The sequence below is a fragment of the Bubalus kerabau genome, chromosome 13 (genome assembly GCF_029407905.1).
Source record: "Bubalus kerabau isolate K-KA32 ecotype Philippines breed swamp buffalo chromosome 13, PCC_UOA_SB_1v2, whole genome shotgun sequence".
NCBI classification, from domain to species: Eukaryota; Metazoa; Chordata; class Mammalia; order Artiodactyla; family Bovidae; genus Bubalus; species Bubalus kerabau.
In genome coordinates, this window is record NC_073636.1 from 14280530 (window position 1) to 14352618 (window position 72089).

The window sequence follows — 72089 nt, forward strand, 5'->3', positions numbered from 1 at the left end:
AATAAAATAAACAATGAGAAATATTTATCAATTTATTTTGTCCCTGGAATCTAGCTGAGGAACGATTCTATTAGTCACACTGGGTAAAACAACAATAAGTGAATATCTCCTTGGAGGTTTACCACATAATTTACAAAAGCAAGAAGTAATTGATTATCTCCTGGAGATTACTGTCAAGGAAACCAGAGGAATTCATCCACTGCATCTCTATTCAATATCTGTGGCAATTATAGCCTTTTTTTGTTACTAAGTAAAATATTTTCATTAATTCCTTTTGCCATTTTTAATTTTAAAATGATGCTTTTTGATCTTCAACTGATTAAACTATATGGACTCTTGTTTCATCAGATCTGACTTTTTGTTGTTGCTTTTCATAAGTTTCTTAAAGTAGATTTTTAGGTCTAAACATCTAAATATTTCATTATTGATTAGTGTTATATTTAGAAAGTCAGAATCTTCAGAAAAGATTTTTCTAAAGTATTCTGGCAATTTCTCTGGTGGTCCAGTGGTTAACACTCTGTGTTTTCAATGCAGGGGCCAATGGGTTCGATCCCTGGTTGGGGATCTAAGATCACATATGCAATGTGGTATGGCCAAAATAAAAGGCCTTGAAAAATAAAGTATTCTGAATTGGTCAAGAGAAATTTTGAGAGAGGATGGGTGAGCAGGGATGGAAGGAGGAGAGGAGACAGAGAGAGATAGACATACTTATCCTATCAATATCTTCTTCTTGGAAAGTCATAAGTGGTGTGATGGCTCATCCCAGGAAGATGTGAAGTGAAGTTGCTCAGTCGTGTCCGCCTCTTTGTGACCCCATGGACTGCAGCCTACTAGGCTCAAGAGTACTGGAGTGGGTTGCCATTTCCTTCTCCAGGGGATCTTCCCAACCCAGGGATTGAACCCAGGTCTCCCACATTGCAGGCAGACACTTTACCATCCGAGCCACCAGCATCCCAGGAAACCACATGGTTCAGTTCAGTTCAGTCTCTCAGTCGTGTGCGACTCTTTGTGACCCCATGAATCACAGCACGGCAGGCCTCCCTGTCCATCACCAACTCCCGGAGTTCACTCAGACTCACGTCCATCGAGTCAGTGATGCCATCCAGCCATCTCATCCTCTGTCGTCCCCTTCTCCTCCTGCCCCCAATCCCTCCCAGCATCAGAGTCTTTTCCAATGAGTCAACTCTTCACATGAGGTGGCCAAAGTACTGGAGTTTCAGCTTCAGCATCATTCCCTCCAAAGAAATCCCAGGGCTGATCTCCTTCAGAATGGACTGGTTGGATCTCCTTGCAGTCCAAGGGACTCTCAAGAGTCTTCTCCAACACCACAGTTCAAAAGCATCAATTCTTCGGCACTCAGCCTTCTTCACAATCCAACTCTCACATCCATACATGACCACAGGAAAAACCATAGCCTTGACTAGATGAACCTTTGTAGGCAAAGTAATGTCTCTGCTTTTGAATATGCTATCTAGGTTGGTCATAACTTTCTTTCCAAGGAGTAAGCGTCTTTTAATTTCCTGGCTGCAGTCACTATCTGCAGTGATTTTGGAGCCCCCCAAAATAAAGTCAGACACTGTTTCCACTGTTTCCCCATCTACTTCGCATGAAGTGATGGGACCAGATGCCATGATCTTTGTTTTCTGAATGTTGAACTTTAAGCCAACTTTTTCACTCTCCTCTTTCACTTTCATCAAGAGGCTTTTTAGTTCTTTGCTTTCTGCCATAAGGGTGGTATCATCTGCATATCTGAGATGATTGATATTTCTCCCAGCAATCTTGATTCCAGATTGTGCTTCATCCAGTCCAGCATTTCTCATGATGTACTCTACATATAAGTTAAATAACCAGGATGACAATATACAGGCTTGATGTACTGCTTTTCCTCTTTGGAACCAGTCTGTTGTTCCATGTCCAGTTCTAACTGTTGCTTCCTGACCTGCATATAGGTTTCTCAAGAGGCAGGTCAGGTGGTCTGGTATCGCCATCTCTTGAAGAATTTTCCACAGTTTATTGTGATCCGCATAGTCAAAGGCTTTGGCATAGTCAGTAAAGCAGAAATAGATTTTTTCTGGAACTCTCTTGCTTTTTCGATGATCCAGCAGATGTTGGCAATTTGATCTCTGGTTCTTCTGCTTTTTCTAAAACCAGCTTGAACATCAGGAAGTTCATAGTTCACATATTGCTGAAGGCTGGCTTGGAGAATTTTGAGCATTACTTTACTAGCGTGTGAGATGAGTACAATTGTGCGGTAGTTTGAGCATTCTTTGGCATTGCGTTTCTTTGGGATTGGAATGAAAACTGACCTTTTCCAGTCCTGTGGCCACTGCTGAGTTTTCCAAATTTGCTTGCATATTGAATGCAGCACTTTCACAGCATCATCTTTCAGGATAAATATTCAGAAATCCTGTGAGCCAGTCATTAAACCTTCAGTAGCTTGAACTCAGCAAGCACTACAAGTGAGAGATGTTTTTTGTTTGTTTTTAACCAATGCACCTGCTGGACCCATAAACATATTAACACATGTCTGAGAAGATTAAACAACTTTCTGAGAAATAGTACAATTACAAAAAAGTAGTACATTTATTAAACCAAATGTTTTCTAGATTTTTCTGGAGAGGAGAGCTGAAAAAGGCAGTATTTATAGTGATTAAAGTACTTAGGTTCTGGAGCCAGATGACACGGGTTCAATGCTTTGTTCTGCCATTTGCTAGTTCCTCAATGGAATAATTATTTGACTGTTCTGTGGCTTACGTTCCTTATTTGTAAAGTTCTATTAAGTATGCAAAGTTATAGACAATGTATGCAAGGTTAAATGCTTCATAAGATTGTTTTTAAGGTGAGGTGAGTTAATATTACAAATAGGATAGTATCTGGAACATAATAAATTCTCAGTAGATGTGCAGTTCTGTTATTTTAAGAAAATAGTGTTCCTCAGAACTTATTTGAAAACTTTCCTTGCGAATGTAAGATAGTCCATGGGGAGATAAACTTGGAATCCTCTGATTCATTCTGAGCTACTCTGAAGCCATTTTATTTTTAATACAATGTACTGAAAGCTATTTTATGTTTAGGCTGTATCATTCCTAGGTCAGTTTCTATTATAAGAACAACAACAGTTAGAATTTTGTTTCAATAGAAGAGCTTAGGAAATTCTTGAAGAACCTCAAAATCATCTGCTTCCCATTGAGCAACGCTGTCTTGTACTTGTTTAAATTGTTACCACTGTGAAAATAAATTATTGTCATTAGTCTGCTGTTTAAATATACTTATACTACAGAGAGAAGTAAAATGGACAGAGCGTGTGTGTTTCTGTTCTTTTGTGTTAGTCCTTTCGGGATGCTGTAACTGGGTAACATAGACTGGATAGCTAATAAAAAGCAGAAATTTATTTCTCACACTTCTGGCGGTCCAGCATCACAGCAGCCATGATGCCAGCACAGTTCTGGGGCTGTGTTGTCGCGAGGGCCCTCTCTGGTTCACAGCCGCTGGTTATGAACACTGGTTCACAGTCAGTGTTTCTCGCTGCGTCCTCACCTGGTGGAAGAGGGGAGGGAGCTCTCTGGGGTTTCTTTTAAAAGGACACTAATCTCATCATGAGGGTTCAACTCTTATGACCTCTGACCTCCCAAAGGCCTCACTTCCTAATGCTATCACCTTGGGAGTTAAGATTCAACATATAAACTTGGGAGGGGAAATATTTAGATCATAACACCCCTGAAAAGCTTTCTGAATCTATAATCCAAACCAAGCAAAATCTAGAACCGCAACTTCAAAATTCAACGTGACCTTGCTAGGGTGAAACTCAATACTCTTCAGAGAAAGATAACAGAAACACACAGGATATTCACAGTACATCATCCATAAAGTCCAGTATGCGACCAAACACTACAAGCCATGAGGAAAAAAAAGCAGAATATGACACAGGGTCCTTAACAAAGAGCCTGGATGTAGAAGTTAGTAGACAAGAACTTTTAAGTAACTATGATGAATTTGTTAACAAGTGTGAAGTAAGGTATATTGTTTTAATGAGTGATGTGATGGAGAATTTCAGAAGAGATTTGAAAACTGTAAAATGGAAACCCAAGAATTATAAAAGACAATATATGTAATAATTAAAAGTTCATTGGGTAGATTAACACAAATTGAACGTGCTACTGCTGCTAAGTCGCTTCAGTCATGTCCGACTCTGCGTGACCCCATAGACGGAAGCCCACCAGGCTCCCCCATCCCTGGGATTCTCCAGGCAAGAACGCTGGAGTGCCTTCTCCAATGCAGGAAAGTGAAAAGTGAAAGTGAAGTCTCTCAGTCATGCCCAACTAGTAGCGACCCCATGGACTGCAGCCCACCAGGCTCCTCCGGCCATGGGATTTTCCAGGCAAGAATACTGGAGTGGGTTCCCATTGCCTTCTCCGAACACAAATTGAATGTAAGAAAAGAACATAACTTCTAAATAACTTACCAGTCAAAACATTATAGAGTAAGTCATAAAACATTTTGAACTGAATTATCATGACAAAAAATATACCCCCAAGTGGTAGGATGCAGATCTTTAGAGGGAAATTTTAGGTTTAAATGCTTCTTTAGAAAAGAAGAAAAGTTTAAATCAATGATAAAGCTTTCACTTAAAGAAACTAAATAAGAAAAATCAATGAAACTGAAAGTAAATAAAAGGAAGAAAATAGTAGCACTAAAAGCGATAAATGAAATGGAAACTAGACAATCAAAAAATGTAAATAAAAAATAGGTTCTTTTGAAAAGATTAACAAAATTACCAAGTCCTTAGCTAGACTAATCAAGAAGGGGAGAGGGGATGCAATATCAGGAATGCCAAGTGGGGACATCATTAGAGAACATACAGATATTATGAAGACATTAATGTCAACAGTTTTAGCAACACAGACAAATGAACAAATTCACTGATGAGCACATTATACCAAAACAAAGACAAGAATTATAAAATCTAAAAAGTGTTATATTTATCCAATAAATTGAATTCACAGATAAAAATCTTTTATCTTAATGATATCCATAGGCCCAAATGCGTTACTTGGTGAATTCAATCAATTATTGAGCCAAGAAATATTACCAGTTCTACACAAACTTTCAGAAAATAGAGGATTACTTCCCAGTTCATTCTGTGAAGCCTGAATAACTTTGATTCCAAACCTGACATTGTCATTACCAGAAAATAAACACAGATCAATAGCATTCATGAGTGTAGATGCAAAGGTATATAACAAAATAGTAGCAAGTTGAATGAGCAAAGTATATAGAAGGTAGCATACCATGATACAAGGTTAAATGTCCATCAGTATAATTTATCGTACTAATAGAAGTCTTTGTATTGGTCATTTTCTTTCCAAAATGATATAGCTTTCTAAGTATATCCCTATTTTCAAGGTAAGCTAAACATGAAATGAGTAGCAACTGACTGAATAAGCACGGATCCTTTTAAAATTAACTCTAAGTATTCAGCTGCTTATGTAACATAAACATCTTGCTCTGTTACCAAAACTAACTGGAAATCAGATGAACATTATTTTAATGTTATGTAATATGTTTGTCTAAAGTCCTTAGGCAAATGTACCTAAACCATCTGCCACTGAGTCTTTTTAGGTCACATTGCCACATAAGAAAGGTGAATTCCACTTACTATGCCAGGTTCAGAAGACTCAAGTGGAAAAACCCCACAGGTTGAAGCAGCTTTGTCACAGCTATCCAGAGCTGCAGGACCTACAGGGCTGATGCAGGTGATTGTGAAACCTAACCCAGCTGTTGGCAGGAAGAAGCCAAGCTGCGTGACAGCATCTGGCCAGTGGATTGCCAAATGCTGAGCCAGGGCTAGATGCTGACCTACTTATTCAGTAAGGTACAAGCGCAAAATTATGGCTGCCAAGCTCCCTTTAAAGTAAATTCAAATAGAACTGAATTCTCAAGTGGCTTCCACCTCCTAATCCCCCCCAGACTGGGTGGTTTCTTGGGTGACCTATGTCACTGGAGTCTATAGGGTGGAAATAAAGTAACTGTATCCTTCACATTTCTCTTTTGTATTTATTTATGCAATATATACACAACTTGCAGATAACTTACAAATGCAAGGTGTGTTTAACCAGTTAAATTGGTAACTCATGAGGAAAATATACATATATATAATATATATAAAAGGAAAAATATATATAAAATGGAGCTATAAATGTATTCACATTTTAATTTACAAATTATGATTTACAAGGGAATATCTTTTTTGTATATCTTAAAAAATAGAATAGCTACTCTTTTGACAAGTACACTTAAGCAATTGATATGCATTATATTTAGTAATATGAAAACTAGATAATTATGCAACATTTATGTAATTAAAGAAACTGTGTTTTATTGGTGGCCAGATGACCAAGCTGTGAGTCTCATACATTGGTAAGAAGCAAAAAGAGCAGACAGCTTGTTTAGAAGAACTAAGTTCAACACAACTGTTTGAATTTGATCACTGGACAGTGGGAACCAAAAAGGTTTCATTGTTAAAGAGTTTCCTAGATGTGACCTTTTCTTCTTTCCCTGTTTTTGTATTTAGCATTATGAAAGTGGGAGTTTCTTTGTTGAAGATCTTTCTACAGTGAATTTACTCATCTATGGCTTTCTTAATTCACTATTTCTCTGTGGGCAAATGAAAGTTCACAAGATGCTTTATGTCCTGCTACTTCCCTGCTGCTAAATTTTCCCCTGAATAAAATCTATTTAGCATTTGTTCTGTATTGGTGTGTTAGAACTGCCATACCAGCGTACCACAGACCAGATGGCTTAAACAACAGAAATTCAGTTTTTTCACAAATCAGGAGGCTGGAAATCTGAAATCAAAGTGTCAGCAGAGTTGGTTTCTCCCAGACTCTCTCCTTGACTTGCAGATGGCTGTCTTCATGTTCACATGGCATTCTTCCTCAATGTGTATCTATGTCTAAACTTACTCTTCTTATAAAGACACTGGTAGTACTGGACTAGAACCCATCTTAATTATCTCCTTTTATCATAATTACTTCCCTAAGACCTAATCTTCAAATACAGTCACATTCTAAGGTACTGGGGATTAGGAATTCAATATGTGAATTGGAGGAGACATAAGTCAGCTTATAACATGTATTTTATGGTCCCAATGGTATGAATATCCATGCTCCATTTCCCAACAGTATAAATGTGTTTACAGAATATCATGTTTATCTATAATCTTTCTTGTTAGGCAATATTATATCACATATATAATTTTACTTTATATACATTTGTTTCTTGTCTCCAAAACTGGCTTGCAAACTCCTTGAAGGAAGAATCTATGCTGAAAACTAATGGATGCACAATAATTATTAATTGACATAAAATGATATCTAACAGGAATAAGACCTAGAAAATTATTTTTCCATTCTTGTCTATAGGGTTAAAAGAAACATATTGGGTTTTTTTTTTTAATCAAACAATTTTACTTTGCCTAAAAAATGAATGAGAGTGAAAAGAGTGTGCAAAGGAGGAGAGTGAAAGAGCTAGCTTAAAACTAAATATTAAAAAAAAAAACTGATCATGACGTCTGACCCCATTACTTCATGGCAAATAGAAGGGGAAGTAATGACAGATTTCCTCTTCTTGGGCTCTAAGATCACAGCAGATGGTAACTGCAGTCGTGAAATCGGAAGATGATTGCTTCTTGGCAGGAAAGCTCTGGCAAACCTAGACAGAGCGTTGAAAAGCAGAGACATTACTCTGGCGACAAAGTTCCATATAATCAAGGCTATGGAACTCCTTATTGCCAAATTCAGACTTAAAGAAAGTAGGGAAAACCACTAGACCATTCAGGTACGACTTTAATCAAATCACTTACGATTATACAGTGGAAGTGACAAATAGATTCAAGGAATTAGATCTGATAGACAGAGTACCTGAAGAACTATGGATGGAGGTTCGTGACATTGTACAGGAGGCAGTGATCAAGATCATCCCCAAGAAAAAGAAATGCAAAAAGGCAAAATGGTTGTCTGAGGAGGCCTTACAAATAGCTGTGAAAAGAAGAGAAGTGAAAGGCAAGGAAGAAGAGGAAAGATATACCCATTTGAATGCAGAGTTTCGAAGAATAGCAAGGAGAGATAAGAAAGCCTTCCTCAGTGATCAGTGCAAAGAAATAAGGGAAAACAATAGAATGGGAAAGACTAGAGATCTCTTCAGGAAAATTAGCAATACCAAGGGACAATTTCATACAACGATGGACACAATAAAGGACAGAAATGGTATGGACCTAACAGAAGCAGAAGATATTAAGAAGAGGTGACAAGAGTACACAGAAGAACTGCGCAAAAAAGATCTTCATGACACAAATAACCACGACGGTGTGATCACTCAGCTAGAGCCAGACATCCTGGAATGTGAAGTCAAATGGGCCTTAGGAAGCATCACTATGAACATAGCTAGTGGAGGTGATGGAATTCCAGTGGAGCTATTTCAAATCCTAAAAGATGATGCTGTGAAAGCATTGCACTTAATATACCAGCAAATTTGGAAAACTCAGCAGTGGCAATAGGGTGGAAAAGGTCTGTTTTCACTCCAATCCCAAAGAAACACAATGCCAAAGAATGCTAAAACTACCACACAATTGCACTCATCTCACACACTAGTAAAGTAATGCTCAAAATTCTCCAAGCCAGCCTTCAGTAATACATGAACCATGAACTTCCAGATGTTCAAGCTGGTTTTAGAAAAGGCAGAAGAACCAGAGATCAAATTGCCAGCATCTGCTGGATCATTGAAAAAGCAAGAGAGTTCCAGAAAAACATCTATTTCTGCTTTATTGACTATGCCAAAGCCTTTGACTATGCGGATCACAGTGAACTGTGGAAAATTCTTCAAGAGATGGGAATACCAGACCACCTGACCTGCCTCTTGAGAAACCTATATGCAGGTCAGGAAGCAACAGTTAGAACTGGACATGGAACAACAGACTGGTTCCAAAGAGGAAAAGCAGTACATCAAGCCTGTATATTGTCATCCTGGTTATTTAACTTATATGTAGAGTACATCATGAGAAATGCTGGACTGGATGAAGCACAAGCTGGAATCAAGATTGCCAGGAGAAATATCAATAACCTCAGATATGCAGATGATACCACCCTTATGACAGAAAGCAAAGAACTAAAAAGCCTCTTGATGAAAGTGAAAGAAGAGAGTGAAAAAGTTGGCTTAAAGCTCAACATTCAGAAAACGAAGATTATGGCATCTGGTCCCATCATTTCATGGCAAATAGATGGGGAAACAGTGGAAACAGTGTCAGACTTTATTTTTCTGGGCTCCAAAATCACTGCAGATGGTGACTGCAGCCATGAAATTAAAAGACGCTTGCCCCTTGGAAGAAAAGTTATGACCAACCTAGACAGCATATTGAAAAGCAGAGATATTACTTTGCCAACAAAGGTTCATTTAGTCAAGGCTATCGTTTTTCCAGAGGTCATGTATGGATGTGAGAGTTGGACTATAAAGAAAGCTGAGCACCAAAGAATCGATGCTTTTGAACTGTGGTGTTGGAGAAGACACTTGAGAGTCCCTTGGACTGCAAGGAGATCCAACCAGTCCATCCTAAAGGAAATCAGACCTGAATATTCATTGGGAGGACTGCTGAAGCTCCAGGATTTTGGTCACCTGATGCAAACAGCTGACTCATTGGAAAAGCCCTTGATATTGAGAAAGATTGAGGGCAGAAAGAGAATTGGTCAGCAGAACATGAGATGGCTAGATAGCAACACCAATGCAATGGACATGATCTTGGGCACACTTCGGGAGATGATGTGGAACTGGGAGGCCTGGCATGCTCCAGTCCATAGTGTCGCAGAGTCAGACATGACCTGGCAACTGAACAACAAAAAATGAATTGTAATTTGAAATCATCTTTTCACTGCTAAGGCATACTTTTAAACAAGTAGGCAATACATTTTTTCCCCCTTCATCTCTCTTCCCTGGAATGCTGTAAGTTATGGCCTTTGTCAGAGAATGGCTTACAAAGGAGCAAATTGAAAATTCATCATTTTCCAGTGTGGTAAGATTCACTTACCCATTCAGTAAGGATTTATTGCTTTGCTCTGATGTGCCAGGCACAGGGCTTGGTGTTGGTAATAACTTAGTGAACAAGACATAGACAGACTATGGAATAGTAACTGAGTTTAGATTTTTACATCTCAACCACTGGAGTGCAGATTAGCATATGAATGAACTATACAACTTATTTTCAGCCACTTTTTTGGTCTAGTCTTTGATATTCTCCCTCTATCATAGGAAATAGCTTTTCTTTCATAAGCAGAAGAGGAACAGGATGAAATAGAGAGCTCTGCTACTCCTTGGCCAATTTCTTTATAAAATTACATTTGGAAATATCTATTTAATTGGTCCCTCCAAGGCCTGTAAGCTGAAAAATTTATGGGCTCTTACATGGTGACAGAGTGAAAAGTGGTCCAAGTGATTTTTGAAAGGTGCCTACCAAAATAAATGAGTTTTACCAGTGATGTCTTTATAAAGTCTGCTGACAGGTGAGAATTCGGGAATTTAGGGATTTACATTCTATTATACTTAGGAGCCCTATTAGAAGAGGACCATATGAGGCATTCTCTACCAATTACTTTCTTTCATGACATTCTTAATGAAAATAGAAATTCCATTTTTCTCATGGTAGATTTTCTGGAATGGGATACTCAAAAGCTGTATGACCACACAGAGGGTAATCTTTCTGAAATCAGCAGCGATGGGAGATGAAGTCCACACAGAGACCCTGGATTATACTTGTCATACAAAGCTACACAACCTTCTTCTTGTCACAACCTCCAGGGCTGTTTTTTCCATCCAAGCAACCATCTCCCTTCTTCTACCTTTGTCCCCTTAAAGTCCCATCTTAATAAAGTATCTAAAAATGAAGATTCAAACCAAAATTAAAGCTTCAGAGTAGTACTGCTAAAAAATAAAAATAAAAAATAAAAACGATCCTTTTTACAAAAGTTTACTTAGAGACTTATTACTGCTCAACTCAAAACTCTCTACTGCTCCCCACTTCATGCAAATAAAGGCAGAAGTCTTGACCAGACATAATGAGGCTCTGCTCTATCCATTCCCATTACCTAAAGTGCAAAGATCACAGAGGAGATTAGTAGAAAATGAAGCCTAAGAGGTAATGGAGGTGGATAGAATAGGACCTTGTTTCTCTACAAACACACAAGGAACATTTATCTTTAGCTATTCCTCAGCATAGTGTGGTTTTCTCCCATATATCTGGATGTCTGTCTTTCACCTATTTCAAGTCTTTGGTCAAATATTCTTTTCAGTAATCCCTGACTTATCCCATTTAATGTTGAGTCAATTACTGCTACTTCCTATCCTCTCCCTGCTTTTTCTCCCTACCCCAGGTTTCATTACATTTGTATGCCCTTATGTAATGCTTAATATACTTTTGTATTGTATTCACTATCTATATCCTCTAGAACATAAGCTCCTACCCACAGTGTCCAGGCTAGTACCTGGTAGGAAGGTCATAACATTAAATTTATATTCAAGAGAGAATGAAAATCATGGTTAAAGCTCTGGATTGTATATGGGTAACATTTGGAGAATTTTCAGTTAAATTTTGCAGCAATACTCAGCCAAAGGTCTACTTACACCATTGTCAATGGACTGTTAGAATTTTGATACAAATGGGTGGGAGTTCAAAGAGACATTAGCATAGAATCAAAAATTCTCAAAGATAAAACTATATTTTGGAGTTGAATAAAAGTCTTGAATGGGGGTAGTTCAGATGGAAAGTCAAATTTAAAATATATGTTTTCACTAAATTAATCAAGATTAAATTATATTTAATAATTTCTAAATTAGAAGGAGATCAGCCCTGGGATTTCTTTGGAGGGAATGATGCTGAAGCTGAAACACCAGTACTTTGGCCACCTCATGTGAAGAGTTGACTCATTGGAAAAGACTGTGATGCTGGGAGGGATTGGGGGCAGGAGGAGAAGGGGATGACAGAGGATGAGATGGCTGGATGGCATCACTGACTCGATGGACGTGAGTCCGGGTGAACTCCGGGAGTTGGTAATGGACAGGGAGGCCTGGCGTGCTGCAATTCATGGCGTTGTAAAGAGTTGGACACGACTGAGCGACTGAACTGAACTGAACTGAACTGAAATTAGAAATTAAATTTGATACCTCCTTACACTGACACATATTAATAGTTGTTGTTTTACCTAAATTGGAGTTTTTTGGGGTTATCAAAAGATGGTGAATGTCAGGTTTCCTTGGATAAGTTCCAGAAACAGCCCTGTATTCAGATATCTCAAAGATTTCTGCAAGTGTAGGTATTACTCTGGGCCTTGCAATGAACCAGGCTTTGTAATCACAACTGCTGCTGCTGCTAAGTCACTTCAGTCGTGTCTGACTCTGTGCGACCCCATAGACGGCAGCCACCAGGCTCCCCCGTCCCTGGGATTCTCCAGGCAAGAACACTGGAGTGGGTTGCCATTTCCTTCTCCAGTGCAGGAAAGTGAAAAGTGAAAGTGAAGTCTCTCAGTCTCTCAGTCGTGTCCAACCCTTAGCAACCCCATGGACTGCAGCCCACCAGGCTCCTCCGTCCATGGGATTTTCCAGGCAAGAGTACCGGAGTAGGGTGCCATTGCCTTCTCCGAATCACAACTGCAGATTTCCTAATTTTTTTTGCTAGCACTGCAGATGGTGATTGCAGCCATGAAATTAAAAGACACTTACTCCTTGGAAGGAAAGTTATAACCAACCTAGATAGCATTAAAAAGCAGAGACATTACTTTGCCAACAAAGGTTCATTTTGGTTTTTCCAGTGGTCATGTATGGATGTGAGAGTTGGACTGTGAAGAAGGCTGAGTGCCAAAGAATTGATGCTTTTGAACTGTGGTGTTGGAGAAGACTCTTGAGAGTCCCTTGGACTGCAAGGAGATCCAACCAGTCCATTCTAAAGGAGATCAGTCCTGGGTGTTCTTTGGAAGGAATGATGCTGAAGCTGAAACTCCAGTACTCTGGCCCCCTCATGTGAAGAGTTGACTCATTGGAAAAGACTGATGCTGGGAGGGATTGGGGGCAGGAGGAGAAGGGGACGACAGAGGATGAGATGGCTGGATGGCATCACTGACTCAATGGACGTGAGTTTGAGTGAACTCCGGAAGTTGGTGATGGACAGGGAGTCCTGGCGTGCCGCAATTCATGGGGTCGCAAAGAGTCGGACACTGCTGAATGACTGAACTGAACTGAACTGATGCATCAGTTGCTTCTTTGAACATTAGAGACTTCTTCAACAACATCCATAACTTTGCCATGAGCTACACACAATATAAGGACCTCAGAAAGTTCTCCCACTTCTGGAATTCATTAATCTCTATTTTACCACCTAAATAGCATTACCAATTACATCTTGAATGTCAATGCTCCTCATATGACTGTAGACTATTTGATGGCAACTCTCATGTGATTTTTATTTCATCAAGATAATTAGATCATCCCTCATTCCAAAAGCCAATTAACAACCTCTAAATTAAACCACAATATTTCCAATTGAGGAAAAAATGAAAATTTTCTCAAACATCTCACTTCAGGGATTCTTTTGATGTGACATTATCACATGTGCACTCAACATTCATACATATTCTTCTTCACCTTAAAGGTTATATTTCATCTCAGATCTTATATCATCTCATAGGCAAAGTCCATTATCCAAAAAAAAAAAAAAGACAAGAAAGAAGAATAGATGCATACATGCTGAGTATCTTCAGCTGTGTCAGACTTTTTGTGACTCCATGGACTGTAGCCCACCAAGCTCCTCTGTCCATGAGATTCTCCAGGCAAGAATGCTGGAGTGGGTTGCCATGTCCTTCTTCAGGGATTCAACCTGCTTCTCTACTTTCTCCTGCATTGGCAGGCAGGTTATTTACCACTAGCGTCACCTGGGAAGCCCCAAGAGAAGAATATACAAAAGCAAATGAAGTTTGATGTCTTAATGGCCTATGAAAAATATAATTTAAAAATTGATACATGAGTCAATGCAGCATTGTTTTTGCTCAGTAATTTTCATTTTTGTCAGTCAAAACCAAGAGCAGGCAGAAGCTAGACAAATAAAGGCTTGAAAACCAGGATGCACTAAACTTTAAAACAAAATTCAGTCTTGCTTTTGTTATCTAGTCTCCTGCGTCTCCTTAGGTTCAAACAATGGAATATATAAATATTCAGGGATCACTCGGTCATAATGCACCAAGCAACCTTTAGTGCACCCTACATCCAGGGGCTGGTACTGAGCAAGATTCTATTAGTATCCATTTGTTTGGTATTCCAATAAAATATCTGTCTAATGTGCTTTTCCTGGCACAGCTAGATCTAATGGGAGCCTGTTTAGCCTTAAATGTCATCATGGCTATTGCAAAGCCACAAAAGTACATCCTGGTCCAGAGAGTCAACTAAGTGAAAATCAGAATGTATGTTTAAATAGAAGCCTGGTGAAGGTTTAAAATGTATTTAGTCTACCGACATCTTCTTTATGTTTTTATTTGGGTTCTGTGGAAATGGGTTTCTGTGTGTGGGAGCTTGATGCTTTCAGTGCAGGGAAATATATGTGTTTTTTTGGGCAAATGTTAAAGAGAGCCATGGAAATCATCTAGACAGATAGGTTCAAATTCTAGAGGAAAACTGTAATTAATGAATTTTATGCATACTAATTTTTTTTAATTTTTATATAAATTTATATATGTAAGAGTGATAATAAACAATTACTACTGCTTTGCTTTTCCAGAAGTTTGTGACCATCTAGTGAATGTTGAGGGTTATTTTTGATTATGAATATGACTGCACACTAGGTAAAGGTAATATGGGTTCAAAGTGATATCTACCGTTTACAGAAAGCACTGAAATCTTAGATCAGGTCCACCTCTCATTTGTCCACAGGATGGTCACACTCATTTCTTCAGTAAGATACCAGTCCTTCAATATGGACGGTGATTGTGCTTGCTAACTTCAATCCATGTATTTTCCCCAGTCCTTTCTTTTATCCGACTTTTTCCAAACCTCTTATATTCTCCTCATGGTAATTTTTACAGATATCAATGCATCTTGGTTTATTTAAGTGAAAAGGGTTCTTTTTTGATTCTATAGTTTATTTCACTTTAATTTCAGGAATCAGTGTCATTTGAATTTTTGAAGTTAGTTCATAGGTGCAAATCCACATTTTCTCTTATTAAGAAAAAAAACCACTCCACTATTTAAAAAAAAAAAGGAAACAAAAGCAAACAAGACTTGCTGAGGCTTCCCCTTTACTATTAAGATAAAGTCCAACTTCCTTAAAATGGTTAATCTTTCTACCCTGGCCTCTCCACTCTCATCACCATTTTCCTTACCCTTATTCCTGCCACACTGCACTTCCTTCGGTGAAGCATAACTGAGAAAGCTCAGGCCTTCCGCCTGCTATTGTATGTTGTTGGAGAATTTAATAAGCATTTGCTCTTGTGTGTGTGCCACAGCTATGTCACTATTGATTTTACTTATATTTGCAGTCTACAATAAATTCTATGAATTTACTAGTTAAGTAGTGTACCTTATTTGCCCTATATCTACAGTTGTCTTTGATGTCTTAATGATTATATCTTGGTCTGAGAGTAACAGGATTGGAGATATCTCTGTCCTTTCTAGATTTCACTTCAGTATATTTCTTTTCAGCTTTCATCATTTCATACTGCATTATTATTATGTTATCTAAAGTTTGACATCTACTTGTTTAAAGATTATATCTATCAAAATTACCTTTTAATCCAGCCATCATTTCTTAGGATTTGACTAATGTGAATTTTGAAACATATAATTTGATTTATTATAAGGATATTAGTTTCATTATTAAGATCATAAGGGATTGGCAACTGAATTCATACCCATTAGTAGAATACTGGTTGAATAAATTATACTCAGGTCTAAAGCTGGGAAAAAGAATGAGGAAAGTATATTTTGGCATGGAACATATTCTAAGATACACTGAGAAGTTAAAATAGCAAAGGACAAAAGAATACATATAAATGTGTGAAACAATGAACATATTGGATAGGATATCTTTATTTGTGTTGGCAGACTGTTTCTGAAATAATCACAAGAAACTTCCAACATTTGTGATCTCCAGGGAGAGGAGATAAGAGCATTAAGAAAAGCTTTTTACATGTACACTTTAGAATATCCTGAATTTTAAATCATGTACATCTATTACCTGTGCCTAAATAATTAAAATTTTAATTAAAAAAGAGAAGTGTTTCCAGGTAAGATAGTAGATTCAACGTGTGAGTCTACGTTTGCTTCCTCTTCAAATCCCAATAAAACAAAAGTGTTTTCATTCCCTATTGGTGCTGCGACAAATGATCACAAATTCAGTGGCTCACCACAATATAAATCTTTTATCTTACAGTCTGTCTGTCAGAAGTCTAACACAGGTCTCACAATCAAGGTGTCAGCTAGGCTGAGTCCCTTGGCAGAGTCTGTAGGGGAGAATTCTTTTCCTTAGATTTTCCTCCCTGGAAATGCTCTCAACGTAGGAAACAGGCTCATCTCATTTGATTTCCTAATTTTAAAGGTTGTTCTCCTTTTTATCGGACACAGTTGTTTCATTTTTTGGTGTGTGTTTATTAAATTAAGATTGAATTCAACCCCTCTTTCTCAACTTCAGCTGGAAACAGAAATCTGATATGTATTATTTGTTCTTTTGAGCAGATCTTAATTTTGTTAAAACACATCAATTTTATTTTAGACAATAACTTCTCATGTTTAAGATTCTGGTTGGGCTGTCTATCCCCTTTCTAACTGAGGAAAAGATATTTTTACAGATTAAAAAAATTCACCAATTTCATAGTGAACACATATGCCGATATATAAGTATAGTTAATTTGAGTCTATTTTAGAAACAAGAAATCAAACACACTAGAAGTAAAGGAATACCTCTGTTTGTGATAATTTTTAAATATGCTACACATGTGCACATTTTATAGAATATTTTAGCATGTTGGTGAGGGATATGTCTGTAGATGTCTAAAAAGAGAATGGCAAGGATAGATAGGGACAATTACTATAGAAAACTTATTCAAGAAGCTTTACCATGAATACAGGAGATAAACGGGAATTTAGCTAGAAAGAAATTTGGGCTAGGAAGGGATTTTTAAGAATAGGTGACAGTAAAGTATATGCTATGAAGAGGATAATTATGTCTAGACGAAAAGATTCAGGGTCCATTAATTTAGAGTCTCAGTGAAGTAAAAGTAATGGAAAACTACCAAGGGTACATTGAATAAGTGATGGAAGAATAGGAGGTGTCATTTAGACTTGAGAACATTTTTAATCAAGATCTTAAAAGTCATGCTTACAAAGCCAAGTACAGAATTATGGGTGTTGGATAGACAATGATTGTTAACGTTGAGGGACCTATGTTTTGATGGGTTATCTACATATAGGTTGAAACAACCAGAATGGTAATGGAGATTGAAATGAAAAACAAGATCATGACCTCTAAAATTCAACATATCAGTAAATGCTTACAACTGGCTGGATGGTTGGTAGTAGCAGCAATGATGAAGGTAGAGAGACAAAATTAGATGACATAAGATTGAGCATCTTAGGGGAAAGATTGAAAAATAATATTGTAAATGGAGAACACTTGCCCCACTTGCAACCTATGATATAGCATAAGAGTGAGAGTCCAAGAGCCAAGGGAACTGGAAGTTTTGTAGATTCTATGAATGACTGAATACGCTTTTTGTAAAAATCATGGAAGGATTATTTCTAATAGTCTTGAAAAGTCAGGTGTCAGTTTAAACTAGAAATTGTGAGGCCACTTTGCCATTCTTTTAACGTGCAGGTAGCAAACATTTATCTCTAGTTTCGATTTATCTCTTGAACTCCATTTGGATGTTGTAGTAGGCTACAGCTAATGCCCTATTCTCTACCAAGCCTTTACCAAGGCAGGGCATCCGTATCTTAGAGGCCGTGAATGTTGGCTGTCAATAGAGAAACTTCATTCTTCTCTAGGGAAGTGACCTCAGCTGTTGGGAGCCATCAAGTTCTGCAGATTAAACAGATTCTTTAGCCTGAGCCACCGTAGAAGCCTCTCCCAAAAGATACTTGAGGTCAATGATCCACTAATACAGGCAATGCACCTCAATGACCCACTGAGGAGGCAATGTCCTCAAGACAGGACCTACTCTGAGCATAAACCATGCCTCAAAACTCCTCATGGATCCTGCTGAGACTCAACTCCAGCAAAACCTTACTCACCTGTTTCCTGTTTCCTATCCTTCCTCTCTCACTTCCTTCGAGATTTCTCCAGAAATCTCCTTCTCAATGCTGTTGCTGCTGCTGCTAAGTCGCTTCAGTCATGCCTGCAATAAGACATTTTAAAAAGATTCTCCTTCTTAGCTTCTGCCTCCAGAGAACTAAATCTAAGTTGAAAGTGAAAGTGAAGTCGCTCAGTCGTGTCTGACTCTTTGCGACCCCATGGACTGTAGCCTACCAGGCTCCTCCATCCATGGGATTTCCCAGGCAAGAGTACTGGAGTGGGCTGCCATTTCCTTCTCCAGGGGATCTTCCTGACCTAGGGATCGAACCCAGGGATTGAACCCAGGTCTCCTGCATTGCAGACAGACGCTTTTACTGTCTGAGCCAAACTTGCCATTTCCAAAATGAAATTCTTGCTTTTCTCCATCCTGTGACTGAAAACTTTCTCTTTTGACAATTTTTCCTTTCTCAGACAAAAGGCACTGGCATCAACATGGGTATCCAAGTGTAAAAAGAAGTCCTTGATTCCTCTCTTTGCAATCTATTAGAAAGTTCTATTGATATTACCAAAGTCTGTCCAAACCTTCTCCTAGCCAAAGACTGAGACACTGAGAAGTTATGGGCTTGTTTGAGTGGGTTTCTAACACTTATGCTTCAGGGCTTGCTCATTGTACTCCATTGTCCAAAGAGCAGTGTTATCATTTCCTGATTCACACATGGTACTTTTTATGGCGGCTTCCCTGGTGGCTCAGATAGTAAAGAATTCTCCTGTCAATGCAGGAGACCCTAGTCTGATTGCTGGTTTGGGAAGATCCCCTGGAGATGGGCATGGCAACCCATGCCAATATTCTTGCCTGGAGAATTCCATGGACAGAGGAACCTGGCAGACTATAGGGCTGCAAAGAGTCAGACATGACTGAGCGACTAACACGTAACACAAACTAACAAGTCTGAAGTAATAAATAAAATTATTTTAGAATTTATAAAAATTATGAAGTGTCCTAACTTGTCAACTGATTATGTTCCTCTTACCTTAATCCCAATTACACCAAATACTGCTGATGCATAACTTAAATATTTGTCTCTGAATAGCAATAAATATTGTAAAACTTAATTAAAACAGCATTTCTGTGTTCAGTTCAGTTCAGTTGCTCAGTCATGTCTGACTCTTTGCGACCCCATGAATTGCAGCACGCCACGCCTCCCTGTCCATCACCAACTCCCGGAGTTCACTCAAACTCATGTGCATTGAGTCGGTGATGCCGTCCAGCCATCTCATCCTCTGTCATCCCCTTCTTCTCCTGCCCCCAATCCATCCCAGCATCAGGGTCTTTTCCAGTGAGTCAACTCTTCACATGAGGTGGCCAAAGTATTGGGGTTTCAGCCTCAGCATCAGTCCTTCCAATGAACACCCAGGACTGGTCTCCTTTAGGATGGACTGGTTGGATTCCTTGCAGCCCAAGGGACTCTCAAGAGTCTTCTCCAACACCACAGTTCAAAAGCATCAAGTCTTCAGCGCTCAGCTTTCTTCACAGTCCAACTCTCACATCCATACATGACCACTGGAAAAACCATAGCCTTGACTAGATGAACCTTTGTTGGCAAAGTAATATCTCTGCTTTTTAATATGCTATCTAGGTTGGTCATAACTTTCCTTCCAAGGAGTAAGCGTCTTTTAATTTCATGGCTGCAATCACCATCTGCAGTGATTTTGGAGCCCAGAAAAATAAACTCTGACACTGTTTCCACTTATTTCCCTAAATCCTAAAGAAAAAGTGCCATGAAATGCAGCCCATCATATTAAAAGGTAGATTAATTAACATGTACATATATGTCTTTAGAAATCTAGTTAGTAGAAATTAAACTACATAATAAAAACAATATTGGACATTTTTGATATTTGTCATAGAGCTTCATATAATACACTGTAATATACTAGAGTGAATTAGTTTCTGCAAAAATTATATCTAATCTTTTTTCATTTCAGTAAGTATCCTTTCCATATTTTATCTCAGAGTAACCTTAGAGAATACAATGCCAAACACTCTGTCTCCTTTGCAAAAATCTCAACTCCTATGCATTCTGCCACTACATTTTTTTCATATAAAAATCTTATATGCCAAGAGAATTATACCATTGAGTATATTAAAGTAAAATCATCAAAATACTGGCAATATATTAATGCAACTTTGGTGTAAATGGATCAGACAACTGAAACATACTTAAAAGATAGCCATGACACGTTTAAAGCATGGAAATCTCAACAGATGATATGTAAGTCAGAAGGCAAGCTCTGTTTTTCTGCCTTTTGCTTTGCGTGGGGTCATTTAATCATGGTTCTAATCACTGCAATCAAAAATGTACATGACATACCAAAAAGGACTGCATTAATCCTTCTGGACTCGATATCAGATAACGAGCTAAAAAAGCCCTTCCAGCTACATCCTGTGGGGAGCATCTGTTGTGCTGTGTTTATTAAACAGCTCCTTTATAAGAGTACACTCTTAGTTTTATTAAATCTACTTTAAAGTATCATCTCTGTTTAGACTTCAGCTTTTGTCAGCGGCTCTCTCTAGGTGAAGAGTACAGAAGGATGCACCTTTGACTGAGGGCGGAAACTCTGGTCTAACCAAAGAAGGGCCACGTTTATGAAAGTTATTTCCCTTGAGGGAGGAGATGTGTATTTATCTCAACTAAGGGAGAGTTTTCTCTCTTATAACAAAACTCCATCTTAATTAAACCACAAGCTAGTTCTAGGATAAAACTTCCACTGAGTATAATTATTCTAGATAACACGTATTTCTCTGTGCATCTCAGTTCAAATTTCACATACAGTCACTTTCATATCCTGATTTGCTTACCAACTTTATTTGTCACCTATAATAAGAGAGATGTCTGGTGGTGGGGGTGGGCTTTTGTGAGCCAGCTTAGAAAAATAAATGCATTTCAGCTTATGTGCTATTAGTTTGCTTTTCTGGAAATGGTGCTTTCTCAACATTAGACTTTGAAATATCTTTCTGTTTTACTATAGTAAAATAGGATGTGACCTAAATATCATCTTCTAAACCAGTCACACCCAGAAAGAAGAAAGAGTTCACTTTTAACAGTTTAATTTTATACTTAACAATATAAATAAATATCTATACTTTTTTTTTTTACTTTACAATATTGTATTGGTTTTTCCATACATCAACATGCATCTGCCATGGGTGTACACGTGTTCCCCATCCTAAACCCCCCTCCCACCTCCCTCCTCATACCATCCCTCTGGGTCATCCCAGTGCACCAGCCCCAAGCTTCCTGTATCCTGCATCAAACCTGGACTGGTGATTCATTTCTTATATGATATTATACATGGTTTAATGCCATTCTCCCAAGTCATTCCCCCTCCCTCTCCCACAGAGTCCAAAAGACTTTTCCATACATCTGTGTCTCTTTTGCCATCTCGCATACAGGGTTGTGATTACCATCTTTCTAAATTCCATATATATGCGTTAGTATACTGTATTGGTGTTTTTCTTTCTGGCTTACTTCACTCTGTATAATAGGCTCCAGTTTCATCCACCTCATTAGAACTGATTCAAATGTATTCTTTTTAATGGCTGAGTAATACTCCATTGTGTATATGTACCGCAGCTTTCTTATCCATTCACAACTTGATATAGAACAAATATTGAGTTGGCCAGAAAGTTTGTCAGAGAATTTCCATAAAATGATATGGTATGGAAACGCCCAAATGAACTTTTTGGCCAACTCAGTATTTTTCATTAACAGAAAGTATCATGCAGGTAAAAAAAAAAAAATACCATTTGAAATAACAACAATATTGACAGAAATCATCAACATAAAAAGCATTCTCTCCTGAAGGAGCAAACTTGGGATTTCTAAAATCAAGATTTTTTTTCCACTCAAAGTTATTTTTTTTTCCATTCAAAGTTATTGATATTGAAATGGCTACTTACAACACTTTGGCACATAGTTGTTATGAAATGAGATATGTGTGCATAGCTTACTGAGACTAAGGCATTCAAAGACAGCATTTAAAAACTAGGTATAAAGATTAAGGCATTCAAAGATAGCATTAAAATCTAGACATAAATTCCTCCCTGACCCCACTATCTTTTATTTTCTCCCAGTCTTATTCAGATGTTCTCTTTCCTGAGAATAATAGTCTTACCATTAATGTAGTATTCTTTCAAATCGTAGTCCATTTAGTTACTCAGAGTATTTTGATGGTGTGGGTGGGGATGAGTATTGGGGTAAGGACACACTTTGCTAAAAGAAATTATTATAGAATGCTAACTGCAATGTAAAAGCTTTATAACCCCCAATTTGGCAGTCCTGGCATTCAAAAAAAAAAAAAAAGTTGTCTTTAAGTGGAAAAGTAACTTAGAAATTATTTGTGCAACCAAGGAAAGGAGAATCCCCTGAGGAGGGTTCATATATTACTGTTGATTATATGGGCAGAATTCCATGAACTGCAAATGCGCAGGTAATGTTTGCAGAGAAGAGAAAATAACCAGTAGTCACTGAGCACTTAGAGTTTAGAAATTAAACATGCCACGCCATGATGGGAATGGGAACATTGAGTGACACATATTACAGACACCTAGCCATTTTCTTTCCTTAGAATATGCTTACTATCATGTAATACTGAAAAGACCAAAACGTCAACCAGGGAAATGGCATTTTTCAAGAGTATTTGTCATTGAAAAGCGTTCCCCATGACTCCGGTCATTATCAACTTTTAAAAATAAATAATGGCTTGGCGTACCGACTTAGCATAGAGGATTGACAGAGAAAACACAGAGTTTTGGATGTCTGGAGCCATGCACAAGAACAGAGCCCATCTTCTGTGTGTTTGAAAGCATTAGCAACCACCCACTGTACCCACTGGGACCCCCTCCTACCCTGGCAAGCCGCTGAAACTTAGCATTCCTTCTGTAGAAATGGATCCAAGTACTTTAATACAAAGATTTTTCAATTGAGTTTCAGGTCATAACCTGTAAATATGCTGACTATTCACTATAAAAATGAAAGTAATTTATTTGCTAATGGAGAATGGTAGGTATTGGAACAAAATTTAGATTAGGTTAGAAAAAACTATGGTTCTTTCATTGCATTTTTATACACACACACACATACATCTTGCAAGGAATAGAACTCCTGACTGAGTAAAGGAATATTAGAGGCTAATAGGGGAACTTAGATTCATTTCAATAAATAAACGTTTTGACTCTACAACAATTGTGCTAAAAATTCTGGATGCAGGATGTTAAATTCAATTTCTATACCTTATGGAAAAACTGGTTGATTTATTTTTAAATGTTTGTTTAAATAGACTGACTTAATGACTATATTAATGTTATGGCTGTAGATTTCTTCTTAATCCTAAATTTTATGCATTGTCCAGAAAATTCTAGAACCTTCAAATCCCATCTTCCCTAAACTTTCACCAGTCAGCCTAATTTCTATTTCTTGGTATTTCTGTCCTTTAATTTTGATGCTAATTTAGCACTTGTCACAAGGCATTATCATTATTAATTGTAAATTTTCCCATGGACTTGGGACAACTTGATATCAAACTCTGTAACTTAGAGACACAATTATCAAAGACATGGCTTAGAGGACTTTTCTCAATAAAATTTTTGTTGAATATCCTTTACTTCAGGGCTTCTCCAGTGCTCAGCAGGTAAAAAGATCTGCCTGCAATGCAGGAGACACAGAGGATACAGGTTCGATGCCTGGGCCAGCAAGATCCCATGGAAGAGGGCATGGCAACCTACTTCAGTATTCTTGCCTGGAAAATCCCATGGACTGAGGAGCCTGGAGGACTACAGTCTAAAGGTTCACAAAGAGTTGAGCATGACTGAGGGACTAAGTGCACATGTACACAATCTTTACTTCTGTCCCACGTAAAAGTCCATCTAGTTCATTTATACTTGTATTACCCTCCAAATACTATCCTTGAAGTAGTTGGGATAGTTTTCTTATCAAGTAGTTGGGCAAAAGTGGACTGTGCACAGGACTTAGAGTAGGTAGCTATTTAACTATATTTTAGATGTATGATCTTCAATCTTTATATTCATCTCCATTTTTTACATCTGAGAACTGGGTATCTGATATTAATTGCACATTTTCCTATGAGAATGAGTAATATATTGTGTTTAAAAGGACTTTATTGGCTTTTAAAATCCCTTACATAAAACATTTTTGCTTACCTTTTGCTGCCTGAGGTAACATATTCAATGACTCTACACGTGGACATCACTAGATGGTCAGTATGAAATCAGATTGCTTATATTCTTTCCAGTCAAAGATGGAGAAGCTCTATACGGTCAGAAAAAACAAGACAGGGAGCTGACTGTGGCTCAGATCATAAACTCCTTATTGCCAAATTCAGACTTAAATTGAAGAAAGTAGGGAAAACCACTAGACAATTTAGGTATGACCTAAGTCAAATCCCTTACGATTATACAATAGAAGTGACAAATAGATTCAAGGGATTAGGTCTGATAGAGTGCCTGAAGAAATATGAACAGAGGTTTATAACATTCTATAGGAGGTGGTGATCCAAACCATCTCCAAGAAAAAGAAATGCAAAAAGGCAAAATGATTGTCTGAGGAGGCCTTACAAATAGCTGAGAAAAGAAGACAAGTGAAAGGCAAAGGAGAAAAGGAAAGATATATCCATTTGAATGCAGAGTACCAAAGAATAACAGACATAAGAAACCCTTCTTCGGGGATCAATGCAAAGAAATAGAGGAAAAGAGTCGAATAGGAAAGACTAGAGATCTCTACAAGAAAATTAGAGATGCCAAGGGAACATTTCAAGCAAAGACAGGCACAATAATGACAGAAATGGTATGGACCTAGAGAAGCACAATATATTAAGAAGAGATGGCAAAAATACACAGAACTATACAAAAAAATTTTAATGAATCAGATAATCATGATGGTGTGATCACTGACCTAGAACCAGACATCCTGGGGTGCACTCAGTTGGGCTTTAGCAAGCATCACCAGAACAAAGCTAGGGGAGGTGATGGAATTCCAGTTGAGCTATTTCAAATCCTAAAAGATGATGCTGTGAAAGTGCTGCACTCAATTTGCCAACAAATCTGGAAAACTCAGCAGTGGCCACAAGAGTGGAAAAAGTCAGTTTCCATTCCAATCCCAAAGAAAGGCAATGCCAAAGAATGTTCTAACCACCACACGGTTGCACTCCTCTCACACATTAGCAAAGTAATTCTCAAAATTCTCCAAGCCAGGCTTCAACAGTATGTGAACCGAGAACTTTCAGATGTTCAAGCTGGATTTAGAAAAGGCAGAGGAACCAGAGATCAAATTGCCAACATCTGCTGGATCATCGAAAAAGCAAGAGTTCCAGAAAAACATCTGCTTCATTGACTATACCAAAGCCTTTGATTATGTGGATCACAACAAACTGTGGAAAATTCTTCAAGAGATGGGAATACCAGACCACCTTACCTGCCTCCTGAGAAACCTGCATGTAGGTCAAGAAGCACCAGTTAGAACTAGACATGGAACAACAGACTGGTTCCAAACTAGGAAAGGAGTACGTCAAGGTTGTATACTGTCACCCTGCTTATTAACTTATATGCAGAGTACATCATGGATGAAGAACAAGCTGGAATCAAGATTGCTGGGAGAAATATCAATAACCTCAGATATGCAGATGACACCACCCTTGTGGCAGAAAGTGAAGAGGAACTAAAGAGCCTCTTGATGAAAGTGAAAGAGGAGAGTGAAAAAGCTGGCTTAAAACTCAGCATTGAAAAAACAAGATCATGGCATCTGGTCCCATCACTTCATGGCAAATACATTGGGAAACAATGGAAACAGTGAGAGACTTTATTTTTTTGGGCTCCAAAATCACTGCAGATGGTGACTGCAGCCATGAAATTAGAAGACGCTTGTTCCCTGGAAGAAAAGGTGTGACCAACCTAGACAGCGAATTAAAAAGCAGAGACATTAATTTGCCGACAAGGTCTGTCTAGTCAAAGTCATGGTTTTTCCAGTAGTCATGTATGGATATTGTACCATAAAGAAAGTTGTACCATAAAGTTGTACCATAAAGAAAGCTAAGTACTGAAGAATTGATGGTTTTGAACTGTGGTGTTGGAGAAGACTCTCCAGAGTCCCTTGGACTGCAAGGAGATCACACCAGTCCATCCTAAAGGAAATCAGTCCTGAATATTCATTGAAAGGACTGATGCTAAAGCTGAAGCTCCAATACTTTGGCCACCTGATGTGAAGAGCTGACTCACTAGAAAAGACCCTAATGCTGGAAAATATTGATGCCAGGAGGAGGTTACGACTGAGAATGAGGTGGTTGGATGGTGTCACTGACTTGATGGATATGAGTTTGTGCACACTCCAGGAGTTGGTGATGGACAGGGAAGCCTGGCGTGCTGCAGTCCATGGGGTCACAAAGAGTTGGACACAATTGAGTGACTGAACTGAATTGAACTGAATTGTTATACATTTTTCAAACTATTTAAGTAATATCTTCTTTTCTAAAATGTGTACTTTCTGTTGTTTCTATGGAGAGAAATAGCACACATTGAGAACATGAAAACTGGAAAATTTAATTTAAATGTTCTCATATGTTAGTCACATAAAGTTTTTTTAATTGTTAGTTTTCAAACTAAAATATTTCCCAAATTATGTTCCAGAATGAGTATGGATATTTTTATACATAATTCTAGGAAAACATTTACTTCTGCTTCAGTGACTACACTAAAGTCTTTTCTATGTGGATCACAAGTGTGGAAAATTTTTAAAGAGATGGGAATACCAGACCACCTTACTTGCCTCCTGAGAAACCTGTATGCAGGTCAAGAAGCAACAGCTAAAACCAGACATGGAACAATGAACTGGTTCAAAATTGGGAAAGGAGTATGTCAAGGGTGTATATTGTTTTTTGTGTATATGTGTATTAAAAAAAGTCTTAAGGACTGTTTTCTACAGGCAAAATCAAGTGAAAAATAGGAAAATTATTAAGGGTCAAAACCTCAATAGTGGTACTTCTCTTTTCATTAATATGCCAAGGTCAGGAAAGTTGTTTGAACCCAGAATCCAACTTCTCAATTTTGTAGCCCATTCACATACCTTCATCTAAAACTGAGCACCTGAAGCACATTCTGCACGGAAGCATACACACATTCTTTTCCCATGTGGACCATCCTATTCTGAAACATACACATTTGGAAATAAATGAAAAATAGCTTCAGCTCTTTGAACTGTGGCAGCTAAGTCCATTTTGTTCGTGTCCTATAAATGAATCCCATTAAATTGCTGAAACGGTATACAGTATTTACATGCATTTAAATTCACTATAAATATTTACAGAACTTTGAGATGAATGCCAGTAATATAAGCTAAATATGTCTGAGCGCAGTTACTTTTCACCAGTAAACGGGTTTTGCCAAATGGCATTTTTTTTTTCAAAGCTAAGTATTTCTGAATTCTGCTCTGATGACAGCAATATGTAGATAGTCACACTCTACAACAGTTCACATAGAGTTGAAAGAAACTATAGATTTTTAAAGAGATTCATTGTTAAGTATTAGGACTTTTGCTTCTTGACAGTATTCTTTAGTATGTATAATATTTTTTAATGGGGAGAAAAAGGAACCGTAGGAATTAAGAGAACTATAAAATCATTGGCAGGTGGTAAAATGATGTTAAGGTGTGGATGATTCAGCTAGGAGAATTGGAAGACTCGTAATTTTCAAACATTATTTTTAACAGAAATCTCTGGGAAATTAACTGCTTCCAATAGTTTGTTAGAAATTACTTTGATTGCAATGAGTTTCTAGCAATGACACGTGAATTTTTAAAGGTTGGTATATGATATGGATGTCACCAAATCTGCAGTACAGGACCCACGACTTCTCCTAAGCATGTCAGTCCGTACTGGTAATAGCAAAAATGCCAAGTTTCTATCACAAAAGCCATGAGGTTTATCATCATTGCCATGTTTGTAGCAGCATCACCTTTTTTTTTTTTAAATGGTCTTTTCACAATGCAATCTGTGACCTACATAGAAAATGTGTTCTTTTGAAGGCTGTATTTACATTCTGAATATGAGTCAACTCAAATTCTAAATCAGAATAGCAGAATTATATGGCTTAGACATTTTCCAAATCTGTAAGGAAGAGTGAAGACAAAGTTGTGAGAATAGTAACTAGTTTTCAAAAACCTTACTGAATGTATAATTTATGACTCTTGCACACATGGAATTTGAAAGAAGGCACACATATATTTGTTTACCTATAATTTTATATTCATTTTCCAGTCCCTTAAGGAGATGGGACAGTTTTTCACTAACTTGGCTATGGGAGTTCTGTATCCTAGTCCAGCATTGATTAGATATGTGACCTTGGAAAATATACACTGAATATCTTGGTCAGAATTTCTTGATCTTAATAATCAGACATATACTGAGGCTATTCTTTGGGTCCCTTCTAGGGTAATGATGGATATCAATTATATGAGAATATTAAATCTACCCATAACTAAGGAGGAAAATGAGCCTCCCCAATAGCTCAAGCAGTAAAGAATCTGTCTGCAATGCAGGAGACACAGGAGTTTTGGGTTCTGTCCCTGGATGTGGAAGATCCCCTGGAGGAGGAAATGGCAACCCATTGCAGTATTCTTGCCGGGAAATCCCATGGACAGAGGAGACTGGCAGGCTGCAGTCCATGCAGTTGCAAAGCATCAAACACAACTGAGCACATGATGGATTGAAGGAGGAACTTCCCTGTTAAACTAACAGATGTTCCTATATATTTTAGAAGACAGAAATTCTTACTATTTTTACTCCCAGAACAAAACTCTGTGCTTTTGCACATAATGAGCACTTATCACACACTTTACTAAGTGAATAAAATATCCATGTCATTACTGATTAATGGCTTTCTACAGAAAACAAAGAATTTCCCAAAGAATTTTAAAAATTTAATTTAAAAAGAATGTAATCACCCTACTAAAGGTAAATGAATAGTGAATGAAGTAAGGTACGTGGCAAGTAGCCTATAGAAATATTTGAAGAAATTTATACTTGGTGATGGAGAAGGCAATGACACCCCACTCCAGTACTCTTGCCTGGAGAATCCCACGGACGGAGGAGCCTGGAAGGCTGCAGTCCATGGGGTCGCTGAGGGTCGGACACGACTGAGCGACTTCACTTTCACTTTTCACTTTCATGCATTGGAGAAGGAAATGGCAACCCACTCCAGTGTTCTTGCCTGGAGAATCCCAGGGATGGGGGAGCCTGGTGGGCTACCGTCTATGGGGTCGCACAGAGTCGGACATGACTGAAGTGACTTAGCAATAGCAATACTTGGCGAGCCTTCCTTTCACCAAATAAACATTTGTTTTTCCTCATCAGTGGAAATTATCAGTTTCTAAACAAGTACATGCAACTGAAACAAACATGTGGGTTGTTATACATCCAGAAATCACATTGTCCACTTATTAAAATGATTGTTTTATTTGGAATTTTTGTTGGTTATAGTTGCTATAAAACAGATCTAGAGGTTCAGAAATGCATTTATTTATTTACAAATGCATATATATTTACATTTTACTGATGATCAGTTTTCATTCCAATGTCCAACTGAAAATGTCAGTTTTCATTCCAATCCCAAAGAAAGGCAATGCCAAAGAATGCTCAAACTACCGCACAATTGCACTCATCTCACAAACTAGTAAAGTAATGCTCAAAATTCTCCAATCCAGGCTTCAGCAGTACGTGAACCATGAACTTCTGATGTTCAAGCTGGTTTTAGAAAAGGCAGAGGAACCAGAGATCAAATTGCCAACATCCACTGGATCATGGAAAAAGCAAGAGAATTCCAGAAAAATATCTATTTCTGCTTTATTGACTATGCCAAAGCCTTTGACTGTGTGGATCACAATAAACTGTGGAAAATTCTGAAAGAGATGGGAATACCAGACCACCTGACCTGCCTCTTGAGAAACCTGTATGCAGGTCAGGAAGCAACAGTTAGAACTGGACCTGGAACAACAGACTGGTTCCAAATAGGAAAAGGAGTACATCAAGGCTGTATATTGTCACCCTGCTTATTTAACTTATATGCAGAGTACATCATGAGAAATGCTGGGCTGGAAGAAGCACAAGCTGGAATCAAGATTGCCGGGAGAAATATCAATCATCTCAGATATGCAGATGACACCACCCTTAAGGCAGAAAGTGAAGAGGAACTAAAAAGCCTCTTGATGAAAGTGAAAGTGGAGAGTGAAAAAGTTGGCTTAAAGCTCAACATTCAGAAAACGAAGATCATGGCATCCGGTCCCATCACTTCATGGGAAATAGATGGGGAAACAGTGGAAACAGTGTCAGACTTTATTTTTCTGGGCTCCAAAATCACTGCAGATGGTGGCTGCAGCCATGAAATTAAAAGACGCTTACTCCTTGGAAGGAAAGTTATGACCAACCTAGATAGCATATTCAAAAGCAGAGACATTACTTTGCCAGCAAAGTTCCGTCTAGTCAAGGCTATGGTTTTTCCTGTGGTCATGTATGGATGTGAGAGTTGGACTGTGAAGAAGGCTGAGCACCAAAGAATTGATGCTTTTGAACTGTGGTGTTGGAGAAGAGTCTTGAGAGTCCCTTGGACTGCAAGGAGATCCAACCAGTCCATTCTGAAGGAGATCAGCCCTGGGATTTCTTTGGAAGGAATGATGCGAAAGCTGAAACTCCAGTACTTTGGCCACCTCATGCGAAGAGTTGACTCATTGGAAAAGACTCTGATGCTGGGAGGGATTGGGGGCAGGAGGAGAAGGGGAAGGCAGAGGATGAGATGGCTGGATGGCATCACTGACTCTATGGACGTGAGTCTGAGTGAACTCCGGGAGTTGGTGATGGACAGGGAGGCCTGTTGTGCTGCAATTCATGGGGTCGCAAAGAGTCGAACACGACTGAGTGACTGAACTGAACTGAACTGAACTGATGATCAGGAGATCAAAAAATTTACATTCTTGAAAGAAACTTGTTAATTTTTTCTTTTTCACTTAAGATAAGGAAACTCTGCCCTGCATATTTGTTTTCCCAAGATGGCAGAATTATAATCAAGAAATCATTCTGATTTTGAACTCATGTGTGCAGATGCTTATTTATTTCTCATATTTGTACTGGGTGCTTACCATGCACCAAAACTATTCTAGCCACTTAGGATATATTCATGTCCAAAAAAAAAAGAAGTTTCTGCTCTCAGGAACCTTATATTTTACAGAAAGAGACAAAAAATGAATAATTTAAATTCGTAAGTAAAAGCAAGTGAATATGCTATGTTAGAAAGTGAAGGAAAAAAACAACATGGTCAGGCACAGGGACGTGATATGAGGGGAGAAGGGAGGTTTTAAATTGTGCATCCTCATTATTCTCATTTAGGAGATGATACTGGGGCAAATACAGGGCAGAGGTGGGGAAGTTCACTATGGGGACCTAGTTGGGGAACACTGCAGGGAACAGCTCAGAAAAATATCCCCATGGAAGAGCTTGCCTGATGTGATCAAGAAGTTCTGTGTGGTTGGAGTAGAATAGGGATGGGGAGGCAGGGAGAAGAAAGATTGAATGCAGGACAGATCATGGAGACCTATGAAGCCATTTCACAGGCTGCAGTCTTCCCTCTGAGAAGCATGTGGGAGAGACAGCAAAGCTTTGAGCACAAGAGGAACATGATCATGACCTACAGTTTAAGACAAGAATTGAAAAACATTTTCTGTAAAGAGCCAGATAGTGTATACCTAGGCTTTGTGGTGTCTGTTGGAACTACTCGGCTCTGCCACTGTCAATGGAAAGAGGTATGCTTAGTCACTTCAGTCATGTCTGACTCTGTGCGACTCCGTAGATGGCAGCCCACCAGGCTCTGCCATCCCTGGGATTCTCCAGGCAAGAACACTGGAGTGGGTTGCCATTTGCTTCTCCAATGCATGAAAGTGAAAAGTAAAAGTGAAGTCGCTCAGTCGTGTCTGACTCTTTGTGACCCCATGGACTGAAGCCTACCAGGCTCCTCTGTCCATGGGATTTTCCAGGCAAGAGTACTGGAGTGGGGTGCCATTGCCTTCTCCAGGAAAGAGGTATAGACGACACATAAAGAGATGAGTGCAAATGTGTTCTAATAAAACTTTATTTACAAAAACAAAGGTCAGGCTGGATTTGCCCCATCACTCTGGCTGTGGTGTTGGGACTGGACTCTAGGGAAGCAACAGTAGAAACAAGGAGACCATTTCTGTTGTGTCTTCTTAAACAATCCTTGAGTGAGCTGTTGATGTGTGTATGTTCCCCTGTTGTGTGCTAAGGCGCTCAGTCATGTCCGATTCTTTGTGACCCCATGGACTATGGCTCACCAGGCTCCTCTGTCCATGGGGTTTCTCCAGGCAAGAATACTGGAGTGGGTTGCCATGCCCTCTTCCAGGGGATCTTCCCAACCCAGGGATCACACCCAGGTCTCCCGCATTGCAGGCAGATTCTTTACTGACTAAGCCACCAGGGGATCTAATGTATCTCCTCACTTCCAAAGGGGCTTTTAATGGCTGAGGTGAAAGAGAGAAAAAGAGAGGAGAGAGGCAGGGGAGGGGAGGGGGAAGCATGCTTTTGCATAATTTCTTTTTGATGGCAAATGAATGAAAGTATAACATTGGGGACACCCTCATAATATCAGTTATTTAGTGAAATTAACAAGTTGCTTTACACCATGAAAAGTAGGTGACTTGGATATGGTAACTGTTTTAAAAAATACATTTTGTATGAGGAAGAAAAACACACATGAAAAAGAGATCACTTTCAGGCCATAAACAATTGAACACTAAAATCTGTGGATTAGATTCTAACGTATTGTAGAAGTCAGGAAAGTGGTAGTTTGGCTGTGGGGTGTCACATTCTTCCTTCCTTTCTATTTCCAAGAAAGGAAGTTTTCAGAGAGCAAAAGTCTTTTCCTCCAACTATCGACTTGTGAAATCTTACATGATACTTCTGATACTACAGCAATCAGCAAAGATTTTCAAGTGATATTTTAAAATACAAAGCACAGCAGCCAATATACAGTATTTTGAGGAATGTAATCTGTAATCATAAAATAGTTACAGCTCTCAGAACTATAAGAGTATAAAGAGTTTAAAACTAAGATGATGAAAATATTAAATTATACAAAAAACATTAAGTATAAATTTTTATTATTTCACAATAAAACAATCATTGATTTTTTTTCTGCTTGTATAAGTGCATGCTTATTGTAAAGAAAGTATGAAACAAAAAGCATTCTCTTTAATCTCCATCCCACATGTTAGTCATTATTAATATTGGCCATTTAATGCTTATATTTATATATTCCTATGTATTTACTTATGTTGATATATCACATATAAAGATAGATCAGATTTTTAGATGTGTTTTCTCTTCTTCATCCTCCTTTTTTTTGTTATTACCATTATTACTTTTTGAAATAATTTTTCTTATATTTTAATGATCATATTTCAATGAATCATAATCGGCAATTGTAGTTGAAGATGAGATTTAACAATGCAAAACAACTGCACAGAAAATGTTACTACATTTTCTCACTGAATTAAGAAAGTGATGGGTTGAAAAAGAAGTTGAGGCAAGGAAATCTCAATTAATGAGCTGAATAATATAAAAAATTAGTTTACTGTCAGAGATTAAATATTCATTCCCCAAGTTTTTTAGGGCAGGTCCACACATCCAACAAAGATCAGGAGCTTGCTTAACTTTTGATTCTCTTCCACTGAGTGTCCACCCCATACCTGTCAGCTTCTCATTAATACTGACTCATTCTTTCTACTCATACTGCAAACAAGTTAAGTTCTCAGTAATTTGACCTTACTAATTTGAAGTGTGTAGTATGCTGGATGAGAGCTAGTTTAAAAGTCATCTTTGATTGATCAATGAAGAAGGCTGGTTGAGCATGTCAATAGGAAAAATGCAAATCGGAGGATGAAGATTTAGATAAATTAAAAAAAAAAAACTTTCAACAATTAAAAAGCACTTAAGCCTTAAGTTTCAACATGATTAATCTGCTGATTATAAACTGTACTTTTTTACACACATAACAGGGTTAGCTGATTATGTAGCAATGATTCATTTGCTCAGACGGTAAAGAACCCGCCTGCAATGAGGGAGACTTGGGTTCCATCTCTGATTTGGGAAGATCTCCTGGAGAAGGGAATGGCAACCCACTCCAGTATTCTTGCCTGGAGAATCTCCATGGACAGAGAAGCCTGGTGGGCTACAGTCCATGGGGTCCCAAAGAGTCGGACATGACTGAGCAACTAAGCACAGTACATATGTATTTGGAGGTCACGTGCCTGCATTTTTGGCAATTACTTAGTTTTCAATGGCAACCCACTCCAGTACTCTTGCCTGGAAAACCCCATGGAGGGAGGAGCCTGGTGGGCTGCAGTCCATGGGGTCGCTAAGAGTTGGGCACGATAGAGCAACTTCACTTTCACTTTTCACTTGCATGCATTGGAGAAGGAAATGGCAACCCCCTCCAGTGTTCTTGCCTGGAGAATCCCGGGGACAGAGAAGCCTGGTGGGCTGTTGTCTATGGGGTCGCACAGAGTCGGACACGACTGAAGTGACTTAGCAGCAGTTTTAAATGCATTGTTATTAAATATTCTAAAAATCTTGTAAATACTATCCCAAAATGGCATGAGAGCAAAGATTATAAAAATAGCTATAGAATTTTTCAGAGTTTTTCAGCCTTATTTATTCATGCTGCTGCTGCTGCTTAATTGCCTCAATCTGACTCTGTCTGACTCTGTGATGCTATGGACTGTAGCCCGCCAGGCTCCTCTGTCCATGGAATTCTCCAGGCAAGAATACTAGAATGGGTTGCCATACCGTCCTCCAGAGGATCTTCCCAATCCAGGGATCGAACCCAGGTCTCCTGCCTTGCAGGCAAATTCTTTACCACTGAGTCACCAAAGAAGTCCATTTATTCATGATATGTACTTAATTACTGACATGAGAAATTCGAAGTGACTAATTTTTCAGATGTGATATTTTTGTGTGTGTTTCAGTGTGACTTAGGAACTGTCCTCTGTTCTATATAGCTTTGTGTAGATTTGAGGCAATTCTAATAATAAGCTTTGAGAAATTGGTAAGACATTTTAAATTCACCCATTGTGGACTCTTTACAGTCAAGTTTTTCTATAACGCAACCCATCAGGTTGGGTTATAGCTCTGTTAGATTTGTAGCTACATTTGTCTTTGAACTACATTGCCCTCACTACAAACTTGGGAGGTCAGTCAACTAAATGAAAAGGCGTGGTCACTTCCACCTGAGCTATAGATGTCCACTGAGGAGAGGAATCCAGCATTTCAGAACCTGGGCTTATTTACAGTAAATCACATAGTTTTTAAACATGAACCCAGGTTACACTCTGTTGCTACCTGGGATATTCTTTCTAGTCCAGTTCTCATATCATCTATCATCTTCTTTTTTCTGTGAAGGCCATGTGTGTACATGGTGTATGTCACTATTGTAAAACTAAAAGTAGAGTCCACGATAGTACATAATCCTTTGGCCATGATCAACTCCATTGACCCCTGGCTTTCCTGCTACTATTCAGGTTTACATTCAGCATCCTGAACCCAAATATGTAGCCACATCCCACTCAAGAAGCTTCCCCTGTTATCGTAGCTCTTGTAAGTATAAACATATAAATATTGGCTCTGGGTATTTTTCTGAAATTGAAATTAACCTCACTTTATACACTTAGGTGTGTACAGATTCATTTCTACCATGTAACTCCTTTGGTAAGGCTTAAATCTCTCGCTTGTAAACTAGGAATCAGTTTTACAATCTCATGGGTATTGTAGAAGGACAGAGAGTATAAAGGACCAAAGCTAGTGTCCCTCTCTACAAGATGGTGAATGAAGAGTATTTTTGGTCTTATGCTATAGAGCTATGTAAATTTTTATAACAAAAGGAGAATGGTGTCTTTTGGTCAATTTCTCCAATACTCTTAGAGTAAACAAGTGAATTCAGCCTGAGAAAGAATTGGCTTGAATGCAGGATGGGTTATTTGCTAACGATCCCATCTGCTCCTTATTCTTTGACCCTTGAAGACTTGTCCCATCTTTCATCACATTTTCCCAGTTCCTTGCTCACATAGAGTGGCCAAGTCAGAGGCCTTGCCAGCATTAGTTGGGGACATCTAGGGAGACATACCAGTTCCATCTTAATCCAGAAAAAGGAACTCTCCATACAAATATTGTTATGTAAGAACACCAGTGCTTAGTCCTTGACCTTTACTCTAAACCATGCAAACTGTGCTTGTTAATGTGTATTGATGTCTTCTTAATGATAAATGAAACATTAACTTAAAATACACATTTTTTTGAAAACTAAAATTATGTGTGTTCCACTATTTACCCAATTATGTGAAGCATGAAAAAATACCTAAATTAGTAAACATTAAAATCCTTTACTAAATAATAAAGAATCCTTCAGTAATATGAATTATCAATCTATTTATTTGCTCTTTAAATTCTAGTTTTATGAATTATTTGAATAATGTAACTGTGTTTCAAAAAGCTTGAGCAATTGATCTATATGATCACTTTAGTATATTCTATCCCTTACCATTACATGCCTTCAAACCCGCACAAATGGGTTTATATCCTTTAAAAATATTTAATTTTTATTTCTGAAAGAAAGAGGGAGAACTTGATATATGATAGTGTGAGAAAGGAAATAACAAAAGCTTATGTCTTCTGAGTGGTAGTTTAGTCACTAAGTTGTGTCCAACTCTTGTGACCCCATGGACTGTAGCCCACCAGGTTCTTCTACACTGAGAGTACATTTTAAGACTTCCCCATTATTTCTGTAGCTCATAAAAGAATACATTTTGTAGAGTGCGTTTTCAGTAGTGGAATGAAATTCTTGTGTTTGCATAGATCCATCACTAGCAAAATAAGAACCATTAAAATAAAAATTGGGACTTGTTAAAAAGGTTGAACATTGAGGAATTACAAATGAAAACAGTCAATCCTAAAGAAAATCAACCCTAAGTATTCTTTGCAAGGACTGATGCTGAAACTGAAGCTCTAATACTTTGGCCACCTGATGTGAAGAGCTGGTGCATTGGAAAAGACCCTGATGCTGGGAAAGATTGAGGGCGGGAGGAGAAGGGAGTGCACAGGGAATGAGATGGTTGGATGGCATCACTGACTCAGTGGGCATGAGTTTGAGCAAGCTCCGAGAGATAGTGAGGAACAGGGAAGCCTGGCATGCTGCAGTCCATGGGGTCACAGAGTCAGACATGACTTAACAACTGAAAAACAATAACAATTACAAGGAAATAAGGAAAATAACAAGGAAAATAATAAAGCAAGTGAAGAAGTGAGAAAGATCAAATGAGAGATGATTAACTTATTTATTTTGAATTTTTTAAAAATGATTAACATGAAAAGGTGCAGAATAGTTTGGAAGTAGCATTCATCAGTACTCTTGCCTGGAAAATCCCAAGGACAAAGGAGCCTGGTAGGTTGCAGTCCATGAGGTCGCTAAGAGTCGGACACTACTGAGCGACTTCACTTTGACTTTTCACTTTTATGCATTGGAGAAGGAAATGGCAACCCACTCCAGTATTCTTGCCTGGAGAATCCCAGGGACGGGGGAGCCTGGTGGGCTGCCATCTATGGGGTTGCACAGAGTCGGACACGACTGAAGCGACTTAGCAGCAGCAGCAGCATTAATCAGGGGCTTCCCAGGCAGTTTGCTGGTAGTAAAGAACCCACCTATCAATGCAGGAGACATAAGGGACATGGGTTTGATCCCAGGTCAGGAAGGTCCTCTGGAAGAAGAAATGGCAACCCACTCCAGTGTTCTTGCCTGGAGAATCCCATAGACAGAGGAGCCTGGAGGGCTACAGTCCATGTTGCAAAGAGCTGAACACAACTGAAGCCACTGAGCACACACACACACAGAGCATTAATTGGATTCAGAGGCATAACAGTGGAGGTCCATGATCTGAAAAGACAGTTGAATTGTCATAGGATTTATGGCTGCTGTTCTACTCCTGTTCACTGTCTCCCTCTCCCTCCCCTTCTGCCATGTTCCCACCACAAGGTCCCTTCCTTTCTAACACCACCACCACTGTCCCATCTGAAAATTAAAAAAAAAAGAAAAGGAAGGATTTTGTACAGAACAAGTATTTTTATAACTTCATTATGGATCCACAGCTTTCATCAATGCCCAGAAACAAAGAAAATGTTGACAGAACCTGTCTCAGCTTTAATCATGTACATATGTGTGTCTACGAATGTGCTTTCTTCACTGCTTGGAATTTTTTACATTCCATTGCTCACGTGTATTCCTTTTCTTCAACTAATTAATTTCTGAACATTTGGATGACCAGAAATTTAGGAAACTCCTAAGATGAAGTAACCAAAACACTGGCTCCCATTGGTGATTCACCATGGCAATGTCCAAGTTAGGCAGGAAAATTTCACTCTTAACAGATACTGTTTCTGCTTGACTGAAATTTTTAAATTATTTATACTAAAATTTAAACAAGTTCAATGGATTCCTAATTAACTAGGGTGACTCTAACATGAATATTTCATGTATTTTAAAATAGTCATATGTTAATTATGTTAATGATTTTGCCTTCCTTACTTTTTAATAACAATAATAGTTAAGTCTTTCAATGCCAGGTAACTTAATTGGAAGCTGCTTACTCTATTTTGAAAACTGTCTTTATTTATAGTCTTGCTTTGTTCCTTAAACAAGATTTTATCCCCTTTTCTCTTTTCCCATTTGTATACTTAACAACCACAAGGAAAGAATTCTGCAGAGCACAGAATTTCTTTTATGCATTAAGGTTTAGATTTTGTTTAAAAAAATCTGAGAAATTTATTTATTTTCTGAGACTTTAATCTTTTTGATAAGTAAAGTTCATGGAAAACCATGTAATTGGTATAGAACTTTTCACTTGAATTAAATTGCTTAATCCTTCTGTACTAGAATACTTTTGCATCTTGCCTGGAGTAAATTAGTTTCTTTAGGTTAAAAAAATGTTGGAATTATATTTTTCAATTTGAAATTCACTTAATATCAAAGTGCCTATAATTAATTCTTTTTTTCTGATGATCTGAAAAGCTGTAATGAGAAATTACAAATAACATATCAAAGAAATTTCATAAAGTATACCTGATAAAAACATTTCAAGTGTGAGGTACTTGTTTTTTTCACACTGAATTAGATTTTATAATACATGAAAGGCATACAATTAGTGCCATCTAGTGCATTAACCCATCATGCTAGCAATCTTATCAATTCATCACATGCCTTGCTTTTCAGAAGTCATTTGTAGTCATACAATTTCCCAAGATCATTTAATTCAAGTTAATATTAAGCAGTTGATTTAATTTTAGTTAAACACTAATCTATTTACATGTTATAGTTCTTAAGGTTCAAAAATCAGATAGATCATTATTTTCTTATCATCACTTTAATTGATTAGAATTTTCATTGAGCATTATGTGACCTACACATTTACCCTGTGCATAAAACAGAATAAATCACTGCTTTAAAAATATAATTTGCTACAGCTGCCAAGTTCACCAGTTGCCTGTGCTAAGTTGCCAATTATATTAGGACAGCAATTCCTATATAGATATTTTCTCCTAGGTTTAAAAAAAATGTGAATATTTCTGAGGTCAGGGTAGGAGATTTCCTTCATCATGCCCTGGCATTATTTGAGAAAAAACAAAAATGACAAAATACCATATACTGCACTTAAATTAGCCATGAGCACTCCCACACATCTTGTCTATGTAGTTCATTAAGAAACTCTTTTGTGCATTGAAAGCCTGAGAAAAATTTGAGTCAGAAAATATAATGCCTTGAAAAAAAAATCAAGTTGATTGATAATAGTAACTAAATGAAGATAGCTCTCCCCCAAAGCTTAGTCACAGAGAAAATTCAGTTTCAGCTGTATTTCATCTGATAAGCAGCCCAACCTCCAGGCAAATGGTTAACCCTGCAAACGGGTGGGCACGCCCTGTACGCCTGATTTCCTTTCTCACCGCTTCTCTGTTCCTGGCCTTTCCATGCTCACTTTCTCATCTTTTCAGTGACCTCTATTCCTTTATTTCCCTTCTTCCTACTTGTAACAACATTAAACTGAGGAAGTGAGGAAGGTTAGAAGCAGCAGTTTCACTGACAGGGTGGTCTGTTGTCACTTCCCTGTGGTGTCAGATAAATTTAAAAGGATAGAATTACACAGACTTTTCCCATTGGGCTCTCAGTCCAAACCAAGCTATACCCCCTCTTTAATGCTAGCCTTGATTTCCACTTTAAATTCAAATTATCTTGCCAACTAATCTAGATGTAGAATTACCTAATCGATAGCCTAGTAGCTGGAGTCCAAACCCAGATTTAAGCATTTGTTCAATAAGCATTCATATTAAGTGATAATTCTATTATCGGGATAATTCTAATCACTATTCTGGTCACTGTAATACAGTGAAACAGAACAATAGCAACGGTAGACAGTGTTAGAATTGAGTTAAATTGTAGGACATCAATTGGGTGGCCACACCAGGAGAACTGCCTGGTGTGGAGCAAGCATTCACAAGTGGCAAAAGTGAATGTTCTCTGTGAAAATAATGGAGACGTTTTCCCTCTGTAATATATTAGGAAAATATATGGTAAAACAAAATTTCAGAGGATAATCACATTAGATGAAATGTAGCCTCTTAATGTAATAGTATTTAGAAATTTGCATTTTCTGTTAATTATTAACCACAGTTCTTCCTTAACCATTAGTGAATTTGTCAATAGAATCTATGCCTACTTTGCATTCAGGTTCATTATTGAGGTTTGTCTATAAGCACCTATTTTATTTAGGAAATATTTTCCTTGAATGTACATTAATGTGGTATGGTCACTAGAGATCATAACTGTCAATAACAACAGGTTTATCAAAGGCCTGGTCATGACAAATCATATTTTTACTATGATATTGTATGGTCCTTCATGTAAACTTTAATTGCCATTAGGCAATTCTTCAGAGAAAAGTTATAACATCCATGTGTAGCACTGTAACTGCTGTTTTCTGTAACATCATCAATGCAAAAAAGCCTATTGATTCTGATTTTCAAATTATCTGTTGGGGATTCCGGGGCAAAGAGATAAGTAACGAAAGTTGGAAAACAAGTGATTTTCAAGAGTTTTGAATGTTCTTAAATTATCATTGCTTTACTTTGATTTCCATCCATTTTCTTGTTGTAAGAACTGCAAAAGTAAAAAGATATTTTGGAAAGATGTTGATGGCTACATAGATTCAAATCTCCCTGGATCCCTACGCAGTAATCCATAGAGTAACTAGACGGCAAAAGCAAAAACCCATGAGCAACGATTAAAACAAAATTCAATTGCCAGGTCTATGAATCACAAAATATAACCGGGATGAGAAAAGCTACCGATAACCACAGACCGCAGGTTTCAGAGTCTGTGAAGAAGGATACAGAGGAGAGCACAGGGTACTGTCTGGAACAAGAACCCCCAAAGAGCCATGAGTAATTTCTTGAAAAGTGTGATGGGCCAACTTGACATCAGCAGCTGAAATGGGAGGATTTTTCCTGACCTAATGGAGGTGAGTACAATGGGTATGTCGCAAGATCTGAAATGGCACCAAAAAATCTAGCTTGGAAACTCTCCAAGATAACCAACCAGGTGCTTTTCCAGATTCTGACTCCACAATGAGGACAGACTTGTGGAAGTGGGATCAAAATGAAGAGGAGCAGAAACAGTGGAGACAAAGAAAAGCAAGCATTCAGGTTAGCATCCAGTGGGGACAGGAGACGCACAAGACACATTTTGGCACACAACAGAGAAGCAGCAGAAAAGCAGCCCTGTGAAATTAGAAGCTTTATATTAGACCACAACTCTTTGTAAAAGTGCAGGGAAACTAACTGCACATCGAAATGAAAAGGGACAACTATTAAGGTCAAATCTCAAAGTTACTTTAAAGAGAATGAGTAGCAAGCTGGCATTCTTAAAGAAAGTGGCATTCTTAAAGACAATGGAAACATTTCAGAAAGATATGGCCATCAAAAAGATCAAAACTAAAGCCTATGTTTCAGAATAAGCTAAAATATTCAAAATCATAAAAGACACAAAAAGGCAATATAAACCAGAACTGATAAATATCAGAAGTGACATGAGAGTACTTAGAAGGAAAAATAATTGCAGAAAGACTAAACTACAAAGAACACATAAGCCAATAAACCCAACAGTTAATACCTTAAATGAAAGATAAAAAAGCAAACAAATAAAAGTGAAATGAAGAAAGATTAAAGAAAAAAGAAGACCCAATGTACCGGTAATAAAAAGCCCTGAAAAAGTTAACCAAAATAAAGCAAACAGAATGAATACCTAAAGCTTCGAAAACTTCCCTTGAAAATACCCCAATTCTCAGAATTTCAAACAAAAATGACCAACAGAAAATCAAATTCTAGTGAAATTATTTAACTTAAAAAATAGGTCATTTGAGAATCTAGGCAAAAATAGCAAGTGTCTTAAAAGGGGAAAAAAATGTATACCATCGGATTTTTTGACAACAAAGCTTTATACTAGGAAAAAATAGATAATTATGTATTAAGTACACAGAAAAAGAAAATGTGAACCACAGGGATTTTACTTAAGAAAACTGACTTTCCAGTACAGAGAGCACAAACAAAATTTTATCGATGTTCAAGAAATCAAGGTAATATTGAAGATGAATTTCAATCAAAATGATGGAAGAGACATAGATGGAAAGCCTAATGTATTCAGCACAAACTACTGCTAAAATCACAAAAAGGAGACAACCAGACCTTTTGTGCCCCCAAATGAAATAAAACAATGCCTGCTGTCTTTATAAAAAGAGAATTTGAGTGCAATCAAGTCTCTGGATGCAGGCACCAAAGTGAGGGGATTACAGAGAGTGGGGGATGGATTCAACAGGACCAATAGTGAGTCCCACAGGATGGATTTGTCTCACTGAAATCCATACTGTGGGAAATTCTGCAGATTAAATGTCCTACAGATAGTTAATTTAGAAGAAAAAGAAAGGGATGAAGGAGAAGTCTGAACACTAAAAAAGAGCAAAAAATATATTCGAAAACAAAACAAAAAACGATAGAAGCTGGGATAAACACTTGTGTGATAAACCTAATAATGCAAGGAAATGATTACTAAGAAAGTTGAAAAACAGGAGAATGGACAGTGATAAAACATAAAAGGGGTTTCTGGCAAAGGTCTATTTCCTGATCTGGTCTGTGGTTATAAATGCGTTCATTTATACTTATTATTCATTTAATAAGCTACACAATAGCTTGTTCTGGATGGTTTTCTGCCTCTGTGTTTCATTTTACAATAAAAATCACAACAAATTTTATCTGACTTCTATTTTCAAAAAAGGCATATAAAGTTAAAAACAAATCAAAAAAACATTATCCAAATAGATGTATTATAAATGTCAGTTAAGCCAAAGACAAAGGATGGTATTTTCAGGAGGAATTCAGAAATCACAGTTGTAATGTCAGAAGAAGCAGCGGCAAAGGAATGGCAAAGAAGGCTGGCTGATAGTTTATCATTTCTGGTCAGGGTTAAAGCCAAATATACAAAAAAAAATACTGACACAACAGCATATATGCCATCATTTATTTCTTTTCACACCACCACTTTAGGAGTACTTCTGCCTGTTAGTCTAAACTGAGTTGAGTTGGCTAAATTTCAATCAGATACTTCATATTGTCACTGCTTACATTAAGTTTCCTAGTAACTTAACTTACATAACTTGTTAGTTTTCATCATATGTCCTCATTTGTGGCTTTGAGTTTTTTCTATGCTTTTAAAATAATGAGTGGTTGCTCTATTAGAAAAAAAAGCATAGAGAAGATATGAGAATTGCTTCACAAATGATTTAGCGATGAGAGTTCATGAGGTTATTATAAATAAAAAGAAGAGTTAACACATTAATTCACATCAAAAATATTAACAATTTTTAACCAAGTAAGCATTTTTAAACGTCCAGGCTTAGAAGTTTATTCACTTGTATTTAACCACTGTTGTAGAGTCAAGAGTTTGAGCTTAGAATCACTGTCTTTGGTTGACGTCTAGCTCCTGTCTGGTATTTCGGCAATAAGTGTGTATGCCATATATATCTTCACTGTAAGTATTTTTACCCTAAACATTTTTGCTGCATAACTAATTGATGGTAAGGTAATCTTGCCAAAAAGATAAAATAACTCATTGACAGTTTGGTTTAACAGTTTGGTTTCACCTAGTTGACTATTTGGTTTCGTTTCTCCATTGACACAGCACTGGTGTTTTTATTACATAAATCTTAGCCCTCGTAATGGTCTATACAGTGATGGGGCACTGATCTTAAAATGCGTGCATGCTCAGTTGCTAATTCACGTCTGACTTTTTTTGATCCCAGGGACTGTAGCACACCAGCCTCCTTTCTGTCCATGGGACTTCCCTCCAGGGTATCTGCCCAAACCAGGGATCAAACTTGCATCTCTTACATTGGTAGGCAGATTCTTTACACTAAGACACCAGGGAAGCCATGGACAGAGGAGCCTGGCTGGCTATAGTCCATAGGGTCAGAGTCTGATGCAACTGAGCATACACACACACACAGCCAATATTCTAAATATTATATATTTGATATATTTGTTTATGTCTTTTTATACATTTTGAGAATTTCCCTAACATAAATTTCCACACATGGAAGTGTTTTTCAATTTGATAGTTTCAATTTATAAAATAAAGTATGTGAGTTTCATTTTAAAATGTTTTCGTTTTCTCTCTATGACATTGCTTAAAGTTTTTTTTTTTTTTAATGTCTTGCTAATAGATTCTCTTTTCCAAAGTTAGTACAAAAGAAACTTTCTATTGGGTTTACTTGGATCAAATAGAGGTTTTCATTAGCTCCCTAAATGGTGCTAGAAAGTATTTTTTGAAAGTATGTAAAGAGCTGCAGACAGTTAAAAACAAATACAATTTATATATTTAAACAACAGCTCACTCCAGATAATCACAACTGTGTAATACGAGTGGTCTTTCTAAATTTATATTATGCAGATTATTGATAGTCATTTGCAAATGATATCAATTCATCAGTGAAAGTTAATTAGAATTTAAATCTGGTGGGGCATAGGGCAACTTCATCAGCACAAGTCACTTTCCTTCTAACTGAGGCATTCTGAGGTCAGATCAAGCAGGATCCAGTTAAAAGAAATAATTTATCATATTGAAATCTAAAATCAAAAGAGCTCTGGTAATCCTACTGGCAGTTTCAAACCCTCCTGTTTCTCCTACTAAACTGAAGCCCTCCTCCAAATCAAGAGCAATTGATTTTTCACAGCAATGGATAGAAACTTCTCACCTGCTCAGACAGATACTTACACACATTAAAAAAAAGTGTGTGTGGGGAAACAAGGATGTGGACAAATATAATATAAAATATATTATATGCATTTTACCGTAATGCAAAAAAAGAGTAGGAAGCTTATTATTTGAGCTTCCTCTCTCTATCTTCCCTCTTTTCACACTCGTGTTGATATTGTCCTTTGCCATATGCTTAATCCAAGTTTTATCATCCCATGTTTTTCTTCTTTTCCCTCTTTTTCCCCCAAATCCAAATTCCCTGAAATACCTGTTTAGAATGACTAATTAATAGCATGAACATTAAATGGACAACCTAACCTTCTAAGTCCCACTGCAGTGGAGTCTATGGACTCCTGTTCTTTAAGAGAAGGCAGAGATAAACATCTCTGAATAAACATCTTGAAATAAACATCTCTCAAGTCCTGGGGTGGGGGAGGGGGTGGAGGTGAGAGTGCATTTCTTCTACAACAAAATTATTCAAAAGAAAAATAAGGTGGCATAATTTAGTTAGCTCCCTCTGCAGTGCAGTTTTTTTCCTAAAGACTCTAAGAGAAAAGCTTTCTCTGCAAATGATTAAGTACCTGCTTTCACACTGTCATTTTACATAATTCTACAGGATCCTTCTCCCCACCCACACACCATCTCACATTTACCGGAGTGTTTCCTGGGTAGCAAAAGGTTAATTTTGTGACTACTATTTGTGTGTTCTGTGGTTTTATTAAGTGTAGTTCAGGCTCTTCACACCAAAGTAGCACATTTCATCAGCACTGTTCAACATTAACTAGAATGTCTCTGGCACAGTGATTCATTCCAGGATTCTAACTTCTTTTCTCAAGTTTGCAAAAGCTGTGAAGAGAAACATCAGCTGGAAGATTATACTTTCAATGTGGGTGTGAGATGGGTCTTTGCACAGCTTTCTTTGGTGGTATTTGCACAAACACAGTTATTGCCAGTGAGAACATCTGAAGCCAGTCCCTTTCTCTAAGACAAAACAAGCCCCCAGCACCCAGTCCCCTGACCTCTTTTGCAGGACTCACAGGAAATTCTAAAAGAATCCCACCTGAATGAACACTGAGTCTTATCAATCTCTCAGGCAGAGGTAGTCTAGGTGTCATTGTTATAAAGGTAACTCCTTCTAACTTCCCTTGTGGCTCAGCTGGTAAAGAATCTGTAATGTGGGAGACCTGGATTTGATCCCTGGGTTGGGAAGGTCCCCTGGAGAAAAGAAAGTCTACCCACTCCGGTATTCTGGCCTGGAGAATTTCATGGACTGCATAGTCCATGGGGTCGCAAAGAGTTGGACACCACTGAGTGACTTTCACTTTCTTTCTAACTTCACTAAAAATTGAGTTAGAATCTTTCTTCAGGAATTTTCCTCAACACCCTTTCCAAAAAAGTCTAACTAGAAGGAAAAAAAAGGTTAACATACTTAAGTAAATAAAATATTAAAGGACTAAATTGATACCAATATAACAGAAGATGGTAAAAACCAAAACAGAAAATGTTACCAAGGTTTTTAGATGTGTCCTTTGGATATTAGACTACTCATTGTAGACATTATCTACAGACTGTTATATGTTAAAAATGGTGCTATCTGGGCACTGACAGATGGAGAACAAAATAGACTTTTTCTCTTCTCATCTGGAGTTTACAAATTTTAAGTGTTATGAAGGGGAAAGATTTAGCTTTAAGAATGTGCGTAAGATTGAGTTATCCAATTATCTCAGAAGGTTGAGCAGAAACCAGTCAGACAAAGAGTTGTGGGGAAAAAATCTTCTTAGCAGAGAAAATTCTAGGAAATAAAGGAAAGCCAAGTGTAGTTAAAAATCAAAAAAGAAAGCTGCATGAAATGAGGTTGGTGAAGCCGAGAATGTGCTCACTAGATAATGTGAGGTCAATGCAGAGCAAGGAGAAGCCCTTGAATGATTTAGGAAGGGCTGTCACGACCCAGATAATCACGACAGTGTGATCGCTCACCTAGAGTCAGACATCCTGGAATGTGAAGTCAAGTGGGCCTTAGAAAGCATCACTATGAACAAAGCTAGTGGAGGTGATGGAATTCCAGTTGAGCTATTCCAAATCCTGAAAGATGATGCTGTGAAAGTGCTGCACTCAATATGCCAGCAAATTTGGAAAACTCAGCAGTGGTCACAGGACTGGAAAAGGTCAGTTTTCATTCCAATCCCAAAGAAAGGCAATGCCAAAGAATGCTCAAACTACCGCACAATTGCACTCATCTCACACACTAGTAAAGTAATGCTCAAAATTCTCCAAGCCAGGCTTCAGCAATATGTGAACCGTGAACTTCCTGATGTTCAAGCTGGTTTTAGAAAAGGCAGAGGAACCAGGGATCAAATTGCCAACATCTGCTGGATCATGGAAAAAGCAAGAGAGTTCCAGAAAAACATCTATTTCTGCTTTATTGACTATGCCAAAGCCTTTGACTGTGTGGATCACAATAAACTGTGGAAAATTCTGAAAGAGATGGGAATACCAGACCACCTGACCTGCCTCTTGAGAAACCTGTATGCAGGTCAGGAAGCAACAGTTAGAACTGGACATGGAACAACAGACTGATTCCAAATAGGAAAAGGAGTACATCAAGGCTGTATATTGTCACCCTGCTTATTTAACTTATTTATATGCAGAGTACATCATGAGAAACGCTGGGCTGGAAGAAGCACAAGCTGGAATCAAGATTGCCGGGAGAAACATCAGTAACTTCAGATATACAGATGACACCACCCTTACGGCAGAAAGTGAAGAGGAACTAAAGAGCCTCTTGATGAAAGTGAAAGAGGAAAGTGAAAAAGTTGGCTTAAAGCTCAACATTCAGAAAATGAAGATCATGGCATCTGGTCCCATCACTTCATGGGAAATAGATGGGGAAACAGTGTCAGAGTTTATTTTTCTGGGCTCCAAAATCACTGCAGATGGTGATTACAGCCATGAAATTAAAAGATGCTTACTCCTTGGAAGGAAATTTATGACCAACCTAGATAGCATATTGAAAAGCAGAGACATTACTTTGCCAACAAAGGTCCATCTACTCAAGGCTATGGTTTTTCCAGTGGTCATGTATGGATGTGAGAGTTGGACTGTGAAGAAAGCTGAGCGCCAAAGAATTGACGCTTTTGAACTGTGGTGTTGGAGAAGACTCTTGAGGGTCCCTTGGACTGCAAGAAGATCCAACCAGTCCATACTAAGGGAGATCAGTTCTGGGTGTTCATTGGAAGGACTGATGCTAAAGCTGAAACTCCAGTACTTTGGCCACCTCATGTGAAGAGTTGACTCTGGAAACGACCCTGATACTTGGAGGGATTGGGGGCAGGAAGAGAAGGGGATGACAGATGATGAGTTGGCTGGATGGCATCACCAACTTAATGGACATGAGTCTGAGTAAACTGTGCGAGTTGGTGATGGACAGGGAAGCCTGGTGTGCTGTGATTCAAGGGGTGGCAAAGAGTCAGACACAACAGAGCACCTGAACTGGACTGGACATATGCTCTTGTTTATATATTAATTAAATGATTAATCTACTTGCTGGTGAGAATGGATTGAAACAGAGCAAAATGGGTACAGATAAACATATTGAGGGGCTCTTTTAGGCATCTAGGAAACACAGAATAATTTCAAAGCTACAGTTGATGGAGTTTAGTGATGGAGAAAGAAACATAAAGGAAAATTTGCTAACGCTTGGTCTGAAAAATCAGGTGGATGGCGGTGCCATTTGCCAAGGTAGAAACGCTTAGCAGAAAAAAAAAAATGCAGATTGAGAATGTAAAAGAAGGCAGAATAAAACATTTTGTTTGGAAAATGTCAAGTTTGAGAGCCTTTGAAAGCTAATTGGAGATGCCAAAATAAGAGATATGTGGGTCTGAAAAAAGGCCTAAGCTGGCAGTATAAATTTGAGAGCTTTTGAATGTAAGTAGCACAGTAATTTATTGAAAGAGGAGAGTGAAAAAGCTGGCTTAGAATTCAGCATTCAAAAAACTAATATCGTGGCATCCAGTCCCATTACTTCATGGCAAATAGATGGGGATACAAAGGAAACAGTAAAAGGCTTTATTTTGGGGGGCTCCAAAATCACTGTAGATGATTACTGCAGCCGTGAAATTAAAAGACGCTTGCCCTTTGGAAGAAAAGGTATACCAATCTAGACAGCATATTAAAAAGCAGAGATGTTACTTTGCCAGCAAAGGTCCATCTAGTCAAAGCTAAGGTTTTTCCAGTAGTCATGTATGGATGTGAGAGTTGGACTATAAAGAAAGCTGAGGGCTGAAGAATTGATGCTTTGAACTGTGGTGTTGGAGAAGACTCTTGAGAGTCCCTTGGACTGCAAGGAGATCCAACCAGTCCATCCTAAAGGACATCAGTCCTGAATATTCATTGGAAGGACTAATGCTGAAGCTGAAACTCTAACACTTTGGCCACCTGAAGTGAAGACTAACTCCTTGGAAAAGACCCTGATGCTGGGAAAGATTGAAGGCAGGCGGAGAAGAGAGGACCACAGAGGATGAGATGGTTGGATGGCATCACCGATTCGATGGACATGAGTTTGAGCAAGCTCCGGGAGTTGGTGATGGACAGAGAAGCCTGGCGTGCTACAGTCCAGGGGGGTCACAAAAAGTCAGACATGACTGAGTGACTGAACTGAACTGAACTGAATATAATACCTAGGGGAATTTACTGCATCATCAATAAAAAAAGACAGAATTAGAAAATGACTAAAGCCCAAGCTTAGGGCTTCCTTCAAGACAGTGCTCAGCGAGCCCTGCAGCTGCTTGAAACCAACGCTTGTGTGGTCCTCCTCCCCTAGAGGACCTGGTGATTTACTTTTAACAAACAGAACCCAGAGGGACAGAATATCACTTCTGAGGTGGGATTACGATGAAAAAGACTCTGGCTTCTGTCTTGCTTGCCCCTTCTTGCTTTCTGGTTTTCCCATGTTATGAGTGGCCCTGTGGAGAGGCCCACATGATAGACAACTCAGAGGCCTGTCCAGTCAACAGCCTGTTTGGGACTAAGTCCTCAACCACACACCTGAACTTGTAAGAAGATTTTTGCCCAGTTGAGCCTTCCAATGAGACTGCAGCCTGCTCCCCACCATCATCCCCATCCCCACCCCTGCCCCAAACAACTATAAGTCCATGAGAGACCTTGACCAGAAGTTCCCAACTAATCTGCACCTGGCTGGCTGACTCACAGAAACTGTTAGATAATTAATGTTTGATGTTTTAAACTTCTATGTTTGGGGATAATTTGTTGGGCAGAAATAGGATCTTCAGTAGAGAGGAAAATACGATGGAGACAGAAGAAATGGTTGCATTAGTAGGCTAGAAATTGGGTGCCGCATAAAAGTCTCTTTGAACAAGAGAGTCATTGAAAGCATTTAGAGAAACTTAGAGACCTAGTAAGATGAAGACAGAAAAACTGGTTTTGGCAATATGAATGCCATGGAAACTTTAGTGTGTATAGTTTCAATAGAGTAGTGGAGCAGATTTCACATTGGAATTTACTGAACAGTAAAATGAAGATATGTTTAGTAGTAAAATGGAGTATAGAAAGAGAGTATAAATAAATAACTTCTTTGAATAGCTTGATTCTGAAGAAATAACAGGCAAACTTTTGTTGCCCCCACCATCCATTTCCAGTTTCCCTTTAAAGTTGGACTAGAAATTTCCTAGTTACGTGTTTTCAATGGCCTTGATATCACCCTAATCCCTAATGTTCTGAACAGCTTAATCCTAACAGATTATACCATCTCCCAGGCCATTGGTACAGGAATAATCATATGACACAATTCGAATTAATGGGAAAGAAACTCTATTCTGCTGTACCTAGTTGAAAAATGAAAAGATCGTTGTCTCCTATTGCTACTAGACAAAATTAGGAAGCCAGTAGCCAGAATTGTTGTAGGAATGCCATTTTGCTAACATGTGGGAAGTCAGAACATTGAAGTCAGAGTGGGAAGAAGAATTAATTCATTTCTAGGTGATATTGCTGAGCCAAGGCAGTAAACTAGAGGGGATGCCTGTATTTCCTTTGGAGATTATAATTTGGAGACAATTCATATTCCTCATTGTTTACCTAGATTTTAAATTGAATTTCTGTATTACAACTGAAAGCATTCCAATATATGGAGAAAGCATAGCTATAGTAAGGTAGCTCAAGATCAGATAGAGCTCAAGAGAGTATTTTTTTAATTGAAAATGTATAAACTATTTTAAACTCTGACTATAATAATTTGGTAGCATGAAAAGAGAATTGAATTCGTAAGAGTTGAGTGGTTTTAGAAATAATCTTGAGAATCTCCTTCTCTATCCTAAGGAGCATTACTGCCCTTTCTTCGTATCAATTCATCATTCTTAGTCTCCTTACTTTTTCTATATATAATATTGTGTCGTAATATGCTACTCTTGTCCATTTCCTTTTTGTTCTCAGCGCATTGTCCCTCTGCTCGACTTTCGTTCCTGTGTTCTGACTTCCGATTTTTATTTTTCATTCATTCCTATTAAGGCTCAGTTTACGTAAGTTTCCTGGTAATATCTACCAGTTCCTCAAAACTGAAGTCATTATCTCTGCATCATCCTTCTATCTCTCCCTTCTTATGTGTTTTTCTTCTTAATGTGTGGCAACCCCCAGCTGAACCAGTACAAAACGTGCGCCATATCCAGGGCACATCCCTTTTTCCAAGTCTGACACCAAACCAATCAAATTTCTAATCTTTCCCTCATGATAATAATCTTTAGTCACAGAAGAAAGCTCTGTCGATGTCAAAGCATGTTGATTTCATGTCTCCAATCTCTCTTCTCTGTAATGAGTACACTCAAGTGAGTATACTTTTGATGGCAACAGGCATCGTTGGGACTATTCTAGACAAACTGAGATATGTGTGTATATCACTCTTTGTTAAAAATGCTGCTCAGTTTCCATTTCACTCAGCGTCTGAGCATCATTTGAAATAACTGCTCACTCATGCATCCTTGATGCGTTTTCTCCACTTGGCTTCCAAGACAACCCATTCTTCTAGTTTTTCCCTGACCTTATGGATGACTCTTCAAATCCCCTAGGAGGTTCTTTCTTTTCTTTCAGACCCAGTGCTCCAGGCTCCAGTCCTTGGTTCTTTCCTTTTCTCATTCTTCACTAACTATGACTTTAAATAGCAACTATATTGTCAAATTTTTCTCTCTCTAGACCAGACCTCTTTTCCAAACTGAAGACTCAATATTTCCAACTGTATGTCTAACAGGCACGTTAAACTCAGCATGTACAAAACAGCATAGCACTTGCATTATTTCTCCCCAACCCTGCCAAACCTGCTTTATTTCATATTCCCAACCTTTATTTCATATTCTTCAACCTCCCATATTTCAATTGATGAAGATTCCATCTTTCCTGTTGTCTGCAGAAAGAGACTTGGAAACATCATCACTTCCTCTCTTTCACCTTCTCATCTATCAGATGATCACTTGGGCTTTACCGTCAAAATGCATCCACAATCAAACCACTTCTTACCACCTTCCTTACACTCAGCATATTTCCAAGAATGACCTTTTTAAAGTATGAGAAAGACATCTTTGTCCCTTCTTTGCTCACAATACTCCACGGTCTACCCATTTCACTCAGAGTAAAAACCAAAGGCTTGTCAATGGCCCAGATGCTCTTACATAATCAGGGGCCCACTTATTTCCTGACCATATTTGTGAGCACCATGTCCTTTTTTTCATTCCTCTTCAGCCATGCAAGTCTGCTTGCTACTTCTCAAACATGGCAAGCATATGAAGACCATATGACCACTGTGGTAGCCATTCCCCAAGATGTCTGTGCTTCAAACTTTTCCATATCATTCAAATGTTTGTTCAAATGTGTTATATTCAATGAGACTAATTTTGAGCATCTTATTTAAATGTGATACTTGCTTTCTATTCCCAGAACTTGAATTCCCTTTACTCTGCATTATACTTAGTCCATTGTACTTACTTCCTTCTGGATTATTATACACACTTTACTTGTTTCTTGTATTTGTTGTTATAGTCTGTCTCCTCCTGCTTGAGTGCAAGTTTAGCAGGTCAGAGATCTTTGGAAGTTTTATTTACAGATATACTGCCTGGCACAAAAGATCTTTGCTTCTAATAAACGTCCCGCCATCATCCACTCAATTCTTCCTACCACCACCAGAGTGATCTTCCCCAAAGACAAATATTAAAAGACTCAAACAGAACAAGGATATGATTATAGCTACCTTTTGGTTTCAGAATGCATTAGAATTTATTAGTAATGGCAGCCCCTACCATTCAAAATAAATAAGATGAGACTGGTTTGAATAAAAGCTTTCAGGACTGAATAATTACATTTGCTGTGGTTACTCCACAGAGGAAAATCCAGTAGCCCTTTGGTTTCAGAATAGAGCTGGACAATATGATCACTCATCCTAACTGTACCGTGTATGCTTTTGGCCACTGTTAATTACAAGCTTCAAAACCAGGGTATATAAACATATTACGAAAGCCATAGAAACACTCCCATCAATATGTATTAAGGCAAGTGGAAGAATAGTGAATGCAGACTCAGAAATTACAAGTTAGAAGACTTGAGATTTAGTCCCAACTTCATCACCTATTCCCATTACCAAAAGTAACTTCATTATTCTGGTGTATAGTCTCCTCTGTTAAAGAGAAACATTGATATAAGATGCTGTAGGGTCCTTCTAACCCTACCAATCTGACTACTTCTAGACAAGGCATCTTCAGTGTTTATTTTATAGAGTCACAGACATAGTGTCTTCATGAATTACCTAACCAAGAACTTGCAGCAAATAGTTCTGGGGCAGTTTGCAAATAATTTAGTCTTTCTTCCTCAGTAATACTATCGTGTTGATTGTATAAATGAGAGAGAACACATCCAAACTTTGTAATGCAAAAATACTACAGTGTACTCTATCCTAACTAGATTAGGGTAGAGAGTTATGTTGAAAGACAAAGCTAAATGAAATATGGCAATCAGGGGGAAAATGTGCTTTCTTCCTTGATATTTTTAAAGGTCAAAACTTAGCAATTTTTGAGTGTTTTATAAAGGGATTTTGAAACATCATTTATTTTTATGATAATTCGTATATGTTATAGGGGACTTCCCAGGTGGTGTTGGTGGTAAAGAGTCTGCCCACCAATGCAGGAGACACAAGAGACACAGGTTCAATCCCTGGATGGCAAAGATCCCTTGGAGTAAGGAATGGCAATCTGCTCCACTATTTTGCCTGGGAAATCCCATGGACAGAGGAGACGACTGAGCACACAACACATATATGTTAATAAAGCCAATACGTAGTAAAAATTTAAACCAGAAAAAGCCTAGCAGACAAATGATACAACTGGGCATTTATACATATTCTAACGTATTTACTCAGTAGTTGTTCGCTTGCTTCTCCTTTCTTCTAATAAATATTTGAGTGTTGAAATGTCTCTTATTAAAGTTTACTCAAAACAAAGGTTTTAAAACTCTCCAAATCAAAGAGGTTCTGAATTTATAAATCTTGAAATATGTTGTTTTACCAGCTGGAGCTTTCCTAAAATTTTAATATCATGTGGAAATTAGTTAGAATTTTCTTTAGGTCCTAGAATACATTATGTGGGACTGATTTCATTCATAGTGAAACCAGAAAGGAACTGATGGCGTAACTCTGTCTATTTGGTTTAGCCGCGTGGTTGCTTTCTAAAACGTGAAAGTGACTTGTTGTTGCTTGAATACTGTATCTCTGAGACCTCAGGATCTGTGTCATTCAGTGAACTGAAAAGTGATTCACATTTCTTAGGTACTTGCAAATAGAAATTTGATTCTTAGAAGTTAAAGTTTAGTTGTGTGGGAAGATGTTTAGGTATCAGGTGTGGATTTGAGATGTCTTCAATACTCTCCCTGCTTAAAAAATACACTGCAAAGAGCAGGTTATCTCTTAGATAAGAAGGTCAGAAATTAATGGCAGGAACTAAAAAAATTAGTACCTTGACTTTTGTTTCATCTTGATCAGCAGGAAAATATAGTCATACATGCTTTTGCTATAACAAACAAGAGGGTTCCTTCATGTTTCACTTTAAATAAACTGATTTTTCTGGTGGAGAGAAAGGATTGTTCTTTTCAAAAGTAGGTGGAAACCACATAACTGAAAAATTACAGGGACTTCCCTGGCAGTCCAGTAGTTAAGTTTCTGTACTCCCAATGCAGGGTACAAGGTTTTGATCCCTGGTAAGAGAACTAAAGATCCCACATGCCCCAGGACATGGCCGAAAAAAGAAAGAAAGAAAGAAATTACAGGGGACATTTGAGACTAAGGTAAATATATTTCAGATCAAATTAATAATAAAAACAGCAGCAATGATAACTTGCACTTATTTAGGAGAACATGCTGGACATCACTCTATCTGTATTTATCTGTATTAATTTACTTAATCCTTAAAATAACCTTATAAAATAAGTTCTGTTATTATCCTTAACATTGTTTCAGCACGCATGCTAAGTCGCTTCAGTCGTGTCCAACTCTTTGTGACCCTATGGACTATAGCCCGCCAGGCTCCTCTGTCCATGGGATTTTCCAGGTAAGAATACTGGAGTGGGTTGCCATTTCCTTCTCCAAGGGATCTTCCTGACCCAGGAATAAAACCCATATCTCTTATGTTTCCTGCAATGGCAGGTAGGTTCTTTACCCCTAGCACCACCTGGGAAGCCCCCACAATTGTCTCTAGTCAAACAAAGCTTAATTTGTCCTTTCACAAAACTCTTGTTCTACCATTTCCCCAGTTTTGGAGCTGTGGTCTTAAAAGCAGTTTCATAGTTCTTGAGTTTAAGAAAGAACTCTCTTCAGTAAAAGATACCATCTCCCTACAGACTGTAACAGAGATGCCCCCTTTTAGTGTATCTGTATCCCAGTATTTTTTCTCACTCCCTTTTAAAATTCACAGCTTTAGTATCAAACAGATCATTTCATAAAAGTCTTGCAGGAGTGATTCTGTGCATCAAGTCATGTCTGTATGTGTGCTCAGTCGCTCAGTCATGTCAACTCTTTTGTGACCCCATGGACTGTAGCCCGACAGACTCCTATGTCCATAGGATTTCCCAGGCAAGAATACTGGAGTGGGTTGCCATTTCCTTCTCTAGGGGATCTTCCCGACCCAGGAATCGAACCCACATCTCCTGCATTGCCGGGCAGATTCTTTACCAACTTATCCACCTGGGAAGCTCCCAAGTCATGTCTAGAGAATTCCTTCTATGTGCTTATCACCAAGGTCTCCTCCCACGGCCAGACTGTTATACTTTCCCATTTCCTCTGTATACATTTCCCAGTGAAAACAAAGTCCTCTACATTTCAACTCTTGAGATCTCCCTGCATTCATTTATAATTATTTTTTCATGACCTGTGAATGTCCATGGATATGTAACAGTTCTTCAGCTACTGTTTGACTTCAACATCTCAAGTTATTTATTTGGAGTTTCAAGGAAGATGGAGTAATTGAATAAGCAAGACATAAATAAAGATCGCATCTTTGTCATAGCTCTGTTATTCTCACCAGTTATATAATTCTGCAGGGTTCTTGTCAGATGTCTTCAAACATATTGGGAAAGACTGAGTGTACTCTATTTTGCAGACAAGAAACTGAGGTATAGCAATGTTAAATGACAAACAAGGCCACACTGATAACCATGGAAGAATTAGGACTCAAAGCCAGGACATTTTTAGAGTCAGTTCAGTAGATTTTCCATTAACTATTTATTTCCATAAAACAAACCAAAAAAAAAAAGTTTGAGCATCTTTATATGCAAGTTTCTGTGTGATGAGGTGGAAGCTTTCCTTAAACAACAAATCATGATGGTTTAATGGAATGAAGACTATACTGGGAATCGAGACCCCTAGGAATTTAAACTCTTGTCACGAAGTAATTTTGTGACTTGGAAAAAAAAAATGTACCATGTTTTCTCAGATCTTAAATCTAAAAGAGGATTTTGAGCTGGTTATTCTGTCAATTTAGTGCTTTCATTGTTATTATTCAGAGACAGATATGGGGATAGTAAGGGGCTAATAATAATGTGTATAAAATTTTTTGAAAAAGAAAAGAAGCAGGAAGCGTGGCCTTAGGCTGTGCATTTGTTTCATTTCCCTTATCAGTTCCTTAGGTTTTACCTGGAGTTACCTAACCTCTGCCCCTAGAGACATTATCACTTCCCTTAAATACAAATGAAATGTAATATATATACTTATTACATACAATACATATTATATATTTTAGAAAACATCTATAAAATATATTTTACATATTTCTCTCTCACACTCTCTTTTTCAGGAAATCAACAGCTCTCACACTATAGAGAGAATCTGGAAGATAACTCAACTTGTTTTAGTTCTGCCCTTCCCTTCCCCACCCAAACCAGTGATGTGTTGGCCTCCTAAGCAGCAAAGAACCCCAGGCAGATATGTAAAATCTTTATCTAGTTTAACTGTTTCTTAGTTGTTGGATTGAGACTTCTCTGGTGGCTCAGACAGTAAAGCCTCTGTCTACAATGCAGGAGACCTGGGTTCAATCCCTGGATGGGGAAGATCTCCTAGAAAAGGAAATGGTAGGCTACAGTCCATGGGGTCAAAAAGAGTCAGACAGGACTGAACGACTTCACTTTCACTTTCTTTCAGTTATTGGATTGGCTAAAACATTCTTTTGGGTTTTTCTGTAAGATATTAAAGAAAAATACAAACGAACTTTTTGGCAAACTCAATATTTATATGAAAATGTGTGTGTGTGTGCACATGTGTGTGTTTGTGTGCTCGGTCATGTCTGACTCTTTGCAACCCATGGACTGTAGCCCACCACGCTCCACTTTTCATGAGATTTCCCAGCAAGAGTACTGAAGCAGACTGCCATTTCCTACTCTAGGGGATCTTCCTGATCCAGGATTCGAACCCACCTCTCTCGCATTTTCTGCATTGGCAGGCAGATTATTTACCACTGCACCTCCTGGGAGGACCCTTATGTGGAAAAACACACGTTATTTTCTCTTTTTCTGAAGGCATTTTCCATACGTGATCTCTATTATGATGCTATTGCTCATTTCCTGTGGATGCAGTATTTTCTCTGCATTTATAATATATTGCTAATCATAAAATCTTTTTCTTGAAATTTAATTTTCAGCTACCCTTATTTTTTATGTTTTTATTTATAAATCATTATTTTTATCATGTAAAAGAAATAAATGATTACTTACCTATGCACAAGAAAATTGTCTATTGCCCACTAACTGGGAATAAATATTATTGATATATTAAATTTAATTCTAGCCATTTTGAATAATTGTGTATATGTGTGTATTAGAAGGGAGAAGGCAATGGCACCCCACTCCAGTACTCTTGCCTGGCAAATCCCATGGACGGAGGAGCCTGGTGGGCTGCAGTCCATGGGATCCCTAAGAGTCAGACACGACTGAGTGACTTCACTTTCACTTTCCACTTTCATGCATTGGAGAAGGAAATGGCAACCCATTCCAGTGTTCTTGCCTGGAGAATCCCATGGATGGAGAAGTCTGGTGGGCTGCTGTCCGTGGGGTCGCACAGAGTCGGACACGACTGAAGCGACTTGGCAGCGGCGGCGGTGTATTAGAAGGAGGGTGATTGTACATATGCTTATAAATGTCTTCCTCATGCCTTCTTTTTTCCCAAATAAGGATCTGTACATTGTATTTATTTTTGCTTTACACGTTTTCTGCACCCAAACTTTTTATTATGAGTATTTTCTCATGGCAAATATTCTGCAAATAAATAATTGTAATAGCGTCCTTATTTTCAATTGTAGGGAAGTTCTATGATTTAGTTAACTTTTCTGCTTTCATTGGTTTGGTTATTTCTCATTGTTATTAATATAAATAATCCAGTGATAAATATCCTGCCTGCTCAGTCACTCACTCGTGCCTGACTCTTTGTGACCCCCAAAACCAAAAAAAAAAAAAAAAAAAAGTACTATTAAAAGCATTGCAGTCTAAATTAACTCTTGGTTCTAGTTAAATGACAGTTGCAGATCATAAAATAGAATTTTTTTTTAAAGCCACAAAGGCTTTCCTGCAAAAGTAAAAGAAAAGCCCATTTAAAATGAATTTTTTTTCCCCAGGTAACAAATACATAAGAGGATAACACAATGACAATGCTTAGTTAGGTAAATACCATGAGGCTTAATCCTCCTTTAAAGTTTAGATTACAGACCTACTCAGCAACGAACAGTCAACAAACTGGCAGGATAAAGCAAACGTGCATTAAAATAAATGAGTATCTAACAAAACACAGTCACCACAAAACGGGCTATCAGGGCAGTGCAAATCTGTCCAATTACCAGGAAATAGACCATAAGCCATCCTAGTTAAAGCAAAATTCCTCACTTGCACAGTATCTGGCGATCTAGGCAAACCTTAAATTCCCTGGGATTCCATTTCTGTCATTCCCTCTCTCTCTGTTTGTCTGTGTGTGTGTCTGTGTGTCTGTGTGTCCGTCTGTGTGTGTGCGCTGTCACTTTTTTCTTTCTCTTTGGAAATTCTTTGGGTAAACTAGCCTTTGAGGGAGCTGAAGGTACGGCAGGGAAACAGCCTGGGCAGGCTCCTTCTGCTTTACACAACTAGGAAAGGTAGGACTCCAGACCTCTTTCTACAAGAAATTTGTTTTGTTTGTTATTCACACAGTAAATCAAAATATAATCCGTAGTTGGCAATCCCTTATTCTCAGAGATTCTGTACTTCTTTTAAAAATTAGAAGTAAAATATTTTATCACTATTTAAATGGGCAAACTGTTCACTAACATAGAATCTACTCTCATGTTCCATTGAATATGGTTTTTCAGGAATTTCAGATGTTTTCCTTGTGTGTGTGTGTGTGTGTGTGTGTGCGTGCATGCGCACATGTACTCAGAGTTGCTTCAGTCATGTCCAGCTCTGTGCAAACCTATGGCCGCCAGGCTCCTCTGTCTATGGGATTCTCCAGGCAAGATTACTGGAGTGGATTGCCATGCCCTCCTCCAGGGGATCTTTCCGATCCAGGGATCAAACCCAGGTCTCTTGGGTCTCCTGCATTAGCAGGCGGATTCTTTACCATTAGTGCCTCTTGGGAATGTAAAAGGTCAGTTTTCTAGGTCAGTTTTTCATAGTAGAAAATAGGATTTTGGAGTCAAGTGTCTGCATATTTTCCCTTTCTAGTGATGTGATCTGGGGCAAGCATTTTCACCTGAGCTTCAGTGTACTTAATCCATAAAATGGAGATGATAAGACCTCCCTCATACAGGGGGTTATAGAGATGAAAATAGTTAATGTATATTTTAAGAGCACCTGGTACCTAGAAAGCACCAAGTAAATGTTGGTCTTTCCTCTATATTTTATTCAGTTCAGTTCAGTCGCTAAGTTGTGTCCAACTCTGCGAGCCCATGAATCGCAGCACACCAGGCCTCCCTGTCCATCACCAACTCCCAGAGTCCACCCAAACCCATGTCTGTTGAGTCGGTGATGCCATCCAACCATCTCATCCTTTGTCATCCCCTTCTCCTGCCCTCAAACTTTCCCAGCATTAGGGTCTTTTTAAATGAGTCAGCTCTTCACATCAGGTGGCCAAAGTACTGGAGTTTCAGCTTCAACATCAGTCCTTCCAATGAACACCCAGGACTGGTCTCCTTTAGGATGGACTGGTTGGATCTCCTTGCAGTCCAAGGGACTCTCGAGAGTCTTCTCCAACACCACAGTTCAAAAGCATCAATTCTTTAGCACTCAGCTTTCTTTATAGTCCAACTCTCACATCCACACATGACCACTGGAAAAACCATAGCCTTGACTAGACGGACCTTTGTTGACAAAGTAATGTCTCTGCTTTTGAATATGCTATCTAGGTTGGTCATAACTTTCCTTCCAAGGAGTAAGCATCTTTTAATTCATGGCTGCCATCACCATCTTCAGTGATTTTGGAGCCCAGAAAAATAGTCTGCCACTGTTTCCACTGTTTCCCCATCTATTTGCCACGAAGTGATGGGACTGGATGCCATGATCTTCGTTTTCTGAATGTTGAGCTTTAAGCCAACTTTTTCATTCTCCTCTTTCATTTTCACCAAGAGGTTCTTTAGTTCTTCACTTTATGTCATAAGGGTGGTGTCATCTGCATGTCTAAGGTTATTGATATTTCTCTGGGAAATCTTGATTCCAGCTTGTGCTTCCTCCAGCCCAGCGTTTCTACATTTTATTAGAGATGTCTATATCAAAAAATGGCAAAAATAGAGACTTCCCAGGTGGCTCAGTGGTAAAGAATCCACCTGCCAATACAGGAGACATGGGTTTGATCCCTGGGTGGGAAAGATCCCTGGAAAAAGAAATGGCAACCTTCTCCAGTATTCTTGCCTGCGAAATCCCATGGATGGAGAAGCCTGGCCAGCTGCAGTCCACGGGGTTGCAAAGAGTCAGACACAACTGAGTGAGTGAACACGCACAAAAAAAATAGAGACAGTGTTTTTCCAGGCTACTATCTTTCTGTACACCATCCTTTTCTCTCAGGAGAAACTCTATACCATCTGAAATGAGTATCACAGCTCCCAAGTGCTTGTAACCACTACATCTTCATTAAAACATCTTATTCATCCATTCCCTCAAGGATGGAGGGGCGCACAGCTTGCCATAGTCACATCACATTCAGTGTCTCCAACCTAGGAAAGTTTACATGAGTAGGATGTGCAATAATAAGCAAGAGGAAAAGAAGACAGAAAAATCAGGTTGGTAGTGTTAGTTTTTCCATCATCATTCCTGCTGGGCAAGGATGGAGACTGGAGAACAGAGGGCAGACCTGTGACTGTGGGTGATGCAATGGCTACCGTCGGTGAAGGGTTTTCAGAGGTCAGTGTGACCAACCTGGTTTTTGCTGTAAGTGTGGTACTTTATTGGAAAGCCTGGCCTCTGTTGACATCAAGTTCATTGTCAGGGTTAAAGCTTGGTTCTGGGTTCAGATTGTGCTTGCCCTTCACCTCTCAGCTGGCTTCAGGCAAACTCCTTAAACTTCTCTGGGTCAGTTTTTAATTTGTAAGTTAGGAATTATAATAGCATGGAACTATCATAATGATTTTCACGGAGTGATTTTCACAGTTCCTGGTACAGAGTAAGCACTGGCAAAAATTATTACCAGGAGGGTGAAAATAACTCACTGATAATGCACTGTAATTCACTGCTTACGTGACTGGGCATGGGTACTTGATCCATGCTTGGTCTACCAGGATTCTCCCCAAATATTTCTAACTAGAGCTGAGAGACAGACATCTCTTTTCTCTTTTGGTCACGAGGATGTAAAAATACGAGTGTAGAGTTCCTGGAACCTGAAAGATGTTAACAAGAGGACAGAAACAGTAGGGATAGCAGTTCTTCCTTCAGTTCAGAGGGCTACACTCGTGGTTATTGTTGTTCCGTCCCTAAGTCATGCTGGCTGTTTGCGACACCACGGGCTGAAGCCCACCGGTCTCCTTCATTATTTCCCAGAGTTTGCTAAAATTCACGTCCATTGAGTCTGTGTTGTAATCCAACCATCTCATCTACACAACTACCCTTCCAATAAACACATTTTTGGCCTAAACCAGAGTTGTGTTTCTGTTCTCACACTGCATCGTCCTGTCTAACCCATGTATTTTGAGAAATTATACACACAGACTGGTATATGCAGACTGGTAGCTGCACATGACTTCAAGTATTTGAATGTATCTATTTTTCAGGTAAATGGGTGAATAGATACCTCAAAATTAATATGAAAAAGCTTGAAATAGTCACAAGTCAGTGATTTCATTTTTAATTCTTATCACTGATACCATTAGAACTTAATATTTATATCATTTTCAGTAACATTAAAATTTAATTAATTTTTTCATGGAAAGGCATCTTATTTAAAATATAGCAGTGTGTACGTGTTAATCCTAAACTCCCAGCCTATCCCTTCCCCCAAACCCCGCAATTCCCTGCTGGTAACCATAAGTTCATTCTCTAAGTCTGTGAGTCTGTTTCTGTTTTCTAAATAAGTTCATTTGTATTTTTTTTTAGATTCTGCATATAAGTGATATCATATGATATTTGCTTTTCTCTGTCTGACTTCACTTAGTATGATACATATGATTTTTTTCTGCTGCTAACCACTAGAAATTAGTCCTTTGAAAACCAATCAGTTTGATAATATTTTGACCTATAGCTCACATTTATCAAGTTTATTTGACATATTATAATTTAATTATACTTCAGTTGCAAGTTTTTTGCATTTTAGGTATCTTTTTCAGTTTTGTCTCCATTTAATGATTTTTAGGAACTTTCTGGTGGATAAATCTCAGGGATCTTGCTTCTTAATAGCCAACTGAAAATCTGAAAGTGAGGAATTTAGGAGTAATATGCCAAATCCAGAAAGAGGGACAGGCACTTAGGGAAAGCATAAATATCACTTTTACCACAATGCCAATTATAAAAATCTTACAAATGCAAACGAAGTATTTTGCCCTACAAATTGAAAGCAGACATTGTGTCTTCACATTATATCACAGTAGAATAAATTCCAGGTGGATTAGGGGAGCTGCAAACAAAAATTTTACCACAGGAACCACAGAAAAAATTATAAATAGAATATGTATTTAAAAATAGAGAAAATGTGTTTCACTATACATAACAAAGAAAAGTAAGAATCCTCTGAATTGCATCTCACTTTTTAAACAACAAGAAAGATAATACAAATCTTATTACCTAAAACAGCCTGCCCTGTTGGGCAAGTGAGAGATATGAACAAAATATGACATTTCATTTCATTTTCTAGCCTTTACAACAATTATGAATACAACTGAACATCCATAAATCTTTGAGACTGTCCTCATAGATCCTGAGATTTCTAACAACTCTATCCTCTAGGTTGAAAGAGATAGTATAGGGAGTTAGTATTTCAATATATTTCCAAGCTGCATGTTTAAACTGTGCTACCTATCATATTTTTTAAAAAATTCACAAATTCTGGGGACTAGCTATTTGCAAGCATGTTAATAAACTATTGTGTGCTCAATCGCTCCACTGTGTCTGACTCTTTGTGATCCCATGGACTGGGGGCTGCCAGGCTCTTCTGTCCATGGGATTCTCCAGGCAAGAATACTGCAGTGGGTTGCCATTTCCTCCTCCAGAGGATCTTCTCCACCCAAGGATCGAACCTGCATCTCCTGCACAGGCAGGTGGTTTCTTTACCACTGGGAAGACCGTAGTAAGTTTTATAGGTTCTGTTAAATCACCAGAGTACATTTTAATAAAGATCATCATTCTAATTTACAACTGTGGAAACTGAAGCATGGGAAATACACCCCTGTTTTAAAAAAATGTACAAAATTCAATAAAGTAAGTCTCAACTATAGTGTGACTCAGTGAGTCACTCAACAGCTTAGCTCAAGCACAGTGACTCATCATGAAGGAGCATGAGCCTGGAATCTGTAACCCAGCAAAATTCAAGTTCTGCTCTAAATTATTATACATTGTATTATATGTATCACATGTAATTATGGCACAAAAATCTCCTTACGCATCAGATAACTCTTTCAGAATGTCAGCTCAATGAATTACATGTAAATGAATAAAAAACATATGGGCCAAGTTTATCTTGAAATATAGAACTTGGCCAAATGTGTTTTGGGTTTTCGCCCACCGCAAATATCTGAAAGATACTGTTGGACCCTGGCTGGTCTTAAATCTCTGTTGTGGTGCTTTCTGGGCATTTCCTATCATTACTCAGCCCTCACTATCCTAGCTTCTGTCTGCTGCTAATGTTCCTTAGTGGTTTGGGGCACTCACTGACTGAATACAGCATTTAGCAAGTTATATTAAATATGTATCACAATTGGGTAGAGTTAACATAAAATATGTAATGCATTAGATATATGCTTTAATTTGCACATTAAGAACATTTTAGTGTGCAAAAGACAAAGTAGAAACAAAATTTTTCATTACATGTTTTATAATTATGAAAGTGTGTCAGGCTGGAAGAGTTAAATGCTTCAGAAGGTTATGAAATAAAATTAAAATTCACTCTGGTTTCTTTAGAAGTAATCATCAATAATTTAATTATATATGTATCCAAATCTACAGCATCTGTAAATGGGTTCACATATCTGTGAATATTTGCATGTATGTCTAATGAAAGCATATATATCATTGGTCTCACAGACAAGTCAACACTTTATATATATTGTACTTCAGTTTGATATATTCACTTAACAAGTCATGTATTTTTTCTAATATAATGGAGTTTATATGGAACTTTATTTTTTGTAGTGACTGCAGAATACTTAGTCAGCACCCTTGTTTGTGAATATTATTGTTTCTGATTTTTTTCTTCCCCCCTCCATGTACTAAATATTGATCTGGGATGCTGTGTCTTTTAGAAAACTCAGAATTATAGGAATTAAAAAGACAAATAATCCCATCATATGCTGCCCTTTCAAAACAGGATTTTTAAAAATCTATTTATTTGTTTGAAAAGAAGAAAATCTCTGGGCAGAAGGTTGGGTTTATACTAACACTTTCAGATATGTTATCTGATCCATTTCAGAAATGATAATCTGGCCTGAAAACCTTTTTCCTCAATTACAACAGAAGCTGGCATTCTTTTGCAGTAAAGTCAGCAAATGGGAGAGATCCCAAGAGCCAGTCTCTTGGGAATGTGAATTTGGGATTATGTCACCACTTAGCAGAACAACAACACTGATGGGCTGAAATGAATCTCTCTCCCAACAGACTGAACTTTTTAGCCTCTCCCCTATCAGCCATCTCCCTGTTGTTGGGATACTATTTCAGTAAAGTAAGAGCAAGGCCAAGTTCAGAAAAGGACCAGACCACTACCACAACAAAAACTTGATAATGAATAATACCAATTCTTACATGGCTCCCTTTATCTACTCATGGTGTAAAGTAGCTTTGCCCACTTAATTCCTCAGTGAAAGGATTATACATCTTAGTAAATAATGGCAGAGAAAGTCCAGAAATGATTATTGTTTTTACTGTAACCTGGGGAAATACACAGAAGCAAAAGTTTGCAGAAGAGTACGTTATGTGCTTTGAGAACAGAGCAATGAGAGAAATAGTAATACATGTCTACTTTAATAATTACTTAGAAAATTATCTTTAGAATGCCTACATTACAAAGTAGGGGGGAAAACCTTTTTAGCTCAACTAACTCACTGCTAGTAAGTAGTTCAATTAAGGGCATCTCATGACAGAATCAGAGCACTAAGATTCTCCTTAGAGTTCCATTGTGCTTCAAATACAAAAAATTTCAGAATCATTAGCAAAGTCTGAAAATAGTTGAATAGTTGTAGAGTATCAAAATTTTAATACATAGTTAATTCCTCCCAAGGAAGAGAGATTTTACCTTTGAATCACACTGTGTAACCCTGCCTGATATTATTTACAAAGAAATAAAAATCAACATTTCACTGTAATCCATGAAATTTCCAAGGTACTTCACTTTAGTCTGAGGATTTTCTACACTTGGAACCTGGCACTCAGTTTTCAGTTGTCACATTATTAATCACATAAATACCTCTCTTCTTTAGATATGAGGCTTCCAATTAAAGGAACAACCAAGAGATTTAGTGATGCTTGCACAGGCAAAAATCAAATATTTAACCTAAGAATGTCCCAATTTATTTTTCGCTTGAAATTGTTTTGTCCTTTTCATTATAAGATTTATTGTTTTCACGTAAGTAAATCCCAGCCAGGAATTTTTAAGGCCTCTAAAAAAGTAGTCAGACTTGGCTAGTTGATATCTTAAATGTCTAATACATATGCATTTTGAAAGTCACAACTTTTTATGACTTACTCACAAAAGTACAATTAACTTTAGAGGAAGTTCAGATGAAACTGTTGCTGAATATGTGCCCTGTCTACCTAGGTAGCACAGATCTGTAAAAGCAAAATATTTCTGTTTTGTGTAGAAATTCTGTTTGCAAAATTATCCCATTGTTCTTAGTTGAAAATCAAGGTTCAGAGAAAACAAACTCTGAAAGTTATAAATTAATCATTATGTCTGTCTATTAGAATCCCAAAGCACTTAAATCTATATACTTACTGTACCTTGCTTTGCATAAAGATACATATTTGACTTTTTTTTTTTTTGGCCATACCTCGTGGCTTGTGAGATCTTAGTTCCCTGACCAGGGATCAAACCTGGGCCCTTGGTAGTGTAAATAAGGAGTCCTAACTACCGGACTGCCAGGGGATTCTCGGACCAATTTTTAAAAAGTGAATTGTAAATAGGAAACAACTCTGTCTAGAACCAAAGATACAGTCAACACACACAAACTTTACAATCTCTAATTTATGTAACTTGCTATCATCCCATTTTGGCTTGATTTACTGGGCATATTTTCCTTATCTCTTGGTGTTCTCAATAGCATAATCTTACCTACAGTTTGTCTTGAAATAACACTCACATTTTTCTCTCAAAAATAGCTTTTTTGGTTCCTCTTTTCAGATTACTTCCACAAAGAATTAATGTGACTTATTACAGGACAAGCTAGATAGTCACACATAAGAGAACACTCTGTACTATTTCTTTCAACTTTGCTTGAGTAAAAAATAATTTTTAAGTTAAAAAGTATTCAGGTTTATGTTACTTGATATGATTCTCACTTATCTTAAAAACATTTCAGCAATATTTCTGTTTCCATTGTTTGGCACATAACTGATTTAGAATATAAATAACTATAAAACATTTACTTCATGAAGTTTTGCTAAAAAAAACAACTTATTTCCATCTCAATGAAACTACATATTATTCTTTTCTCTAGTCATTACTTATCTTTAACAGAAATTCCTTGAAAATATTTTACTGCATTGAAAAATATATTTAATATAGAGTAGGTGAAAATAACTGTATTCAAAATATACTAGTGTAGTAAATCAGAGATAAAAATAAAGTAAATGAAATATTCTAATAGGGCAATATTTTTAAGTGAGGGAGTTGTTTATTTGTGTTCCAATCATGATTACCTATGGGGGGAATCCAGATTTTCATAAATCATTTTCCTTGGATGGAAGAATTTTTTCTAAAAGATTTGGGAGGTCTATTTCTTGGAAATAATGCCATTACATGTGCTATTTGGTGGGATAACAAATTAATCAACTTTAAGACATTGTTTAATTAAATTTACATATATGTGTGTATGTGTTTACTATTACTGGCAATTATTTACTTGAAGAGATCTCTACTTGAAGATATCAATGCATTGTATAATTAGGTAGAATTGGATAAATTCAGTACAGTTTATATGAAAGTAACTAACATTCAAAATGTTGATTTAAAAAAAAAGCCCTGAATCAAAAACTTCCTCTTCACTTTTCATATCTTAGAAGAACTTAAAAATCTATTTATTATCAAGATTTAACCCTTGAAAGGTTGGGTCTGAAGTGGCTTATAAGTCACTTGAGGGCCAAAATAGATAATACTATATACTTGCATTCCTGTTGCCTTGCAAGTAATAAAAATGCGTCCCAGTAATATTCTTTCATAAATGGCACTTACAATCATTCTTACATATCTGAAAGCTCATAAATTTATAAATTTCACTACTACCGTATAAGATTCTGAATCTCCAAAGAAGCATATGAAGGAACAGAGAGCCTAGTGGATGCCCCTGCTTTGGGAAGGAGCTGAGATGTATGAAGGAGGTGTATGAAAGAGGTATGAAGGAGGTTTGCAGAGGCCCTGGCTTGTGGAAAAGGGTAAAAATGAGGAGAAGGAGGGATGCAGGAAGAGAGAAAGAAAAATCAAAGTCAGACAGAGCAAAAGCTGCAAGTCAGAAAGATGGCAGACGGTCATTTGCTGCCTCCTCAAATCAGTGAGGTTTTAAAAGTAATAATTTCCATGACGTCTCTGGGTTTTTCACAGAACTGGTGGGAAAATGCAGTTCTGAACTCAAGAAAGCAAACCGTGGCACTGAGGGGAAGTAAAAGCCATGGTCTGCGATCTGGGGTGAAGTTCACTCAACCGCCTGGAAGGGAGAGCCCTGCGGGATTCAAGTAAATGGAATGTTTCCTTGGATTTAAAAAGAAAACCAACTATTGCAGAAGTTTATACACAGACACACAGCAAATATCTAGATCATTAAGATATATTTTAGGATCTGAGTGGGTTAGATAACTATTTAGATTGGTTTGGAAGTCAGCTGAAGAAATCATGGCATTAAAACATGGAGTTTAAAAAAGGGGAAGCTAAAGATATATTAAACATTTTTGAGGGAAAAAATGGTGGTGAGTGTGTCTGGAGAAAGACAATCTGTAGATGGAATGTGCTGGTGAATCTTGAAAACATTTTTGGCTAAATGCAAAAGGTAGAGATAAGTGAGGGAGGCATATGACTGTGAAATATAATCATTTCTGGACAGAACTCCTTTCATTAAGTCTTTGTTGAAACAAGCACAGCTAATACGTTTGAAAGTGGAGACTAGGTAAAATGATCGGTGATGTTGAAACTGTATGTATTACTTTTGTCCTGGTAAAACCACTCTGGGGAAGGGGAATAAAGATACGGAGAGGATATCAAGTGTTGAAATTGTGACCTTTTGATTGTTATAACACTGAACATATAATATTTAAGTGGAATTTGTAGTTAATGATAAGAGTGGATTAGTACCTCCCTTCTTTTGATAAGAAGGACATTTTCTTAAGAGCTTCTTCCAAAACATTCTTCTTGGGCAAACAAGGTTCTGTAATTTACCCATATTGTGTAGCCCGAGTAGAATTATGCCAAGTGCCAGAAAAAGAAGCATCGATACTTTCTATCTCAAATAATAGACACTCATGGAGACAGAGGAAATTAATTCCACATTTCTGTTGTAAGATAGGCTTTTGTGTATGTGCAGTAGGGGCAGGTAGATTCTAGAAATTTTTGTAAAGCTAGAAACCCTTCTCTACTCTAGAAATGCCCTTCCCCTTTGTTTTTTTCTCCTTACTCTTTCTCTTTGTTTTTTTCCTTCCACTTTTTTATGTCTACTCACATAAAAGTCACAAATAGACATGGCGATATTTCATGATTCACTGTAACATGTGATTTTTTTCTCTTAATCCTAAGGTTGCACCCAGGGATTCACTGAAGCTGGTGAAGTGTGCTGAAGTGTGTTCTGCAGATCTGGTTTTGAGGGGTGATTTGAACCCTCATCAGGAAGCAACTGCATAAGGGAAGCAGAGAACTCTACATTTTCAACCAGAAAAAAATATATATATATGCAAAAAAACTCTTAAAATACTACTGTAATTTCTTCCCAGCCCTGAAAGGGAACTTAATGATTGTGTCCCTGCAACCTTTTAGAAGGCATATTCAACTCTATTAGATGCTCAAGAGGTATGCGACTCAAAGTCTGTAAAGCATACCCCTAAGTTCATAGACTCTAGTTTGCGTTTATGTGTTTGAACATTCAACTGTCAGAGGATATGATTAAATAAATATTAAAATAAAACATTTTACAATTATTAAAACATAGATCATTACCAGATAAAATTCTAACTCTAATATCATAAGTAAAACTTCTCTATAGAAAGTTAAGAGATGAAGTACACAGCCCAAACAGATCACTAAGGTAAACTCATCTAATCAGCTAAAGAACAAACGTGTTCATTCAAAAAAAATTATTTCATTACAACAGTCAGTTTCATTTGGAGGTACATAATCTAATGATAGTAATGATGTTTTGCAGACATCCACAGTGAGACCTCCACCACAATCAAAGGGGACTCTGATGGCAAGAAATGGTTTTCTGTCTAAAACAAATAATACCACTGTATAGAAAAAATACATATAACTCAAGTGAAAATTTCATGCAATTCCAGTGAAAAATAAATAGCATTCTCCTTTCATTTGGCTTCTAAGAATATAATGTAAGAAACAACTTTAGAGAGATAAAGACATTATTATTCCTTAGAAAACCAAATAGATGGCCATAATGTTATTTCTGCAATACTGAACAAAAAATATCCATGATTTCTTTTATGACCTCTATCAGATAATATACCATTAAAAATAAATAGCTAACTGTGATGCATTTGAAAGTCAATTAGAAATTATGAATGGATTATGATATTATGTTAAAACCATCTATGGGTCATTTATGACTATAGTTATTTCATAACATCTTTTCCTAAGTGATTGAAAAGACACATATGTTTAGTCTATTAAGGGAGACAGCAGGCGCACTCTGGGAATACAAGAGCGTTTCAGTTACACTAATTTAGGAGATAACTCTAACCTTGGTCACCACCTCATCTTTTCTGTTGAGC